This window comes from Sciurus vulgaris (assembly GCF_902686455.1).
Source record: "Sciurus vulgaris genome assembly, chromosome: 3".
NCBI classification, from domain to species: Eukaryota; Metazoa; Chordata; class Mammalia; order Rodentia; family Sciuridae; genus Sciurus; species Sciurus vulgaris.
In genome coordinates this window covers 139533860-139605948 of record NC_136463.1, presented here as the reverse complement: position 1 = coordinate 139605948, position 72089 = coordinate 139533860, and positions in this window count along the sequence as shown.

Below are 72089 nucleotides of genomic sequence, written 5' to 3'. Positions count from 1 at the left end.
TAGAACTGAAGATAAGGAGTTCTAACATGAAGACAAAGAATTGGGAATTACCAGTGCATGGATGTTTATTGAACTCATAGTTGCAGATAAGATTGTCCAGGGAGAAAGTGGGGTACAGGAAAAAAGAGTTTCAAAGAAGGGGGCCAGTAATTGATTCTTTAGGGTTATCAACATTAGCAGTCCTGAAAAACAGAAACTTGCAGTCAAAGTAAAATCCCAGAAGCAGGTGGGGGTGACTGAGGGGTGACTAAAGATTTATGAGAAATGTGTCTTATTAAGTATGTATTAACATTATTAAGAAACTGCTAAACCCTTGAGAGTAACTGTGTCATTTTAAATTTCTGCCAATCACATATGTGAGTTGCAATTTCTCCACGATATGCACTGGGTAATGTCGTGTTTTTTTGCTACAATTTTTTTTTTCCAATTTCATAGGTGCATATTATAGCATTTCATTGTGGTCTTAATTTATGTTTCTTTAATATCCAACGAAGTTGCAATTCTTTCATGTGCTTATTATATCTGTATAGCTTCATTGTATACTCTTTGGTGAAGTATTTGTTCAAATATTTTACCCACTTTTAAAATTGGGTTATTTCCTTTCTTACTATTGAGTTTTGAGAGTTCTTTATAAATTTTTATATAAGTCCTTATATTCAGTTTATATAGCTTATACATTCTGTTGTCTTTTGCAGATGTCTGGTAGAGGCCCTCCTGATTCACAGAAGATGCCTCTAGCTATCTTCACTTAGTGGGAGGGGTGAACAGGTCCCTTGGGCCGGTTTACAAGGGCAGTAATATGTATGAAAAGGCCATCATGGACGTTAGGATTTTAACACAGGAATATTGGGGGACACAACAATTCATACCACAGCAGATGATGCTGACTTCATTCATCATTTGTATCCTATGTGGATCATGATTTTGGGGTTTCATCTAAGAACTCTCTGGAATGACCATTGTTTCCAGACTCTATTCTTTTCAGATCATTTGTTTGTTTATCTGGAACACAACACCACACCGAAGCACTATAATAAACCCTGAAATTGGGTAGTGTTAGTCTTTCAATTTTATTTTTCTTTTCAAAGTTGCTTTAACTACTCTAAGCTTCCATCTGAATTTTATAATTACTTTGCTCATTTCTAAATAAAAGCTTGCTGGGATTTTTTTAAATTTTAATTTTTTAGTATGAGGATGAATCTCTACAGCAGTTTGGAAAACATGCAACAGGACAAGTTTGAAAGTTGAAATAATCTTTCATCATTGCCACAGAGTAAAAAGATAGCTATTCAAAGAGAAATAAAATTTCTTTTGCCTTGAATGGTTTTGCCATTGTGTGCTGCTGTTTTGGAATAGTGGGCAGAAGAAAATGTAAAATGTGCTCTAGGAACAAAACTAACTGTGAGAACAGGGAGAAAATAAATTAGAAGAGAATGTTTGACCATTAGAAATGAAAGTCCAATAAGATCACATGAATGATAATTGATTATTTTGTGTTTAATATGAGTGCAGGAAACATTGAAGAAATATTGAGTGATTTAGATTTGAGAGAAAAGCATACTCAATTCACATAAAAGGAACATTCAAGATTTAATAGTTGCCATAGTGGATGCAAAGCACAGTAATTATTTTAGCTGAGGAGGGGAAAGATTATACCAGAGAATTGAACTGAATTTTTGTGCACTGTAATTTCTGTCTTAAATAAAGTAACAGTAGCAACTGTGATGCTATCCATTTCCCTAACTCAAATGTCTATAATTAAGCAACTTACTTCACCCATCCCTACTTATTATGAATGTCAGAGTTTTTAAGCCTTAATAGCTTTTGCAATGCTTTTCAGCTGAGCAAAATTGAATAGAACAGAATAAAAATATCCTTGGGATATCCAGGAGCTAATGAATAGATGGGTGGTTTCCTTGCCTTATGTCTTTATTAATAGATATAAAACAACTATATTAGGTGATTTTCTGCATAGACTTAAAGTTCTTGCTTTTTTACCATATTTGTTCCTTTTATTATTTTAGTACCCAGTACCAAATGAAATCCTTACAAAAGAGCCTTGGAGATAGGAAGTGACACAGAGACCAAGAAATAAGGGACTGATCAAGAATTAGGGTATGCCATCAGGGTTGGGCAGTGGGATATGCAATTAAAATCCTTCCTTTGTAACTGCAAGTGCTTCAAAGCAGGCTTTATTGACATCTCCACCTTGGGCAGTAGCAAAATAAGGGTTGACATTAAATGTTCAGTTTATAAAAGGAAAAGGTAGCTAATGTCAGATCTAATTCTGGGCAACTCTACATCCTTTGTTTCCCTGCATTTCTTAGATTTGATATGGTTATGTGTAATAGTGAAAAATCAAGGCTTGAGATGAAGTAATCTATATTCTGCAATAATCTTCCTCTAAATGTGAGTCCTTTTCCTGAAAGGAAAAGTTTAAAAGTTTGGCATTACCTTTTAATCAAGTGCTTAAATTTTGTGAAAAACCTATAAACCCATAAAGTAGATAATTTGATCTTACTTCCTAGGGAGCTCATCTTGTGTACCATCTACTTTACGCATCTGTGGTATCTCAGGACAGGACACTAAGGCATTCACAGCTTGTTTAATATATTCAATAAATGGTAGAACTGAGACTAGGATCTTCATTCTCTTAATTACTAGTTCTCTTTTCTAATTACTTTAAAAGTAAAATTTAAGTTCTAACAGTTTAGACACAGTAAATAAATTCCCTTACAAGAATGTAAGAAAGTTTTTTACAAATGTTACAAAAAAAAAAAATTGATAGGTCTTATTAAAAGTTTGGAAAAGAAGTTGAAGATATTCTAAGACGTCAACAACTGACAAGTTTCCTTCCTCTTATTTAAAATTACTTCTGCACTGACTCACTCTGACTCCAATATTACATTAGCCTGCTTTACAAACGAGTAATGGAGAGATAAGGGGATTAAAAGTTTTGGAGACATAGTTGGCAATAAACAATATTAAATCTTTCACTAGGCTACCAACAGCATTTGGACAACACACAGATCAAATCTGGAGGCATTTTGAGTCACAGAATTGAATTAAAGGGGCCAAGAAGCAATGTAAAATGGAACACTGGGGTTTCAACACACCTGGGATTTCTCAGTGTCTAAACATATGAGTCTCTACTTTTTTTGTGATACAAAAAATTCCAAATGTCAGCATCAAGACAGCCTGGAAGTTGCAGATGATAGAATTAGTTATAGCACAAGAACTCATTAAAAGGAATATATATGAAAGTGATTTCCGAATTTTATTTTAGTCTGTATTGTTACAAATTCACTAAGGCATTCAGGGCCTTGTCTGTCATTACAATTCTCAAGAAATGTTAAACAGAGTCTTAAAAAAACTTTTTTTGAATATACATTGTAGATGGTTGTTCAAATTCTGTGAGATTATTTATTCAGTCAGTGGTGGATGCTCCTGTAAGGTTGCTGCTTTTAAAAATATTGCAAATTACATATATGTCTAATAGGTTAAAATGCCAAAGTTATTGAAATTCTTATGTCTGTCACTTTCCTAACATTATCTCCTAGCTCTCCTCAAACATCCCATTTTATACTCTTTCAGCTGTTCTTCTGACCTTCACCTCTTTATAGTAGCTATATAATTGTACAGTATTTTCTTGGTCATTTTAGACCTTATCTATTGACGTCCTCTTGTGTCAGTTGTGTATTTTATCCCCCTTTCCTATTTCCTTAACTGTGTGTAGTGATGGTAATTTTTTTTTATTGTTAAATCCATACTCATTCTTTTCATTAGTATGATTAAATAAAAATGATTAGTCCCAGAGTCAAGTGGTATATTTTGTTTACACTTCTATTCTCACACATTTTATTTTTCAGCCAATAATCTCTATAGTTTTTTTCCCTTTGAGAACTAACCTAACTTCCTGCTTGCCGGCATGCCTACCTTCCTGTCTACCTGCGTACCTCCCTTTCTTTTTCTTAGTTTTCTTGAGCTTGTGACACTTTGCTGGAATAATACTTTAAAATATTTGCTGAGGATGGGCTACTCCAGATCATTAATATTGGATTTTGAATCACTGCAAGTTTTCTCAGTTTTTTAAAAATATCTTTTTATTTGTAGACAGACACAATATCTTTATTTTATTTATTTATTTTTATGTGGTGCTGAGGATCAAACCCAATGCCTCACATATGCTAGGCAACCGCTCTATTACTGAGCTACAAACTCAGTCCCACGTTTTGTCAATTTTAAATTTGCTATTTAAAAGATCTGTAAGAGCTTCTTTCCTTCTAGTTCCAAAATCTGAATTTATCTTTTGAAATTTTTACATTAGTAACAAAATGAATTAGAGAAACAGAAACAACATTCTGCCATGGAATTGCTCATAGTCTACCTGGGGCAAAATCGAGAAGTAGGTGAATCTTATTTTCATTGTTCTGGTTCCAAACAACAAGGTGTCAATTTCTTCTCACACGTCCAGGACCTTTGGCTGAAAAGCTTCTCCCCTATCTTATGACTCAGGGTTCTGTGTTGCTGGGTCTCTTCTCCCTAACATGCTCTTGTGTCTTTGCTCATAAAATACATTCTGAATCGCAATAGATTTTTATCAGTCTATTACATTATAGGTAGCATATTATGTTAATGTAATATAAAGGATCTCCAAATGGTATTTGAGGATTGATGATATTCTCAAAGTGAGCATATTGTTATTCTGCTGGTTTATATTATTTTTATGAATGCTTCAAATTACAATATATAATCTACTCTGTCTTAGAGTGTATTGAATTGGGAGCTTGGGGATTGCCATGAGCAATAAAATTGCGTAAGTTATTAAATTTCTCTAAATTGGGGAATTAGATTCTTTTAAAAATATTATTAAGTATTATATTAATTACTTATGGAAAGGATTACTAAATATTTAGACCTTGCACTTGGTAGAACCCAAACCAAATTGTATTGATTTGTAAATTCAACCTGAGGAATTTGTAAGTATTGTACATATTAAAGTCAGACTATATCTTAAAAATTATGTAAAGCATAATTATGAAAATACTTAGTATAAAAGAGTTTATTTGTATGAAATAAAGTTATGGAGAAGTGAGATTGAGAAATATTTCAAAGTACATAGCTGACCAACATTCTTTTTTATCTCCTCAGTATCATGATCATTTTTCTTGGTAAAATAATTAATGTTTTCATATAAAAATTTAAGCATTGTTAATGACTATAGTCAGTGTGGAACCTATCCTTCCAGAAGTTTTATGCATATAAAGATATAAATTTATTTACTGTAATGTTAAAGGATAATATCATACATAGGTTGTATAATTTCATTTCATAGTTATTTGAATAATAGGCAATAGTGAATTCTACAGAAAGCAATAAATATTTTTACATTATAGAATCTGAATTCATAGGCATGCCATAAAACTCTTATTAGTTATAGAGATGTTATACCCTAATGAATAAAAGGAATGACTAATGCAATTTGTCATGGAGTCTCTAATTTTTCTCTATTTTGACAAGCATATTTTAATTTTAATCATTTATGATTTTGTTTACTAGAAAACTTACAAATGTGAATATTTCTTATAAGTTCTTGCCTTAATGTTGTGAGATCTTATAAGTATGCTCTTTTTGATGAAGTGTGGGAAAGAGCCTTTGTTGAAATTAATGTATTATAGACTAGTAAGCAATCATTAGATATATGAACACTGATAAAAATCCTACAGTTTAAACTGGTATTTCTCTAGATTGCAAGAGGCTGAAAGTTTGAATTCCTGATGGGGATGAAAAATTGAGAGCTGAGAGTGAAATGGCAAAGGAGGTGGTTAAGCCACCTGTACATCATCCCCTGGTTGGGAATGCCAGTATCCACAGAGAAAACTGTGAAATTATCCATATTCCTTTTGGGGTTCATGACTGAGCAATGGTAACCTAAGTTCTATCTCTTCTGCCCTTTTTGTCTAGTGATGTTTCTTTGAAGAGTTAGCAGGATGAGTTTGAGAAGTACAAGTGTATGTTAAAATTTTAATCTTTTAGGAAAACCTGAAAACTGTTTCTGAGCTTCTAGTTTTTTCTATCTCCCCAGTCAAATCTCCTTCCACTCATCTCCATTCCCAATCATGATGATAAAAGAGTAGAATTTATTGGGAACAGGTTTGCCAAGAATGGTGGGTCTGTCTTCATGAGATTGCTCTACACTAGGAGCAGTGGCTATCAGTTGATGCTAAGATTTGACTTCATATGACTCCCAGTACTTTTTTCATGATTGATTCCCCTGACCTGGCATAAGAAAAGAGGGGCTATTTCATCACTTGCAGATATCTCCAAACATTTGCCAGTGATTTGCAGATTGGTCATTTTGGACCTTTACAACTTGTCTGAGAAGTAGAACTTAATCATAAGTCAACTATGGGTACATACCAACCAAATAATGGGAAGTCCAGGTCAGACTTGGACTTGTACCTCAATTCTCAACTCCTGTGTCTGAGGCAGACATTCCTCATTCATTATGGTACTCTTTCTCACTGAGCTTAAAAATGACCTGAGAATTACTTTCTACAGAGTATTCAGGACACTAATGCCAAGTTTTTGAAGTTGTGTATAAAATGAAAATGAATTTGGTCTGATGTCCAAGCTAAAAAGACCTAATGCAAAAGAAATTAAGATAAATCCTTCTGAAATTTATCATTACAGTATGAACCCTTTTTTATTAGTGCCTTTTAATTATACAGAATAATGGGTTTCATTGTGGTATATTTGTACATGCATATCACCTTCTACCATATAAAATCTTATGTACCTTCTTTTTCATGGAGCATGACCTGGTTCTCATGATCTCAGCCTCAGATGCTTTAGACTTTAGATTTTTAAATGCACTTTACTCCCTTCATTTTTGCTGACACCATTGACTCAAACATGCTTGCAATGGCATAGTACTGTCAAGGTAATTTTTGAATTACTTAATAGGTTGGAGTCCTGGCTCTGTCATTGACCTTTATGTTACTTAAATTTGTCTTAAGGAAAGTGTTCAAATTTATTCTGTCATAAGTGATACTACATTCTTTTTTATCTCCTCAGTATCATGATCATTTTTCTTGGTAAAATAATTAATGTTTTCATATAAAAATTTAAGGTGATATATGAGGTAAACCTTGTGAAAGCATGTTCCAATTTATAAAGTGTTATGTATGTACTAGGCATGCTTATTACTGAATTCTACTTCAATATTAAAATGAAAACATGGAAACACTATACATTATGCTGAATATTATGAAGTCATATACAAGAGAATACTGGGTACACTAGTTTTCTTGGTTAAGTGAGTTAAACCTATATTCTTCACTAAACTATAAAAGGCTGATCATCTTAATATAAAACTACATCAAGATATACTAAATTACTTACCAAACTCAGTAAGTCTTGTAATTCTACTTAAACAGCCCTAGATATTTAAAGAGGCAATCTTTTGAGTTCTTAGCCCTAATTGCTATAGCACTATTTAAATGGCAAAATAACATCAACCCTAGGTAGAAATATTATGCAAGTAACATTGGTGACATGGTTTTTCATTTTTCTTGAATGATAAATTTGGAGAACTTATAGAAAATTAGCCTAAATCTCACATATCTAAATTCAAAGTCGGTTTCTCAGCTCTGCAAAACTGAAATCAGTATCATAGAAGCTCACTTGACTTCATTCCTAGAAAAGATTTCATGTGGCATGCTTTAATTAAAATAGTCAATCAAAGTGTGTTTATATGCAGTATAATAAAGATGTTAATACTTGCTTTAAACACATGATTTATCCCAGGCAAAATAGTTCATAGTCTCTTCTACTATTATGATCATTTCCATACCTCAATAGTCTATCTTTTGACTCGTAGGTAAATGGACTGGGAATGAGAACTCATGGTGAAAAAAAGTGCGGCTAATAGATTGGCTTGATAGAATCCTGTGAATTGTTCTGCTGCAAACAGGTGAAGTAGGTCAAACAGATTCTCATTCTTAGGTATTTGAACTGGAAAAACTAGTGTGTTAGCAGCAGGCACAGCAGCCAAAGGGGTGCTGCTAAGTTGTTGGTGCACTGAAGCCTTGTACAAACTACGAGGGTAGCAAACAATGGATAAATAGGAAACCACATAGCAAAGTAAAAGAGAAAATGGAGATACTGAGATGCTAATTTCTCTCTTAAAAGAGAGAGAGAGAACCTGGTCAGCCTTTTATTCTGGTTCACTTCATACTCCTTGGTTGACGTAAATTAAGCTAATTTCTTTTCTTCCTTTAATTGAAATTAGAAAATTAGCCTAATTCTTATATATCCAAATTCAAAGTTGATTTCTTGTAAGTTTTGCAAGACTTCAGTTGGTATCAAAGAAACTCACTTGACTTCCTTTCTAGAAGTGAAAATAAACATGACATAACTCAATGTTGTGTTGCATTTATACTTTATTCTGAGTACTATTTCAGTAATAAATATGAAATAATATGGATAGGAAATGATGGGTTGACATATTTGACTCCATGGAAATGTTATGGGCCAGGCTATATGGGCAGTGACTAAACAGACTCCATTTTACCCTGAGACTCCATGTGATGTAGGAAATGTTTCCCATGGGAACACCCTGCCTCTGTACCCATCATCAGTTGCTTAGCATGATGTGTTTGGCAACACAAAATGGCAATTCTTACATAATAAAAAATTGCTCTCTTTTTGATTCTTATTTTTCCTAAATAATGTACCATGTCAACAGTGATGTCAACAGTGATTGTGTAGATGTTAGTAACCATTCTTTATTTTGTACCTAAGTAAGGTCATTTTGATCCACTTCCCCCTTCTGCTAATGATTTAGATCTCATGATGTTGGTTTGCAATTTTAAGTCATAGCAACAGACACTTATGACTGATGTACTGACTCATGGTATGAAAACCCCTATAACCCTGTTCTCCCAATACCCATTTTTGGGGCATTATGTGAGTCAGTCAGCCGGGCGACTAATAAAGACTCTCAAATTTGGACTCCTCAGTGGTGATCGGTCTGTTCTTAAGTTGTGCTCCATAACATAGTTTTACTAGGATCCATGACTTTTAATACTTTAGCATCACATTCCTGCTTGATAAATTTTTGGTAGCCATCATGTGTGAGATGTTAGAAAGATTTTTACTTTGCTATAAAAATAAACTCTGAAGAAGAAATTTTTCTGTAACAAATCTTGAAAGTACTGGGCAACACTTTTTAAAGTGAGTTTGAGCAGATGTTAGAAATGCCACAACATGATCAGAAATACATATTCGTTTAAAAATAGCACTAAATCTTGATGAGAGGACAGAGCAGTAGGACAGATGTGGGGAACATTAAAGATACTGATGAAGTATCTCAAAATATTGTTGGCTGGCTATTTTCACTTTTCTATTTCATAAGGAAATCACCACAACTTAGTGCATTTATTTTTGCTAAAGTAGCAAAGGTCAAAAATTGAAAGCAGGTATATTACACTTAGCATAGTTGCACAGTTTCAAGAAAATGATGCATTTTTGAATTTAAAAAATATATTGCACAAAAGATTCTTTAAAAATGCAAACAGGTTTCATAAAAGCATGCACACATTTATGTAAAAGCAAGCAACTATCGAGAGTTATATGCTGGCTCCAAAACCAGTGATGGGATATGTTTATATTTTTCAACATCTTGGAAGTGATTTAAAGCATGTTGTTGTTCACCATACATTGGAAATGTAAATTGTTCTGTCTTCTCTAAAGATAGCTTATCTTTTCTAAAATCCTTCATTCACAATATTTATTACTGATTTTATCAACTCTGATTTATGTTATTTTCATAAATAGTTTCTTGGGGTGAAATTGTACTTGGTTAAATAGTAATTTAAAATCTGTCTTTCATGAATATAACAGAATAGTGCTGGCATGACATTTTTAAAAAGTGTGTTTTTACTTGAGGACTATCATATTTCTGGAACTGGCAGTTCTAAAAGAAATAACCATATAAAGTGCTTGCCAGTAGATACTTTACCTGGTAAGAAAAATATTGAAACTATTCAAGCAGGAAGGTGCTTTAATTTATATGTCATGAAAGCTACAAATGTGTTTTGCTGTTATAGGAATATTTCTTTCAATATCATCTTCCTCAAATTTGGAATCACTTGTTTGCTTTAGGGAGTATTAATACTGTGGAGTTTTTAGACCATTTAATTTCTTGTAACTGGTGAGAATTGAGAAAGATCAATATATCCGCTTGTTGAAATTACATGTTAATGAATTAAAAGAAAAAAACCTGCCACTTTAATAAAGGTGACAGAATTACAATGTAATACTCTTGCTTTCATTATTACCCATATATAACAAAATCAGAACATAAAGAACTGATTCACTTCTCTAACTAACCTAAAGGGAAAATTTAATAAAGTTATTTAATGGAAGAAAGAATGTTTTCACTAAGTGAAAACATTTGAGATTTGACTTGAGAGAGATTTGACCATACAGTTGCTTAACTATTTAAATTCAATTTTTGCTACTTTTTAAAAAAAATAGCATATTTCAGGCCAATAATAACTCTTTTGCTTATAATTTTTAAATTGGTTGGTTAATTATGGATATTTTTTGACATATTGTTTCTGCTATTTTATATATTATTATATTTCTTGGTGATGAAGTTATAAAATTATTTTCAAAACTCAGGAGCTCTTTCAAAGTACTATGGAGTGCTGGTGATGAACAGAAGTGCTTCTAAATTTTGCTTTACCCATTTTTTAGGCATGTCTATTACTACCAACTTGTGATTATGAAGAAACAAGGATAACTCTATTGTACAGATGTTATAATATATGAAGTTCTTTGAGTACATTATGTGTTTTTGATTATTACAAAAACCTAGTGATCATGGTATCTCCCCTGCCAGGTAAGTTAAGTGGAGAATGATATATAATGGAGGTGGGGGTGTGAGGAGTGAGAGAAGAATGGAGGAACTTTGGACTATGTAGAAGGAAATGAGGGGAAGGGGGGTATAAAAAATCATGGAATGAGACAGACATCATGACACTATGTACATGTATGATTACATGAATGGTATGAATCTACATCATGTATGACCATGAAAACAAAATGATGTACCCCATTTGTGTACAATGAATCAAAATGTAGTCTCTAAAAAATTGAAAAAAAAAATAATGTGATCCTGTTCTGAAGAAAAAAAAAAAAAAAAAAACAACACCTAGTGAGCTAGTAGGCAGCATATTTCCCCTAGTTTCATAATGAACATTATATTATCTGCCTGAAAATTTGAGTGATTCTCACAAAACTAGACCAAGCCCAGAGTCTTTGGCCCAAATATGATGTTCTTATTATGGACCTCACATCTCTGGATAGGGAAAACAAGCGTGTTCAGATATGGTATTACTTATTTTCTTGTCTTGGGAGTAATGTGAACAGAAAACGAACCAAGGAGCACCCAAAATAATAGGTTAGAGTTGGAGACGTAGTTTAGTGAGAGTATCTACAATGTCATTAAACACAGCATGAGCAATGCAGTACATCATGTACTTTATTGAGACTTAACTTGATCTAGATCAAGATTCATAAAAGTTCCACATTATTACCTAAAATTAAAATACCTTGGCTAGGGATGTAGCTCAGTGGTTCAGTGGTAGGGTATATACTTAGTGTGTGTGGGGCCTTGGTTTCAATCCCCAGCATCAAAAAAACAAAACAAAACAAAACAAAAATAAAAACAAACAAACAAAAAACCCCCAAATCCAAATACATACTTAAATAAATAATATATTTTGTATAGAGCAACAAATATTGGACTAAATACTGAAGTTGTGTTGATAACTTATAGTACTTTGAAATTTCAGCCTAATATGAGTAAATTCTGAGAATTAGCTGCAATTATACTTCTGTAATTAATCCTACATGGGGAAATATGTGGGAGATGGAGGAATTAAATTTTTGTTTTACTTGAGCTTAGTCTCTTATCTGCCACAATTGTTTCTTAAGTTAGAAGGAAAAAAAAATTATCTTGAACAAGAACACCATTCTTTGAGGAATTAGAGGATATGAGGTCAAAAGAGAAGCAGTTCCAAAAAAAAGTTCAGAGAATTATTTCTCAGGAACTCATCTCACTGATAACCAGAATGATCAAATTGAGGGAATCATATAATGCAATTGGATTCCGGTCCTGGCAATTACACAGCCATTTACCCCTTGGTGACAACTTGGGAGCTGGAGCTTCAGCACGTTCTGGGTGTTGATTTCCTACAGGAGCATGTTTATGTTTCGGTTGAAGCACAGGCTGCTTAGAAGGCTTCAGATGGTTCTATTGGGCTGAGGATTAATGAGGTTCAATTAACTCAGTCACTTAATGCACATTTTTATTGAAGTTCAAGCTGTTCAGCCTGTTGCAGTGAATATGAGTGGCCCAGAATGTTGCCAGTTAAATGTAAGTTACACATCAGGGATGCCAGGGTCATTACTGACAGGAAAAAAGCAACTTTATTTGGTTATGGCATTTATCATGAAAGCATTCTCATTTTTAAAAAATCTATCAATCATTGATCTATCTATCTATCTATCTATCTATCTATCTATCTATCTATCTATCTACCTATCTATCTATCTATCACCTACTTACCTGTACATTTTTCCCTCCAAAATATCATTCAGTCGGGTATTTGATTGTTACCTAGGGAAGGATTATGATCTTAGCTTTAACTGCTTTTGTCCTGATTTGGAGAGCAAAATATTGACTTAAGAAAGATAAGTGTGAAATTCTCCTTACCCCATAAATAGTGCATATGAGGAACATATTGGGATAACTGTCTTTTCCAGAACCTCTATACTATCATAAAGACAATATCCTGAAAAACTTTTGTGTTGAGAAGATAGAGTCAGACACAGAAGTCGAAACCTTAACAACCAGTCACTGACTCATACCTAACATGTGCTAGTACTGTGGATATAATAGTTCTAGTTTCCTTTTATTTAGTTTATTTATTAACTTCCACATTTAAGTGTGTGTGTGTGTGTGTGTGTGTGTGTGTGTGTGTGTGTGTGTGTATCAAGGCCTTTGAATTCTTGGAGTGTACCCACTGGCTTTTAAAAAATCACTTTCAGATACTCATGATGTGGAGAAACCCCTTATGTGATACAATCTAATATTCATTTAAATCACTCCATTTATTTATTCCAGACAGCAAAGGAAGGTCTAGAACATCTAGACCCTCTACCAAAGGACCACTCAATTCACGCTTTCTTAACATTTTATGCAGAGTTCTATGGAGGAATGCCATTTCCTCTTCTATTTCCTTTTGGCTGGGCTATTACTTGGAAAGTTCCTTTTACTTTTAGGCCAGGAAAAATGAAAAAAAGTAAGTTAGACTGCATTTCTTCATTTACGGAAAAGAACTCTCTCTTTTTCTCTGAATAAAGTGCTCATGGCAAGGCTCCAGGGATCCACATGCATACCTGCTTGGTACAGTGCTGTGCTCTAAGTTTCCAGCTCTTTCCAGTCCCTAGCTCAGCACTGTGCTCCTTGGGAAGTAGGGCTTTGCCATTCCTGCTGAGAACAGGGCACTGAGAAGTGCCAGAGGGAAGAGACATTACAGTTGCCAACCACCGCCAGTTTTATTGTTCTCCTTGTCATTTCCCTGTGGTTATTTCCTGATAACCCTCCAGCTTAAAGTCACAAATGTTATTTATTTAATATGATCAAGCGCTTTGTGAGCTCTTTAAGGAATACACCCTTTAGGCATTTTGGTTGAGGGAGGAGAGAGAAAGGACAAATTCATAGTGAAACAAAGTGGTATTTGCAAAGTGTGTAGAAAAAGGAACTAAAAATGAAAGGGAGAGGAAACTATCATTGGGAAAGACTTCAGGGAGGAAGAAGAACTTGAGAAGCCCTTGAACAATGGTCATCATTGCTGTAGGAGAGGTCAGCTTGTACATAGGCCAGAGATGGAAACTGGCACGATTTGTTTGGAAGTAGTAAACAGTACAGGGTACCTGAAAAGTGGGCATGCACGGAGTTCCAGGAAAACTGATTAGTTGGGTGCTTGTTGTTGTAGTAGGCAGAGGGGAGTCATGTTAACGGAAAGAACAACTATTTGGTCTAAGGACATTTTGTTGGATATATTGAGAAAACTGATCAATTCTCAGTTCCTCAACTATCACACTTAAATTTTTTTTCCAATTTCTTAAAATTGTCAAAATATATATATCAAAACACAATTTGACTCAGCTATCCCACTCCTTGGTTTATAGCCAAAAGACTTAAAATCAGCTTAGTACAGTGACATAGCCCCATTAATGTTTATAACAGCTCAATTCAAAATAGCTAAATAATGGAACCAACCTAGGTGCCCTTTAACAGATGAATAGATAAAGAAAATGCGGTGTGTGTGTGTGTGTGTGTGTGTGTGTGTGTGTGTGTGTGTATGGGAATATTACTCAGCTTTAAAGAAAAATAAAATGATAGCATTTGCTGGTGAATGGATGGAGTTGAAGAATATCATACTAAGTGAAATAAGCCAATTCCAAAACACCAAAGGCTGAATGTTTTCTCTGATAAGTGGATGTTAATTCACAATAGCAGGGAGGGCACTAAGAAAGAATAAAGTTACTCTAGGTAAAGGGGAGTGAAGGGAGAGAAAGAGATACGGGGGTAGAAAGGATAGTAGAGTGAAACAGACATTATTACCTCATGTACATATACGACTGAATGATGGATGTGATCTTAACATGTACAATCAGAAAAATGAAAAATTACACTCCTTTATGTATGATTTATCAGAATGCATAAATGCAATATACTGTCATGTATAATTAATTAAAAAAATAAAAAAATTTAAAAATACTAGTATGTTTTGTTCTAGAAATTCATGCATCTAGGTTATCCATTTTGTTGGTACACAATTGTTCAGAGTACTTCTTTATAATCTTTTTTATTTCTATAGATTTGGTAAGTTTCCCACTTTCATTTTGACTTTCATAATTTGAATCTTTTTTCTTTTTCTTAGACCACCTAGCTAAAGATTTGCCATTTTTTTTAGATTTTAAAATAATCAACTTTTAATTTCATTAATCTTTTCTAATGATTTTGATTCTCTATTTTGCTTATGTTTCTAAGTCTGTCTATAATTTTTATTAATTAATTCTGCTACCTTTAGGTTTAGTTCATTTGTATCTTCTAGCTTCTTAAGTTACAAAGTTTTTATTTAGATCTTTCCTGCTTTTTAATATTTGGACTTTAAAATTTCCCCTTATAACTGCTTTTGACCCCATAAATTTTGTACATGGTATTTTTGTTTTCATTTGTTTCTGAATATTTTTCGATTTTCCTATGATTTCTTCTCTCATCCATCAGCCAATTGAAATTGGGTTTTTCTATTTTCTGAATTTTGTAAGTTTTTAAGTTTTACTTCTGCTGTTGATTTCTAACTTCATTGCCTGTGGTCTTAATTTGTGAATTAACATCTAGTCTATGTTCAAATGTCCTGTGTGCACTTGAGAAGAATGTGCATGCTATTGTAGGGATGAATGGTCTGTATATGTTTTTTAGAGCTAATTGTTTGATTATGTTGTTAAATCCTCTATTTCCTAACTTATCTTGTGCCTCATTTTATCCATTATTGAGAGTGGGATGTTGAAGTGTCCTCCCCATTGTAACTACTTTGCTACAGTAAGCTGGATTGTTTATGTCATGTGGCAGAATGCACAAATAAAAAAAAATGGACAAGACTTTCAGTAGACATCTTCTACAACTAATGCACAAGATCCATAGTAAACTATTTCTATGTTACACAGGACAATATAAAGCCCAAATCCTGCATATTCTAGTTTAAACAGAAATGCCCTGCTACATGCTGAGGTAAGGAAAGACTGTAAAGATGAAAGTGTGCTGTATATTCTCAGTAGAAAATCTGATATGCTCTGCATTATTCAATTGTGTCAACATAGATTTTTGACAAAAAGAAAATTGTAACACCAGTAAAGAATATGATAATATACTAAAAACCAAGGATAGATCGAAAACAAACTGCTTTGGAAATTGTATAATATCAGATTTTTAGTAGACTTAGATGCTTTTTGGATGTACAATGAATTTTAGAATAGATAATAAATATTTATTTTTAATGTTATTTTTTGCTTCTGGTATTAAAGATTTTAAAACTAGAAAAATAATGTTAGGAAAAGAAATGACACTGAATAAACTCTAGAATATTAAGTGTGCCAATTATACCAAGAGGAATTAAGAGGAATGGAGTAAAATCTCTAAAAATATAATCAAAATTAAGAACTCAAAACATATCTGAAGTTCCTAATTTCCTATGTTCAGAAGTGATAATCTTAAAGTTAACAGAATGCAAAATTTTCAAGGCTAATTTTTGCTAGCAGAGAAATTGTGAATCCTTACTTTCAGCCCTTCATTCATTAACTAAATTCACGTATATATTTTCATTATCTGTTTTGTATCAGGCTCTCTGTTAAGGTAAATAATATATAAAATAATAAAAAATAAATAAAAGTTTAAATATGATAATTTTCATGAAGAGAATAGATGTGGTATAGATACAGTATGCAATGGCAAAATGTTCTGTGCAAGAGAAATCTCCAAGGAAGTGACTTTTGAGTTGAGATGGAAGTATAAATAAGAAATACCCAAGCAAAAAAAGAAGAATGTTTTCTACCAGGAGAACACCATTTGAAAATATCTGCAGTAGGAGGAAATATATATGAATATATATATGGTAGATTAAAGTGTATTTCTCCAAAATATATCTTTAAGTTCTAACATTTAGTAAACCTTGAATATGACCTTATTTGGAAATAGAGTCATTGAAAAAATATTTAGTTGCTAAAATGAGGTTATACTGGAGTTGGATGGGCTGTATTCTAACACATCTATCGTGGTAAGAATGAGAGAAGAGACACAGGGACAAAAGCACTTAAGGGAAGGTGATGGTGTTAGAGACTGAAATGCTGACTCTGCAAACCAAGTGACATCAAGGATTGCCATTATCCACCAGACCCTGGAAAGTGGCAAGGAAGTATTCCCCCTTATAAATTTCCAAGAGAGTGTGGCTCTGCTGACATATTGATTTTAAACTTCTAGACTCCAGAACCATTGGGCAATAAATTTCTCACATTTTAGGATACCCAGTTTGTGGTTCTTTGTTATAATCACCTTAGCAAACTGATGCAGCATGTTTGATAAAATAGACATAAACTAACGTGGCTGGAGATGGATGCTGTGGAGCAGGGGCAATAAGGGAAGGCAGGCAGTAAAGGTAGCAAGCCACAATGTCCATGTTACTATGGAGTTAAGGATTTTGGTTTCCAAAGACCAATAAGAAATGAGTGAATGATTTCAAGCAAGTAATTGACTTGATCTAAATTGTGTCTCAAAAAGGTTAGTCTGCATTGAGTAGAGAAAAAAATAAACGTTGAGAGACTATCTAGCAGGTTATTACACTAATCCCATTAAGATGTAACACAATAGTTGCCTACAGAGTTGGTAGTATAAATGAGGAGTTCAGATGATTTAATACATTTTATAATGTGAGTTGATAGACCAGGTGACGAATAGCAGGAAGGGATATAACTTGGCCAGGTTCTGCATTTTGTTTTTAGATGGATGGTGGTATTATGGACATGGACAGAGAGAACATTGGAAGGGAACTAAATTTGGAAGATAATGTATTAATTTAATATTGTTTAATTCCAGGTGTCTGTGAAACACTGAAGCAGCTGGAGATAAGGCTCAGGAGCTCTAAGGTTGTGGTGTTTCCATTTGGGACTATCCCGATTTAGAACTGCTCTGCTGGTCTCATAATGAATAACATCTTTCTCAAAAGTGCTTTGGTTTGGACACTAAGCTATATTGTTACTCTGGTTGCTATTGAAAAATTTATACACTAAGGACCCTTCAAATCCTCACGTTTTGTTCTTTGTAGGAGACGTGTATCTTCTTTCCTAGCTCCATTTTCTTCTTTCTCACCAGTGGTGCCTTAATTTCCCTGTAAAGAACTCATACCATTATTTTCACTTATGTGGGTTGGTTCAAGAGTGGACCTCTATTGACTTTTCCCGATCATTTAGTTATTATATTCCATTAGGGAGGATACATGAAACATTTAAGAATGTTCAGAGGCAGTGAATTCCAAGGATTGTAAGAATGGAAAAGTAAAATCCATTTCCCTGATTGATAAAGAGAGAATTAGTTTGTGAAGGCTGTAACTATGGCCATCATTATTGGGCCCACAGGAGATAATCTGAAGTTTGTGCTGGTGGAAGATAGGAGACAATGTATGGCTTGAGGATTAAAGATATCAATCATAGCAGAGTAGAGAGTCAAAGAGAAAGTGGTTTTTATGGTTACATTGTTTGAGTCACTGGATCATAATTTGCTGCAATTCAAACCTGAAATTGGAGTTTTATTTATGTCTATTAAAATTTGTCCTTTATTGTTTAGGCCAGCTTGATTTGTGTTTTGTTAATTTAATAATTGTAAGTACTAACTAGTGTGTTGTACTACTAAATTTATGTTTCCTGTTGGTGGTAGTAGCGGGATTAAATATAGAGCTACTATATTGAATGAAGGAAAAAGGTCATATATTATTCCTTCTGCAATTTTTCTGTCTAGTTTTAGGTTGAGTGAGAAGCCCTGTAATTTGAGGGCTTTTCAAGTTAACAGAATTTGGAAAGATAAGCATTGAATTTTCTGGAAAACATACAATGCTTCCAAAAATAAAACAAATATGATGCTCAAATTTATATAAGTAGCATCTTTAGGGAGTCCATTCTGTAGCACCATGGAAATTTGGTTCATTATTTGAACATTATTTTTGTTTTATTATTTATTCATTTTTACAGATATAAGGGCTCTACTCCTAGTATTCTGGACTTTGACTATTAGGGTCTGTTTGGAAATTTAAATAGATTTCTTTAGGTCCTACCAGAGTATTAATTTATACCTAGAATGGAAGATTATTTTCTTTTCAACAGGAATTTCTCTTAATGGTTTTTATTGGTACATTTTAACTATACATAGTAGTGGAATTCATTGTGACATATTTATTTATGCACATATCATAATTTGATCACTCTCATTCCCCAGGATCTCCCCCTGCCCCCCTTCCTCTGGATCCCCTTCCTCTACTCCGTTGGTATTCCATCTGTTTTCAAGAGATCCTTTCTTATTTCTCTGTTCACATATGAGATATATGAGATAGAACATAGAATGGGATATCAAAAACTTTAAAAGAGAAGGAAATATTGCTATCGTGACAACATGGTTGAACCCGGAGATCGTCATGCTGACTAAATTTGACGTGTCACAGAAGGACAAATGCCGTATGATTCCACTCATATGAAGTATCTAAAATATTAGACTTTTTCCCCCCTTTCTTTTAGTCCCTCTTTTCTGTCTTTCTCCTTTTTGTTTTCTTCCCCCTTTACCAATATTAATGCTGTTTTCCCCTTTATATTATGTCAGAGACACAAAAAATTTATGGAAGTTGGGCATAATGGTAATGGTGCAGGCCAGTGATCCCAGCAACTCAGAAGATTGAGGCGGAAGGATCACAAGTTTGAGGCAAGCCTGGGCAACTTAGTGGGACCCTCAACAACTCAGTGAGACCCTGTCTCAGAAATAAGCAATGAAAAGGACTTGGGATGTAACTCAGTGGTGTAGCACCCCTGGGTTCAATCCCCAGCACTTCCCCACTGGAAAAAAAAAAAAAAAAAAAAAAGGTTTAGGGAAAAATATAGAAAATGGGGACGAGTTAAGAGCAATGAGTCATCAACATATGGGAGGTGTGATCTCTACAAGTAACATGGGGGAGCTGAGATAGGATTGCATCTTTTCATGTGCTTCATTTATTCTGTTAACCAGTAGGTGTATATAGGAGATGATTCCCAGTTATGGCTGCATCTTTACAATTGGTGAATTTTGCAAGAAATAATGGGACTTGGTTTCTAAGCTGGGCACACCACTGTGCCAACTTGATGTAGATTGTGGAACAGGTTTTAACCAGACCTCAAATTGCCCATGATCTGGGATATAGACATTGTTTACTTTATTAACAAACCCTACATATGAATAGAAATCTCCTTGCTCAAGGGCATATAAGTAGAAAAACAGACAAACTATGGAATCTATACAAATGTCTTGTCAACTGCTTTAGTGTATAAAAAACCACCCACAAAATGTAAGCTAAAATAACAATTTTATTATTTACATGCATATTGTCATGTTTTGAACATAATTTAGGGGCTTGACTGGACTGAAGCATCAAGATGGTTCATTCACATGATTGGCAATTGATGGAAACATCTTTCTTTCCCATTGTGTATTAATTTTATTTTGGTGCTTGATTTCATCTCTGGCTCCATACTTCCCTCACCAACCATCGGTTTAAGCCTAAGTCAGTTCCTGGCTTCCTTGTTGATCACGGTAGATTGAGAAACAGTTTAATTAAAGTGAGTTTGAGAACATTTGATAATTGTAGAAAGAAATCTCTGTTTTTCCTTGGAGGATCTTTGCTGATCATAAATTTGGCACAATCATGAAGGAAGTCAGACTAAGAAGGAATTCAAGAAAAAGACAAGTATAGAGCTGAAGAAATTGCAAAGAAATCAAACTGGAGCCCTGAACAAGCAGTGTCTGAATCTTTCCTCTCTCCAAATACTTTAGGAACTGAGCCACTACTTAGATCCATTTTTGTTTAAGTTAATGTGGGTTAGTTTTTCTAATACTTGCAAGAAAAATCATTCTCAGAGACACAGATTAAAAAAAAAAATCACCCCTCAAAGGGTGAAATGAAGGATGGACACAATTGTTACTTAAGGGAAAACTTAAATGAATCAGCCAAAAATATAGAACTATAATAGCAAAGATGATAGGATAAATGCAGAGACATTTGTATCTTTAGAGAAGATAACAATCATAGAAATAACAATAACAACAAAAAATTATTTGAATGTTTGCTATAATATTCTATGAGCTTTCTATGTATTAACTATTTTAGCCTTTGTTAAAAACATTATAAAGTAAGTACCATCTTAATGTTTATTGTAGTGATGAGGATACGGAGGAAAGAGAAAGTAGTTTGGTAACTTGTTGCAGTAATGACTGTAGAACCCATATTTTATTATATGTAATTTAATAAAAATATCTGAAATTCTTGATAAATAGAAATATGTTCTTGATTGTTAATATTTCCAAAATAGATTTCAAAAGGAATGGGAAAACTTGGACAGACCAATAACTATAAGAGAAATTTGAAATTAAGGGGGTATTACTTAAAATACTAAGGATTCAGATGGTCTTAAAGGTAAACTACAGGAAACAGATGATTCATTTACAAAAGTCATCTAATATATGTTAGAATGTTATCATAATCCTATAATCAAAGATAATATCATATGATAGATTATTTTATGAGAATAGTCACAAATACCTAAATAAACCATTTCAAGTTATATTCAACTTTATATTTAAATGAATTATTTGTCAGTATCAAATGACATTTTTCTTCTGCCTAGGTTATATGTTGACACACCCTAGCTAATATTTTGTATTAAAGTAGATTTCCATTTTCAAGATCACCTGCTTATATTTCTGAAATGTAATCCACCCGATTTTGAGTGATGCACCCCAATGCAGTAACTCAATCAATTAATAAAAGCAAGGTATTTAAAGATATAACACAAAAGGGATTTGTAACCACTAAAGGAAACTGCTCTCTCCTGGTAAGCAATTTCATAGCTTCCCACTGTTCCAAGAGCAATGCCCTTATCTTGAATTTCCATAGGTAGTATATAATTCCAGTGGAGATGGAATGGAAAAAGGGAAAACCTGCACATTCTATGAATATCATTTTACCCTGTGTGAAAGATTCAGAAATAGGCTGTAAGGGTCCCTCAATGGAAATGCCTTCTTATTCTCCCAAATATAATTGTTCAATTCAACTTCTCTCTTTAGATACACTGCTTTACTTAATGTGTGAATTTTACAAAAATGCATCTATTTTAACATTAGATTTATTAAGAGAAAGAATTTCCCAGGGAAATCTAGGTTATTTCCTAGGTATACATGACTTTACAGAATAATCTTTGAATAATGAACAAATTACTAATTACTCTTGTAAGACTATGGTATCAACCATATTTTTCTATCAGGCCATGAGTATGTTATGAGGGTCACTGTCAAAATTCTCACATAGCCAGATATATAACTTCATTGTACCTCTGCATTTATAAAGTTGTCACTGGCTAAAAGGGAATTTGATTGGGCTGACATGATTTGTTGTCCACGATTCATGTTGGTTATTACACTGCCTCCTGTGCTTTCTAAGGCTTTGCAAATTGCTTGCTGGGGGATTTGTTCCAATATCAGGAAAGGTATTGACATTAAACAAACTGATCTCTAATTTCCAAAGTGGTGTTGTACTCGGCTTCAATCTTCCACTGCTCACCTTCCAACCTCTTCAGACTCTTAGAAAAGAAGAGTTATGTTTAACCCATTCCAGTTTCAGATCATTTGACTGTGTTGCCTAAAACACACCTATGTCATTGCTATTAAAGATTTAACAAAATGTGTAGTCATTTGCCACTAATAGTTCATATTTTAAAATATATGACTTTTGAAATAATTTTGGACAATCTGCATCTATATTCTGTAATATCAGATATTTAAAACAAAATTCATGGGTTGTTTTGTACTTGTGATTGAGCTCAGGCAGTTGATTTTTTAAAAAAATATTGAAAATCTTTATACTATATGCAAGGAAATAGTCAATGTCACAATCTTTACCCTCTCACCTTACCCAAAGGAAAGATCACCAATAAATGCAAAAGTCATTGTAAGTTCAGCGTTTTTTAAATGCAAAAATAAGCATTCTTATTCTCTGGTCTTTCTTACTTCTATTTCAATTCTTAAAATGTCTTAACACCTTAGATGGATTTTTGTTCTTCTCCTTCTTTTAGGTCTCTTTCCTCTTTTTCCCTTTCTGCTCCTTTCCCTCATTCTTTATTTTCCTCTGTATTACGCTGATTATCACCACCTTTGTTGTCAGTTTTCATTATTATTTTTACTTGTATTCTTCATTATGCAATATTTAGTTAATTTGTAATCATTTTTTAGATCCTATATTTTTGAAATGTTATGCAGTTTTGATACCATTTCTTAGTAGTTAAGCTCAATTATAGTAGAATAATTCTTAAATTATATCAAATTTTTACATATTAAATTATTTATCTCTAAATATATATTCTTTATTTTTTCTATAATTTTTTCTGCTATTGTCTACTCACTTATCAATAAAATCAGAGGAGTGTTTAGCTTTGTTTGATGGGACATGTAGATAAATTTATTTCTCTATATTTTTACAAGGCATGTATAGTAGACACTCATCATTTTCTTTCATTGAATTATGAGTTTTGTAAGTTATTAACACACTAGGCAACTGTATATTCAACTATATATCTTGCATGAATATGGGTGTGAAAGAAAATATTATGCAAAACTTCAGTATTCAAAATGATCAGATGTATAAAGAATGGAATCAGGAAACTCAATCGCAGGAGAATGGTTCTTCCTCAACATGGGGCTGTCTCCTGCTGATGAGCTCCGGCTGTTGTCTGAATGTACTTGGAGTTCAAAGCAGCTTGGAGCTTATGGGTAATTGTGAAGATAAATATGGATGGTCAAGATAATGCTTATATTTACATCTGTATCTTATTTAAAGTGTTTTGCATATGTCTGTATAATACATATCCTATTTAATATTTCTATAAACACAAATCATTATGAACTGATTTCACACCACTGTAGTTCCATTGAAGAGTGGGTATGGGAATTAGAGTTAGCAGCTAGTGCTACTCACCACTGATGACAGATAATATGACTCTACTAAGGTACACTAGAAACAGGAAAGAATTATGTGCTTCTAGTTTATGAGTATTAGTATTATTGCTTCAAAAGAAACAGGAATAATTCATAGTAACATGAGGAAGATACCTTCCTGACATGAGAATTGTCTAAGGTATCTCTAGGAAAAAAAAAAAAAAAAGCTGATCCATTTTGGGGAGGCGTGCTTTCTTCTAAGTGATCAGTGGAGAAGGTGAATGAAGCTCTTACTGGTGGGGCATCTGCTCTAGGAACAGAGTTTATCATCACCTTTCTCATGTGTGGGAATAGAGCCCATCTCTTTCCCTTTGGGGAGTAGGGAGGAGAAAGCCTGGGATGCAGAAAGCCCCAAGTAGCAGAAGGTAAAGGTAGATTAGATGGCTTGACAAGGGACTTTAAGGGAAATTATGGGGGTATTTGAAGGGGAGCAGTCAGGAGAAGACCAAACCGCGATGGTTTTCCCTGTGTGTACTAGAGAATGATTCAAGAATAAGCCCCTCCTTTTATTTTCTTACACAATACCTCCTCTTACAAAATCTCCTGACCCTACAGTAAAAGAAGCATGACTCCATGAGATACCACCAGTTTCTCTTCAGAATATAAAGGTAGAATCTATAAGGAAAATGAAGGCAACTGCTTCTTATCACCAGGTAGGGGTTGGCATTTCTATTTCTGAACCCAGATATTTCTGGACATTCTTCATTGGTACCTGAATGTGATTTGGGTTGGCAGAAATGTAATAGTGGTCCACTTTATGCTTTGAATATAACGCTTGCTGCTCTGCCACTGCAACTTAATTTTAAAATGGACATGTTTCTTTCTCTTCCTCTCTCCCTGCTCCTCCCTAATCTCTCCCCATCCCTAATCTCAGGGGAAACAGGATTGCCTTTCTTCCTCATCCTAGGCAGAGCTATCTGTCCTTGAGCACTCCCCCACCATAGAATGAAGTGATCCAGACTTTGAGGATGGTAGCAGAATTACAACTCCAACACAGAACGTGTGGAACGTGACCTATGAATCCCTCCTTTAAAGACTCCTGTTTCTGCTGATGGGCAGAATCACAGCCTTTGGGAGAGAGTACTCTGTGTTTCTCCTTTGCGAGCAAGACAATAAACCTTGTTCCTTTTTCTCAGAACTGTGTCCTTGTTTGGTTTGGCATTGGGGATAAGAACTGAGCTCTGTATGAAGCTTTTGGAAATAGAAATGAAAATAACTTTCAAAGAAAGGGAATCAGTGATGCTAATAGTCACTTATGGGAGCAGTTTATTTTAAATAGCATATTATCTGTAAGATTCATGTATATTGTAATGATTTCCTTTCTTTTTAAGGCTAAATAATATTCCACTGTATGTACATTTTGTTAATATATTAATTCATCAATGGGCACTTGATTTGCTTCTACCTTTGGCTGTTGTGAGTATTGCTGCAGCTATAAACTTGCTTTCAATCCTGTTGGATGTATTTCTACTAGAGGAATTGCTGAATTCTGTGGCAATAGTTTTTTGTATGCTGTCGTGGCTATGCCATTTCACATTCTCATCAACATTTATTTTAATTTTTTAAAATAATAACTATCATACTAGGAAGCATACATAAATTTTTTAAATTGCAGAATTAAATCTGTTTGCTGCATATTTTGAAACATTTTCTTGTAGGCTGTTGTGTGTCCTTCAATTCTGTTCAAAAGTTTTTATTTTTATTTTAGGCAGATTGGTCAATTTTCCTTTTTTAAAAAGTGATTTGCATCTGTGACTGTCTTAGGAAGGTTTGGAACGACTGAGATTATTTTTTCTAATCCTTGTATTTTTAGCTTTCATTTTGCAGAAAGTTTGAGGTAAATACTTCTTTTCTCTCAGAACTTGAAATTATTGAAATTATTGTGCCACTTTCTTTTGTTTCTAATGGGAAATTATGTTTTCCTTACAGATAGGATTATCTTTTCTCCTTTATGATTTTTTTGCTGTTTTCTTTTCAACTGTTCCTCACATAAGTGTCCACTGACACTGGAGGTGGTCATGGTGTTGGGGAGTGGCCCATTACCTCATTGTGGGCTGGTTAATCCCAGTCAGGCCTTCTCTGACACCACTGCAGTGTAGAGGAAAGGGGGAACCTCATTAAGCTAGAGAGGCTGACAGTCCAGACTCATCTTGTGGTCTCCATTGGCAGGGTTGGGTTGGAGCTCTTCCCAGCTCCCTGTGTACTCTTCTCTAAGGCCAACTTGTCAGAAAGGGGTGTCGAGGTGTCTTCATACAGCCTCACAAGGGTGGAAATCTATATTCCCCTCTGTGGCCTTTGCTGGTTTGATTGTGAGTGGGGTCATAGCTCTTCCTATATGGTTTGAATGAAATAGAGAATATTGTCTTTAAAATTGCAATCTTGATGGCTTGTCTCCTTGCTGGTCCTTTGAATAGAGAGAATAGGCTTTTCTGGTCTGGTCTGTACTTATTGGTGATTTTTAAGTTCCTGGATTCTTTGGCAACTAGTGTGGCTACTATGGGTGGCTTAACTTTTTGGTTGTTCTGCAAGTTTGGGAATGACTGCAAAATCCTGAAGTGGGGGTACTGTGAGGAACAGTGCAGATATTGCCATGTCTAAGATGCACAGAATACACAACCAGTTTCAAAACTGGCACAGAAATGGCATCAAGAAATTCCGATTACATAAATATGGATGTCTTAAGGGGATGGACCCTGGGTTCCTGGAACATGTGCTTTGCCAAGAAGTTCAAGAAGGGCCTGAAGAAGATGCTGATCAGCAAAGCCTCCTTGCCCTCACTGCCCACCCCAAGCCCAGGGAGCAGGTTGTGTCTGCACCACCAGAGGCTGCGGGCTTTGCTGACGAAGACCAATACCTAAAAAAAGTCCAGGTTATGGCCCTGGCTGCAGTTTCAGTTCGGTTCTGGCTCCAGCTCAGGTACCAAGCTTCCTCTAACGACCGTGAAGTAAAACCTCTGTTTGCCACTGTGAGGAAAGAAGTACTCCTGTAATCCCTGGCTGCTGTTTGCATGGGCTGGTATTCTTTTGTGCTATTTATACAAATAAACCTGAGGCAGAAGCTGTCAAACAAAACATCAAAACCAGATGAATCTGTTTCTTTCATTATTGTCTGAAATAAATCCTACATCAATGAAAGGCCAAAATATAAAAGAAATAAAGTTTGTCAATAAATAATAGCACAGAATTCATGCATGAGTAAAAGACTGATTCAAAGTATAAGACAGATGGATGGTTTTTAATGAAACAAAGTACAAAACTATTATTAGGATGGTCTCAGATTCTGCTTTGCAATACTTACTTTTAAAAAATTACATTGTCGGTTGTATTGATTTGAGTTTCAAAGAAATTTTAGGGAATGGGCCAATTCTTAAATACAGATTAAGCAAATAATGTAGGTCAACTACATCTTTCCAGAAGTCACTCTCAACTATCACTTTTATAATTGGCTTATTAAACCATCGGTTTTTTCATTATTGTGATTTTAACTGTATCCCCCTGCCACCATAAATAGTCAACTGACTCAACACCTTATAATGAAGAGTCATCTATGACAGACATGTCTAGCTATTCTATAATGTCTATTCTCACTTTTTTCTTCAGTAACAGGAAATGATGTTTTTAGTTGAACACATAGCTGCTTAGAATAAGCCTACATTTCTCAAGTCTTTTGATTATAATTTTACTAATGTAAGCAGAAATTTTGTATTTGCCTTCCTGGACACTGACTTCAAGTAGAGGTGTATGTTCTTTATCTGTTTGTCTTTCTTAACAAAAAAAGCTGGGAGTCCTCCTGATTTGATGAAAATCCTCTGAAAATTTCTGACTTGCTTAGCTCCAGATTATTTTTATACATGAGAAAAATTAACTCTTATTTTATGAAAGTCACTCTTACAGATTTTATTGTTTGCAGCCAAACCTAAATGGATACTTCATTCCATATATAATGATTAATAAAACAAACAATACAAACCAAAATATTTTATGTATTGAATTCCGTAATATACAAAGTCTTGTTTCTGAACTCTGTATAATATTACAATTATATCTTTGTAAATGTCTTTACAAATGAGACACTCTTTGAAATTCTTTGTATTTAAAATATTTTCATATCTGGTAGGGTAAAACACATGATATTAACTTTCTTCTTGAATATTTCCTTGACTAGATTTATGAATTTTCTTTTTATAAATTTTAGAATTTGATCAATTTTAATAATAAAGATCCATATTTTCATATCAGGCAACCACATGTTCAATTAGAAGGGAATGAGATTTTACTCAGATTACATTGAAATGATAAGTAAGGTTAAATTAACAGTTTGACAATTTAAACATTTTCCTTTCAATAAATTCAGTGCTTTATTGATTTGGGCCTTCATTATTGCCCTAAAATGAATTTTTATACATTTCTGTATGTAGATGTTACACAGTACAGGCAGGTTTCTTTGGAATGCCTCCATTCTGCGTGATGCTCCCCATAGGATCCTTTTCCATGGTTCTTTCCAGGGGTGTATTGATGGAGCATAAGGCCTCTCTCAGCCTTTGTATATTAAATATGCATCCAGGAATCTTAGTAAGTATTTTTCATTTATGTTTCATATACAAATAATGATCATTTTGTTTCTTACCTGAATATATTTACATTTTTAAATTTTGGATTTAAGACATTGACTAGGTTTTCCTATGACACTTTAGTGTGCTGTGCCTTATATTGAATATCTAACATAAATGATCTTGATTAATTTTAACATATTGGGCTAAAGTAGAGACTATGATTATTCCTGTTTTACAAATAAGGAAATAAAGGGGACTTCCACAGGGGTAGACATTTTGCATGTGACTCAGCAGTCACACAAGGTGGTTGGTGTTTTACACACTTGTAGAGTTAGTAGGAGTCTCTCTGTAGCTCCTCACTTTAATGGCTCTCTGTGGAGATTTCTCTGCATATCTGAGAATTGTAGTGAAGGAAAATGTTTAACTTCAATCTGGTCTGCTATACTTCTCTGTAAGTGTCTAAATAAACAGATTCCACATTTGATGTTTGATGTATTATCTCTTGTCATTTTATTCATATTTTTAAATTGCTAGTGGGTAGTTTCAAATTCAGGTTAAGATTTTGAATTTTTCCTTCTATAAGTTTTCCAGTTTATATATTTGACCCACTTTTAGCATTTGTGTTTTCATTTTAATTCCAAATTGTAGGCATTCTTTATTCTGAACAGCAAATTCTGTCATTTAAATATTGCAAATAACTAACTTTGAGTTATAACCTGACTTTTAAATTTATATGTTAAAAGGGGTTCTATAAGGTTTTGGTCTCATTATTGCTTTATGTTATAGAAGTTATTAAGTCATCTTCAAATTTTTTTTCTATTGATTCTAAATACACTATATTAGAAATTTAAACTTACTTAAAAATGATTAACTACAAATAAATTACATGTTAACTTTTTTTTACAAAAAGTAACTACTTTTCAAAACAAATAATCATTGAGAAGAGTAGCACTCTTATATTTTTGTAAATTTCTCTACTTTCTGGTTTAATAAAAGCTGGAATCTCTTATCTCATCTTGCTTTCAGTTTGTTGCCAAATGTCAATTTAGTTGAAGTACCTGAACAAAGCCTAAATTCACAGAAATATGTAGTCATAAAAGTGTAGAGTGTTTGCATATCTTTTCAATTAAATATCAGTATTATTTTTAGTAACATAATAAAACTTGACAAAGTAATTTTTTTGGGGGGGGTGCAGGGGATTGAACTCAGGGTCACTCAACCACTGAACCACATCCCCAGCTGTATTTTGTATTTTATTTAGAGACAGGGACTCACTGAATTGCTTAGTGCCTCTCCTTTGCTGAGGCTGGCTTTGAACTTGAGATCCTCCTGCCTCAGTCTCCAGAGTCTATGGGATTGCAGGCCTGTGCCACCATTCCAGGCAGATAATGTAATTTTTTAAAGGTCTGTTTTGTAAAGCAGAATCTGAGACGATCCTTATAATAGTTTTGTACTTTGTTTCATTAAAAACATCCATTTGTCTTATTCTTTGTATGAGTCTTTTATTCATTCATGATTTTGTGCTATAATTTATTGACTAACTTTATTTCTTTTATATTTTGGCCTTTCAATGATGTAGGATTTACTTCATACAATGATGAAAGAAATAAATTCATCTTTATTTTTCTTCATCTATTAAGGAAAATTTCCAATATAATTCATTATATATCCCTTTGTTTCTCTAGTAATGGGATATATTCACATACTCTGGTTGCTAAGCTTTCATATATGTACAGTCATGAGTCAACAATGTACCACATATGATGGTGGTCTCATAGGATTATAATGAAGCTGAAAAATTCTATTGTCTAGGGACATCATATCTTTCTTTTTTCATTATTTTTATTTGGCTTTTAATTTTTACAGACTGCATTTTGATTCATTGTACACAAATGGGGTACATCATTTTGTTTCTATGGTTGTACACAATGCAGATTCATACCATTCGTGTAATCATACATGTACATAGGGCAATGATGTTTGTCTCATTCCACCATTTTTCATAGCCCCCTCCCTCTCATTTTCTTCTACATATTCTAAAGTTCCCCAATTATTCTCTCAATCCCCACACCCAGCCCCATTATATATCATCCTCCACTTATCAGGGAAAACATTTGGCCCTTGGTTTTTGGGCTTGACTTATTTCACTTAGCATGATATTCTCCAATTCCATCCATTTATTTGCAAATGCCATAATATTATTCTTCTTTATGGCTGAATAGTATTCCATTGTGTATATATACCAGAATTTCTTTATCCATTCATCTGTCAAAGGGCATATAGGTTGGTTCCACAATGTAGCTATTGTGAACTAAACTGCTATAAACATTGATGTGCCTGTGTTACTGTAGTTTGCTGATTTTAGGTCTTTTGGGTATAAACTGAGGAGTGGGATAACTAGGTCAAAAGGTGGGTCCATTCCAAGTTTTCTTAGGATTCTCTATACTGCTTTCCAGAGTGACTGCACCAATTTGCAACTCTACCAGCAATGTAAAAGTGTGCCTTTTTCCCCACATCCACGCCAACATCTATTATTGTTTGTGTTCTTGATAAAAGCCATTCTAATTGGAATAAGATGAAATCCTAGAGTTGTTTTAATTTGCATTTCTCTAATTACTAGAGATGTTGAACACTTTTTCATATTATTTATTAACTGCCTGTATGTCTTATTCTGTAGTGTCTGTCCAGTTCCTTGGCCCATTTATTGATTGGGTTCTTTGTATTTTTGTTGTAAAGTAAATTTTGGAGATAAGTGCTCTATCTGAAGTGCATGTGGAAAAGATTTTCTCCCACTCTGTAGGCTCTCTCTTCACATTCTTGCTTGTATCCTTTGCTGAGAAAAAGCTTTTTAGTTTGAGTCCATCCCATTTATTGATTCTTGCTTTGATTTCTTGTGCTTTGGGAGTCTTTTTGAGGAAGTCTGATCCTAAACCAACATGATGAAGATTCAGGCCTACTTTGTCTTCTATTAGGTGCAGGTCTCTGGTCTAATGCCTATGTCTTTGATCCATTTTGAGTTGAGTTTTGTGCAAGGTGAGAGGTAGAGGTTTAATTTCATTTTACTGCATATGGATTTCCAGTTTTGCCAGCACCATTTGTTGAACAGGCTATCTTTTCTCCATTGTATGTTTTTGGCTCCTTTGCCTAGTATTAGGTGACTGTATTTATGTGGTTTTGTCTCTGTTTTCTATTCTGTACCATTGGTCTGCCTGTCTATTTTGGTGCCAATACCATGCTGTTTTTGTTACGATTGCTCTGTAGTATAGTTTAATGTCTGGTATTGTGATACCTCCTGTTTCACTTTTTCTATTCAGGACTGTTTTGGCTATTCAAGGTCTCTTGTTCTTCCAGATGAAGTTCATGATTGCTTTCTCTATTTCTATGAGGAACGTCGTTGGGATTTTAATTGGAATTGCATTGAATCTATATAGTGCCTTTGGTTGAATGTTAATTCTGCCTATCCATCATATCTTTCTTAATAACATAATATAATGTATTACTCATGTGTTTGTGGTATTGCTAGTATCAACAAGCCTACTGCACTTCTGTAAATGCACTGCATTTGCATAGAAGTATAACATATACATTATGTGTAGTTCATAATACTTGATAAAGATAACAAACGATTATATTACTGGTTTATGTGTTTACTATACTATACTTTCATTGTTATTTTAGCATGTATTCCTTATACTTACAAAAAATGTTTACTGTAAAACAGGCTGCTGTGTTAAGCTGGCAGCAGCCTCATACATCTTTTGTTTATTACATCTGTTGATTGCACCATTCTCTCTTGCTTTAGATTTAATCTCATGTTTTATCATGGCTCCCAAGCCTACAAAGTCCATTGCTAATGTTGCCAGTGAGAGGCCACATTGATTGACTGATCTGGAAGCAAAATTAAATGTGAGTAATGACTACGAAGGATGAAAATTATTAATAGTTACTGCCCAGTCAGGCATGGCCCATTCTACCACAGTGATGCTCTTGAATAACAAGGAGAAAGTGATGAAAACTATTAGAGGATGTGCTTCATTGAGGGCAATGAAACTCACAGAAATTTTATAGGGCCTCTATCAGATATAGAGAAATGTGTAATGACCTGGATTGGAGACCAGGCAAAAAGCATATTGTTCTCAGCCCCTTAATGTACATGACCAAAGCAAAAAGGTTGTTTGTAATGCTAAAATCAAAGAATAGTCCTTACTATGATATTGAATTCACTGCTAACTCTGGGTGGTTTAAAAAATTCAAGAAATATGATTCATTTCATAAAGTGAAGGTGAGTGAAGAGTCTGCAAGAACCAGTGTGAAGGCTACTGAAGAGTACTTGGAAAGTCTAGGCAAATTGATTGTGGAGGAAAATTGCCTGCAGAGTAATTCTTCAATGTGGATGAAATTTTCCCATTTGGGAAACAGATAGCTCAATAATTTTTATCTATAAAAAGACCACATCAATACCAGATTTCAGGAGTTTTTGTAAAGGATACTATTTTTTTTTTTTTTTTGCTTTGGTATTGGGATTGAACCTGGAGGCAGGGAGTATTTAACCACTGAGCCACATCCCCAGCCCATTTTAAATATTTTATTTAGAGACAGGGACTTGTTGAGTTGCTTAGGTCTTCATTGTGTCACTGAGACTGGCTTTGAACTTTCGATTCTCTTGCCTTAGCCTCTCAAGCCACTGGGATTACAGGCGTGTGCCACCAGGCCCAGACAGTCCTGATCTTTCTTAGGGCAATGTTGTAGGCCATAGTTGGAACTCTTTGTGATATGGTATGGTGAGAACTTCAGGACCTTCAGGCACATCAGTAAACACACATTACCAGTGTACCATGGGGGCAGTAAGGAGTCATGGATGGTCAGTTGTTCTTCTAAGATGCCTTCTTGAATTGCTCTGTTGGTGAAATAGAGACATACCACTTGGAGAATAACATATCTTTTGGGATTTTGCTTATTATTGGTAATGCTCCCACATATCCTCTTATTGGTGATCTTCATCCTGATTTTAATGTAGTATTTCTTCCTAACATAATCTTTTTGATCCAGTCAATGAGTCAAGATATTATAGCAGCTTTTAAGCCATATTACACAATTAGGACTTTTGCCCAACCACCACAGCAATTGAGGAAGACACTGATGAAATTCTGGAAGGTTTAATCGAGTCAAAAATTGAGGCATTAGTTCTTGACTGCAATAAGAGCTTGGCTTGAGCTTTGGGTAATGTCACCAAGGAGTGTATGAATGGCATGTGGAAGAAAGCCTTCAAAAGGTTCAGGCATGGCTGCAAAGGATTTGCCTTAGATGAGGAAGTTGCAAAAATCATCAAGACTATAGTGAGAAGGCACAGAACTTTTATCTGGGTATGGATGAGGGTGACTCCAAGGAACTCCTGGAGATGGCTCCTGAGGAATGAGACAAGTTGACTAATGAGACATTGTCAACTGCTGAAGGGCAGTTGGGGAAAAAAGGAAACTGAAGAAGGAAAAGAAAAACATCCAAGAATATTCACAGCAGATGCTTAGCAAAAGCAATTGCAGACCTTGATGAGCTTCTTAAAAGTTTGAAAACGTGAACCCCAAAACTGAAAGCTTTTCATGACTAGAGATATGGTCTTGGTATATTATCTGCTTAGAAGCAAATCTATGACAACAAAGGAAAAACTGAGTAAACTTCATGGACATATTTCTGGAGTGGCATCCCCACAGGAAGAGCCTCAGGTGGGTCCTTCAGCAGTAACTCAGAAGAAGGCTTTGCTATGCTAGGAGATGACTGCTCCGTGTGTGTTATTGTCCCTGACGACCTTCCAGAGGGACATGATGTGGAGGTGGAAACCAGTGATTTGATGACGCTGACTCTGAGCAGGTCTAATGCGTCTGTTTGTGTCTTAGGATTTTTGTTTTGTTTTCATACTGGATATTGAACCCAGGGGTGCTTTACCACTGAGCTCCACCCCTAACCCTTTTTATTTTTTACTTTGAGTCATGGTTTCCCTAAGTTGAGGAGGTTGACCTCAAACTTATGATCCTCCTGCCTCAGCCTCCTCAAGTCACCAGGATTATTGACATCTATCACTGCATGTGGCTTTAAGTTTTTGAAAAAAAAAAGTTTAAAAAGAAAAAAATTTTAAAACAGAGGAAAACGTACAAAGAACATAAAATGAAAATATTTTTGTACAGTTGTATAATGTTTATGTTTTAAGTTATTATAAAAGTGAAAAGTTAAAAAATTTAAAAGTAAAAAACTTATAGTAAATTGAGGTTAGTTTATCATTTAAGAAAGAAAAATCAATAAATTTAGTGTAGCCTAATTATAAAATGTTTATAAAGTGTACAGTGGCATATGGCAATGTCCTAGGCCTTGCATTCACTATCTACTCAGTCACCAACTCTCCAGAGCACTTTCTAGTCCAGCAAGCTCCATTAATGACATATGCCCTATAGAGGTATGCTATTTTTCATCTTTCACACATATTTTTATTGTAACTTTTCTATTTTTAGATACACATATACTTACCACTGTGTTACAATTGCCTACAGTATTTAGTACAGTAATTACAGGCCACACAGGTTTGTAACCCAGTGCCAATAGTCATGCCTCCTTGTCTAGGTGTACAACAGGCTACACCACCTAGATTTGAATAAGTGCACTCTGATGACAACAATTTTAAATAAGGAGGTATCAACAAGTCCATTAAAGTTAGTCTATATATATTTTTAACATTTACTCAACAATAGATGTTTATGTGTTCACCTCTAATATATGCTATATGTTTCAGGAGCTTGGAATGTAGTTTTGAAAAAAGGAACCAAACTCTCTGCATGGTTTGTGAAGAAGTGACCATTGCAGGTGAGAACCAAGAGATCTAGGAAGAGAACAGTGCAAGTAACATTCAGTGAGCTAAAAGGGGGTGGAAGTTGGAGAAAGATCACATAGACCCTGCTAAATACACAGTTTTCATTTTAATTCTGAGATGGGAAGTCATTTGGAGAGTTTGGAAAAGTAGTAATAAGATTTGATTTCTGTGTTGAAAATAGACTCATGGGGAAGGTGTAAAGGTAGAAGTGGCCACACTCTGCACACATTCGAAGGTAGAACCAATGGAATTTGCAACTTGAGTAGAAGTGGGTATTAAAGAATAAAAGGGTCAGGATGGCTATAAGATTTTTAGCTCCAGCAACTGGAGGGATGAGTCAAATGAGCTGGGATCAAGTTGGTTGGTGGTTAGAGTGGTTTGTGGCTAGGGGAGTGGAAAGATGATGAGAATGTCAGTTTCCAAAATGTAATGTCTGACATGTGCAGATTTATGTTACCAGTCTAAGTTTAGAAGAAGGGTTTGGCCTAAACATTTAGTTTTTGGAGTTTTCACCATATAAATGGCTTTGAAAGCTAGGATATAGGTTATGTCACCAGGAGAGAATACATAAAGAAAAGAGAACAAATACCTCAAGGCTCCCCAACTTTGAGAAACTGGGTAGGAAAGGAATCAACAAAAGACCAAAGCAACTTCCAGGGAAGAAAAGGAAAACCAAGAGCTGGGTACACAGAGGTGAAGGGATGAAAAGTGTCAACTGTGGCAGTCACTGCTGCTGGCAAATGAATCAAGATCATGACGAGAGTCAACCTGCAGATTTAATGACAGGCAGATTAGTGGAGATATTAGTAAGAGCGACTTGATGGTGGGTGGATGCATATCTTGACAAAATGAGTTTACAAATTGATGAGAGGAAAAAAATTGGAAACAGCAAATATAGACACAATTTTTCTGACAAGGAAAGCAGAGAAATCATGGTTGGGGGATCAGCTCAAGGCAGCTAAAATTATTCATCTAATTATTTTTAGTGGTACAGCAGAAAGAGAGAAATCAATGCTTCAGGAGAGATTACGGTTTGTGAATTCCTTGAGCAAGTGAGAGAGGATGGGATTTAGTGGGCAAGTGGTAGGATCTAGAGGAAAGCTAAAAGTTTTCATTTTTAGTGTGTCTTAATGTTGTCATTCTTTATGTATCTTTTTTGGGCATTCTAAATGATGAGATGGTGGAAATCAATCTAGATGTGTTTCCTTGGAGATGCAGAGGGGATATTTTTCAGTTCCGCAGATGAAGTTGTCAATACTTTGCCTCCCATAATTCTTTACTAATTGGATTTAAGACTGTGTTACTGTTTTAAGATAAAAATTTGGGGGCTGAGTCAAATTTTTGCATTTAAATGGTTGTCACTACCTGTGTTCTAGATTTATGTACTATATGGGTATCTTTTATCACCAATTTTAAAAGAGCTATCTCTAAGTTAAAGTTTAATTGCACTTTGAAAATTCCAGGGACATTATTATAATACCTGTGAGAAGGTGATTGTGAATTCAAAGTAAATAAATAATGCTATTAGATGATGCAAATATATAATTTTTTCTTTTAGTTTGATGATATCTATCTCTCAGGGGTCAAGATTTATCTATTGTTAAATTCCAATTCTCAGGAAATACCAAAAAGTTGGGACTTCTAATTTTCACTTTATATTAGAAAGAAATGTAAGTAAGTGATTCCCCACTGAGAGTATCAATTACCTGCCAAAGGCAGTAGATTTGTGTTCATTCTTATCTTACCAGATCGTTCTATAGTACTTAACAATTTTTATTGTTAATTTCTTGAAACTCTGCCCTTCCTCAGCTTTTGTATAAAGGTAAGTATTTTTTAATAACATTTTTCTTATAAATCTTTTATGGTCTTTGCATTTTTAAATTTAATCATCCTTTTAAGTGTCTGTATTCATGGCTTCTGCCCCTGGCATAATGTTTCTTTGAATCCACATACTCTCCCTATTTCCAATGATTTATTACATGATATTCATTTCCATAACTATGGCTTAGTCTGGACCCTTGACCTACACCCCGCTTCATTCTGAATATCTCCACATAACCATTCCACAGATGTAGCAAATGATCTGTTTCTCAAACTAAACTTATTATCTACTTCTAAATATCTCAGCACTCTTTATATTCTGTCTTGGTGAACTGTGTGAGAATCCACCAATGCCCAAATGAGAACACTGATAGTAATCTGAACCCTACCTTGTCATATTGAGAAAGCTAAGAAGCCATGTTGATTTCACATTCTTAATCTCTCTCCACTTTTGCTGGAACTCTTTTTGCTGCCTACATCAATTATCATTCAGAATGTTGTTTATACAGAATAGAACATTTACTAAATATTAAATGTATTGGAAAATTGGACATGAATTAGCTCATTTAAGTTTCACAAAAACCTTGTGGTGTGCAGGTACTATTATTATTCCAATTTTCCAAATGACAAAAGCTGTGATTCAGAGAGGTTATGCACTTTTCTCAAGGTCATGCAAGCAAGTGGCAAATACAGGATTTCACATTAAACTTACAAATACATTGAGATCCAAATTTTTAACCAGCTTGGTGGTTGGCATTTCTCTGCTCTGAAAGAACTGAGTGTAACTTACTTTCTACTTTATTTCACAGAGAAGCTTCTAAAGTACAAATTTGATGAAAAGAAATCAAAATATAATTAAAACTTCCAAAGTGTACCATAACTCTCAAGTTAAAGTGCAAACACAAACTCTTGTGATATGATTCTTGTGCATGTCTGTAATATTGTCTTTATTAATGCTTGCATATATTTTTCTCTGGCCATACTGACTCCTGAGGGATCCTTGAATATGCACTTCCAAGTGTAACTTGGAATGTTACCCTTCCATTCCCCTTTCCAAAGTGCTTTTTCTTTACCTTATATGTCTTCTCCTTGTCAACTAGCTGCTGTCTGTTCATCCTTCTGTTGTGCCCAGATCGCGAATCCCCAAAGACCACCAGGGAGCCGTCTCCGATGCAAAAGCAAAAGGGTCTTTATTGCAAGCTGGAGCTCGGACTCACAGCGTTCACTGACACAGCAGGTCCTGGCTGAGAGTCCCGAGTCTCGATTCAGTGGGATTTTTATGAGCTCTACAGTAGAGCGGGAAATTTGAACAAAGCAAAGTACACAGTTGGCTGATATTCCAACATGTGAGGTTTGGCATGTTTCCATTGGCTTAGGGTACCCAGGTCTTAACATATTGACATATATGATTTGGAATGTTAGGCACTGGCTTGTTAGCTCCCGATTGGTTGTTTGCCAAAGGCCAGTCCTAATCTAGTAGCCTTCCTGGAATCGGCTATCTAGGCCTGAAATCTTTCATGCCCTAAATGCAGCCTGTCATGGTCGCGGTTTAGCTCCCTTTTCACTTCCAAGTTCAGTTTTTACATTTCTAGTAAGTTTTCCTTGACGTCCCAGTATAACTTAGATGCTTCGTCTTATCTGTTCCCTAGGAAATTTCTAGCATTTCTGATATGTAATAATTGATAGACTGATACTGAGGGGTAGGTATCATATTTATTACTACAGGGCACTACCATTTTTTTTTTGAATGGGTGAATGATTGTAGTTTTTGCAGAATTAACAGTTTAATTTATCCCCATATATTTTGACCAAATTTTGTGTTGTAGTCTAAACAATTGAATTAGGTTTACAGTTTAAAAGTTCTGTATTCTCACTAACCTGTTCCTCTGTTGTGTTCTTCATTTAATTTTTTTTTTTTAACAATCTGTGTTGTAAAAAAAAAAAATGAAAGAAAGAAAGATAGAAATATAAAGCCTTGGTGGGGTCTACAATGTTGGGGGAAAATGGGAATGTGTCGAGGCCAGTGGACAGAAAATGATATCCCTCATAAGATAATTTTTTTGTGATTGGATATAATTAAACTTATCCTTAAAAATATGTGTCATGGTGGAATGAGACAGACATCATTACCCTATGTACATGTATGATTACACAAATGATATGAATCTACATCGTGCACAACCATAGAAACGAAATGATGTACCCCATTTGTGCACAATGAATCAAAATGCAGTCTGTAAAATATTAAAAGCTAAGTAAAAAAAAAATGTGTCATGGTATTTTTAAGGGAGAAATAATATTTTATAAAGCAGAAGACTAAAGTGGGTGGCAATAAATCTTGATTCCTCTTTAGGTTTTAGATTAGTTATCTAAAAACCTTTTGATTTCTCAAAGGGAGAGATGCATAGGAGTGTATTAGGCAAAGCAATAAATGAAATAACAAAACAAATAAAACATACATTTAATTTGCCTAGTGTATAGAATACATTTATGAAAATTCAACTTTATCATCATAAAATACAAAATACCAATAAAAGGTCTTTCACTTTATCCCTATTAAATGATGCACACAGTAACTTGAGGACTGAATTTACCCTTAGGTTATCATTTTTTTGTGGCTATAACTTCTTAAACCTAGTTTGTAATGTAGGAGTTTTGTGTGTGGCTCCTCCAGTTCAGCTGCAGCTTCCATTGTTACATCTAGACTTTTCCATGCATTTATATGACCTCTCCGGACCTTGAAGACATGGCTTTAGAGACTGTAAATTGACTTAATGACTACTTCTATCCTCCAATTTTAATTCTTTAGTTGATGTGAGGTGATCTGACTGTAGCATGATGATAAGAATTTGCATTTAATGGTTTGCTTTTTACCATACTATCAGTGTTTGGGTCTTGTTTTTTCAGAACCAAAGGACAATATTGGAAGCTTTAACTGTTTTGCATCCTGATCAATGTGTGTGTGTGTGTGTGTAAGGAAGGTGTGGCTGTTAAGGATATTACAGCCACTAAAGAAACACTAAATACCCAGAAAGGATAGGAAAGATGGCTTGAGGGCATCCCAGGAATTGGCAAGACCACACCCATCTCAAGCTCAAGAATGTAAAAACAAAAATTCCTTTGAGAAGAGACCATGGGGGTACTCTGCTTGCACAGGGGAGTCAAGGAAGATTTTTCATCCTCCTCAGCTGCCCAGGTACTTGGAGGCTGCTACAGCCATGGCCCAAAGAGGGATTGGCTACTGCTTGGTGGCAGACCTTGGTGGCATCACACGGTGTTGGTTCTGTAGGAATGCAGGATGCAGGAGTAGAGGGGTCATGGAGGCTTCCACTGAGGTTTTAAAGGAAGGCATGGAATGCCAGGCAAAGTGCCCCAGGGTTGGATTCCCTGCAGGCAGCCCCTGAGAGGATGATGTGTGGAGATATGAGAAGAAAGCCAGAGTTGCAGTGGTATAGTGAAGGCCTTTGAGATGAAGAAATGGCAGTAACTCTCAGGGGCGTGGGAGGCTGAGGCAGGAGGATCATGAGGTCAAAGCCTGCCTTGGCAATTTAGTGAGGCCGTAAGCAACTCAGCAAGACCCTGTCTCTAAATAAAATATAAAAAAGGACTAGGGATATGGTTCAGTGGTTAAGCACCTCTGGGTTCAATCCCTAGTACCAAAAAAAATTTAAAAAAAGAAAAGAAAAGACAGAAATGCCAGTGCCAGGGAAAATCTGCTGAAGAAAGCTGAAGGAATTGAGCAGAGGTGAGCCAAGAGAGATGACATGTGGGCTGCAACCAGAAAAGCCACAGGGGCACAGCTACACCAGCCCTTTGGAGAGAACAATCAGGATGCCACGTCTTCCAGATACCAGACAAGAAACTATAGGACTTGTTTGCCCAGCTGGATTTCCATCTTGTTTTGATCCCATCCCTTCTTTCTATGCCCCTATGACTCCCTTTTTTAATGTAAATGTTTACTATGCGCCTTTATATGGATATATGAAACCTGATTTTGAGTTTTACAGGGGGTCATGCAAAAAGTTTGCCTAGAGTCTCAAGGGAGACTTTGGACTTGGACCTTTGGGCAATCTTGAAGCTGTTAAGACTATAGGACTTTTGGAAATGGATTAAATGTGCTTTGCATTATGAGATGGTCATAAGTCTTTGGGGGCCAGGGCTGAATGTTATGGTTTAGATGTGAAGAGTCCCCCAAAACTTATGTGTGAGACAATATAGGAAAGTTTAGAGGTGAAATGTTTGGATTATGAGAATCTTAACCTCCTCGGTGTGAAATCTCTTGATTTTGATTAACTGGTCATAATATATACCCCAATGGCACACCCCAGGGACCCACCTCCTCCAGCCACAACCTACCCGCATACAGTTACCATCTGGTTAATCCCTATACTCCAAAGTTACTTTTAAATAAAAATGTATAATCTGAATAAATCTTGGTAAATCAAATACACTGGCCATGACTAATTTTTTTCACACCTCCCTTAAATTGTTTTTCAGATAGATTTTTGTTATTGATTATGACCACGTTCTTGGTCAGTGTACACAGGTTTAACTGCCACAGGTCTTTTCCAAATTATTTTAGTTTTGAAAAAATAATCATAGAGTTATGGATGCCATCTGTTTTAGTTGTTTTTTGTCACTGTAACTGAACGACCCAATGAGAACAATTTTAGAGGAAAAAAAGTTTCAGAGGATCTAGCCCTCTAGTCACACCCTACCTGCCTACAGTTCCCATCCAGTTGATCCATTCAAGTGGATTAAGGCATTGGTTGGGTTTAGGCTTTTATAACCCAATCATTTCACCTCTGAACTTTCTTGATTTATCTCAAACATGAGATCTTGAGGAACACCTCATATCTAAACTATAACATCTGCCTCAATTTCTGTTGATTTGCTTGATGCCTCCATTCAAATATATAAATATTTTCTAAGTATTCATGCACCCATGAATCCAATAGAGTCACAGAGGACCTCTTTTGTGTTAAGTAATGTATTAGGCACCAGAATAAAACCAAAAGTTAAAAGACTTATAGTCTGTTTTCTTGGAAGAATGGATTTTATGTGATGCATTACAGAATGGCAAAACAATAATGAAGGCATGATTAAAATCCTAGGGAAATATAGAAATGCTGAAGGTCTTACTCTTATTTGAAAAATCATAAAAGAGTCCAAGACAAAATTCATCATTTTAAGTCCTCAGAGGCATTTATTTTTTGTATTGATGGAAAACATTGGTTAATATTAAGTTAGGTTTAATTTTTACGCTAAGATAGTTCTTCATTTCAAAATTTACTCATTAAATAGATCTTAGTTCTCTGGGATATCATAGAACATACATTGCACTCCTCCATCCTAACCATGCCCATCCCTATGCTTGACCTTCTAATTAATACCCGATTGCTTCTTCTGTATTGGTTTTCCCTTATTTATAAAGCTATATAGAGTTTTCTTGTACTTTGTTTTCTTCCTTTTCCCCACAATACTCACATCTTTGCTCACAACAAACATTTATTGCAGCAGTTTGTTTTACTTTTATATATTTTGGATCAGTCTTCTTAATAAATACTTCCTTATGTGCTTCTTCCCCAGAGCCATAGCTTATAAATACTTCAAGTAGTGCAGTCAGTGCTTAGTGGTGCACATTAAAAGGGATGTGAACAAAAGAAAATGGTCATAAGATAGCAACTAGTGTGGAAAGTCTTCCACTGAGAAAATGGAGAAGAGACTAGAGCTATTAGAGTAGAGAAGAATAAGGCAGAACTTGAGAGATCAACAGTCAAGTAGAAATTAACTCATTAGGTGTGTCCTTCAAAATTCTATCAACACTCCATTGCACCCCCAAAGAATAAATTAAAACCAATCAGAAGAGAATAGAAGACATTGATTTTTAATTTTATATCAGGAAGCCATTTATCCACCAAACACGTTTTTTATGGAAAGCTAAATATTTTGCCAGACATCCTGCTAGGACTGGAGATACATGAGTGTGTGAGACAAGCCCTTGCTTTTGTATGTCTGAAAGATAAACAGACAGTCAATGCACTTCTAAAAGTGCTGAATTTTCTCTTTTGCTCAATTTGTATTTTTTAACTTCTTGTCAGATTAAATTGTTCATTTGCAAGTATAGGAAACTCAGTGCTTTCACAGTTCTTGATTCTTGTTTAGGCATCACTTGATCAATTGACTATGGTCCCAAATCTAATCTCAACCTCATACAACCTTATTTTAGTGTCAGAAAATGATAAGCTTACTCGATGAATCATGCTAAAATATTCACATTTTTTTTAAAAAGCCAGAATTGTACTCTGGCAATTAACAATTAAAATTGAACTATCAATAGATTAGATGCATTGTCATGTAGTACTAGAAATTTCTGCTTAATAAGTATAGATTTAAAGTGGAGGTAGTTAATTATGGGATTTGAATGCTTATTATCTTTATTCATTCCAGAGTAAATAAATATTTAGTATTTAGCTTCTATCTTATTTCTGGCATGTATCTACACAATCACTATTGGTAGGATGGTACGTATAAATGGATAAAGATCCCTGCTTTCTTAGAGATCACAGTGTGGAAGATGACATAAATGTAAATTTAAAACTATTACAATAATTTCAAGAGATTGCTAAACTTAAGACCCCCTCTACACCATATGCATCTTTGTGACAAATGGAAAAAGTATTCTTATAATTTTTTTATAAAACTACTTTTCAAATTAATAAATTGTTTGTTTCTCAATGATAATGATTATAATGAGAAAAATTATTCTCCATAAATTTATAAATCAAAATATTGGACATCAGTTAATAGAACAATTTATTTTTGAATCAAAATAATTAAACCTCAAAAATACTTTAACTTATTATTAAATATTACTTGTCTTACCTTCATGGAGATAAAATGTCTTATTTTCTATAGAAATTTACTCCTGATTTGATTATTTTTCTTGGCCCATTTTGGAACTTATGCAGTTTTTATTATATTTTTCAATTTTGAATTTTGTTTTCTACAAATACTAGCAAAATTAAACATTTTTAAGAGCAAAAGAGAATTCAGAAATATATACAAATTAGTGCTGATATATAATCTCACTGGCAGCATATATTAAATATTTTTATCCTCTGACTTTGTATCAAGTTTATAATATTTGGCTATCTCAATTCCTTTTATTGAAATAGATGGAACAGACAGCATAAACATAGACAATAGTAAACCATTGAGTATAATAAATGTCCACACCCATTGACCTGATTTGTTGTACAATGTCAAAGTCGAACAGAATTAAGTCTAAAAGGGGAAGAGCAGTAGTGAGCCAGGGTGTCAGGCACTGGGAGTATGCTGTAGGTGATGTGAGGATGACAGATGTGGATAATATTTAGGCTGTATCACTGTGAGTAAAATAAACTTCTTTGGATTTAATTTCATCAGCTGTGAATGAAAGTGCACAGGAAAAGATAGTTTTGATGACCATTAATGCTGTTGTCAGGTCCTGTTTAGTTCTTCACCTATTTCAGATACATAGCAAACTATGTTCTTTGTTGCTGAGTTGGTCTCAGTGATCAGCTGAGTAAGTTTGAACAGAAGTGATCTAAAAACAATGAACCTCTACTATTTTAAGCTGAGATTTTGGAAGTGTTAGCTATAAGTAAAAAAAAAAAAAAAAAAAATGATATGTTGTCAAACAAAAAAAAAATCAGGTTTCAAAAATTAGGATCTAAATTTTGTAAATTAATAGCACATATATGCCTGAAATACAAAAATATACACAAAATGTTTACAATAATAATCTCTGGACAGTTTGATTTAGAGCAATTTTTAAAATATTATTCCCTTGTTTTTAATTTTTCACAAAAGCTAGAAGTCTTTTTTAAAAAAAAAAAATCTTTAATATGCCTGAATGAAAATAACTGTCAACCTAGTCTTATATACCAAGAAACCAATTTCTTTCCAGTAGAGAAAAATAAAGACATTTTTCAGAAATACAAAAAGCAGACTATTACAAATCAAAATTCTAAAGTGTGGATAGCAGACAAGTTGATATACTTGAACTTGATAGAATATCTGAGCATCCAGAAGGCGAAGAGCAAATGCAATAGTACGTGAAATCCAAAGAAAGGAACTCGAAAAAGTAATGTAACAATATATTTGAAGTTAAAAGGAGGAAACTTAGAATAAAACGTTGAAAACATAATACAAATTATCTATTTTTTAAAAATGCAAATAATATTATAATTGGATCTGCGGAAATGTTATACATGATTGGGAAAACACAATCATGTTGAGATTTCCATTTCACTTCACCTAAACCAATCATTAAAATCTCAATCAAAATTTAAACAGACTTTCTTGTTTTGTTTTGTTTTAGTGGGGGTGATAGTTGGTAACCTGATTCTAAAGTTTGGAAATAAAGGCAAAGGAACATGCAAATTAGAAAGTGATGTGGTAGGATTTATTGTATTAGACATAAAGATTCATTATAAAGGTATGGTTTTAATTAAAATGCTGTAAAATTGACACAAGAATAGATAAAACACTAATGGAGCAGAATAAAAATCCTGGAAATAAACACATGAATAAACAGATACTTGTCTGGTTATATCTGTCTATAACAAGGAGCAGATAAATGTTGTAAATAAGTCTTTTTTTTTTTTTTTTTGCGGTACTGGGGATCAAACCCAGGGCCTTGTGCTTGCAAGGCAAGCACTCTACGGACCGAGCTATCTCCCCAGCCTTTAAATAAAGTATTTCTGAAACAAGGAATTATCTCTTCAATCATACAGAAAAAATTCATTGCAAACTGTGTGTTGAGGGACAACTGAAAATTCTAGATTACAGGAAGAATATTGTTATGAACTTAGGAGTAGGGAAAGATTTAATTCAGACACAGAATAAATAATAATATTGTAATACATATTCTAAAAAATAATAATTTTATAATAAAATTTTAACCTTGCCCCAAATGAGGTCTGTTCTTTGCCCTCAGCTTCTAGGAAGTACCTCTAAACTCCTACAGGGTCATAGCTGAGAGCTACAGTGTCATAGCTGTCCTTGGTAGCTGTCCTTGTGTCACACTGGATGTGATTCAGAGTGGGAGCTGGTCACAACAAGTAGTGCAATCTAGGGCAAGGATCCTGGGTGAATCCTGGTGGTAACAGCATGATTTAGGATGTAGTGTGAGTCATGAATCTCCACCTCTGGAGGCACTGGAAAATGAGACTAGTCACGTGGGAAGTCAGTCAATCATTCCTATGTGGTAGCTTTCCAATACATACTCTGGACATTGATGGCTCAGGTGAGTTTTCTTGATTGGCAAAACTATTTCATATATATCATCACATTTCAATGTTAGGAAAGTAAAACCATCCTGACTCCATGAGGAGACTATAGTGAAAGTTCTTTGGTAGTTTTCTCTGGTTTTTGAACAATGTGCTTCTTCCTTGGGTTGATTTTAATGTATATGTGTATATATATATATTTTTTTTTTTTTTTTCTGGAATAAGTCATAGTTATAGTATGACACTTCTTAGTAAGTTCTGTGAGCCCTTCTAAGGAGTTATTGAATCTGATGCTGGTTAGGAGAATTCTCCAAACTTTCAGTTGCTAATAGAAGTCGTGGGTGGACTAGGCAGTTGTGGGTGGACTAGGTCCCTTCTAACTTCACACTTACCTAACTTCACATAATAGAACTGAAAGTTTAAAACAGCATGAATGTTTATTACACATCCTCTTGGTGGGGGAAAATTTACAATACTAGCTTCTATTGAAAATTATTGCTAATTTGGAAAATAGGTTGGAATTTACTGAGGATGAAGATAAGGTTAGGATTATGATTTAGAGCTATAGTGGAGGAAGGTGACTGGACAAGATGTGGGAGTGGAAAACAGTGGAAATGCTCTTCATGTACTTTTTTCTTTAAGTATATTTTACATCACAAAGTAAACATAAAAACTTTAAATAAAATCTAAAAAATTAAAACTGGATAGATAATACCATAATGTTAATAGATATTGGATCACTTAAATATCTTCCTTTGTGCCTTTCAATTTTTACTACTAAATTGTATTACTTTTATAGTAAAAAGAAAACAAAAATTATTTTATAAGAAAAAGAAAAGGTGTGAGGTAAATGGGTGTAATAGTTAAAAGGAATTGACACAACAATATTAAAGAAGATATTGGGCTGGCTACTCATAATGTCCAGTTGAAGGAACAATTTAGGATCTGTTGTCCACGTTTTGGGTCCAGAAAAAGAGCTTTAGAAATGCTCTCAAACTAAACTACTGTTGGAGACTAATGAGTAACTGGCATGGGTCTTGAAATTCCAATATGTTTACTTAAAATTGAGATTATTTTCTTCCTTTGCCACCTCTCATAAGTTTCCTGATGAAGGGAACATGGGCAATTGAATTGATTATTAGAAAATAGCTTTGGGATGCATTCTGCAGTCTGGAAAAGTTTGATGATGGAGGCCTCTGTAAATAGAGGCCTGAGATTTGGTCTTTCAGATACAGGTTTTCACTGCCTTGGAGAATCCTGAATAAACCCTACTAAACACAGACCTCCTGGACCCTCTTTCTACAGCTTTGTGTAGAATCCTTTAGTCACCAGTGACTTTATTACTCTTTTTTTTTTTTCCTAGCTGGTTTCCTCTCATAGATTGAATTAGGCTGTCCTTCAGATCCTGACAGATGTGATTAGGTTGGTAGGTTATGGTTTTCCTGCTTTGTTTTAGGCAACATCCCTTCTTGTTAGGAGGCTCCTGATGATGATTAATCTCATTCATTGTATATTGATTCAGAAGGTTAATACTCAGAGGGCTAAGTCCTGTTCTTTTCCTTTTGATATATACTCTTTCTCGAATCCCAATATGTGATATTTAAAAATTCTTACTTAACAAGGTAGGATAAAGCATTTCCTCGTTAAAATACCTTTTCCCTAAATGGGATTTATTACTGATTGGGAAAAATGGAACCTGTTATTTTTTCTGCTCCATGTGCTTGAAAAGAATGTTTTCCCTTTGTGCTAGCAGAGAAATAAAATGTATAACTTGGTTTTCTTACAGCTTTTTTTTGCCACTGAAATATTTTCTTGGCTCCACTAATATGAAGATTTTTCAGCAATTTACAGAAATGGCACTTCTGAGCATATATTTTCTCTTTTACTACTCAAAGGAAACCATGGGAACACAGCATCCAATTTTGTTTGACAGGAACCTGGTTAGCAGACCACATGTGGTGTGTTTTTGTTTTGTTCTATAGTTGTTTCCACTGTGTCGTGTAATTTATCACAAGGATTTTGAGAATGGAAAATGTCACAAACCAAACACACAAAATTAATGAATAGTTTACTCCATTGCAAAAGGCAGGTAGTGAACAGTTAGGCAGAACAAAAGCAACAAGAATCCCTGGGTGTAAAGCTATTTCACCTAATGAAGCTGAGATTTTCTATGTGCATTATGAAGTTGTCAGGTCTCTAAAAGACATCTTCTTTAATTTTTGAATCTGTTAAAGTCTCAGATGACCTAATTTGTATCTACTTTATATGTCTATCACTTAAAAATGAGCTTATGTTCAAAGTAGTTTACAAAAAGTATCAAATACAACTATCAGTATTTTCAGAGTAATTTTAGAATGGACTTATTACTAGCACCCAGATTCATTTCCAGTGAGTCCTGTGTTCCTGGGGCAACATGTATAATATGGAACCCAGGTTTATTTCCACATGCTTTGGAGTCAAATGGTGATATCATTCATCTTGTTTGCCAATGGTTGAGGAGACTTAGTGAATGGATGCTTTTCCCATTGATCATCTTAAACAAAGTGTACAAAAAAGGGAGAGAAATAACCAATGATCCTTGAGCTCTAAACTCTACTAATTGTAACATTTCATATATCTCTTCTGTTCATTACCAAGACAACTTCAGATATTTCCAATGTAAAGTTAACATACCTCTGAGTAGTGTATTTCTAATTAAAAAAAGGATTGCACTCAGAGATCTCTCCCTCTACTCTTCATGGCATGTTCAGTTCTTTGTAACTTGAAAGTTTCACCCATGAACAGTGAAAGATTTGAACCTCAACTCTTTTATCTTAGTATCAATGAGTTTTCCTCAAGTCTGGAATCAATGGATTACCTTAAAACCTATTTTCAAAAATCTTTCATATACATCATGAGAAGAGGAAGCATTATAAGATGTGTTGCAAAGGAAATGGCAATTGGTCGAAAAGATAAGGTAATGGAGGATGACGATTGGGCAAAATATCATTTCTCTTTCAGATCTACCTCAATTGACTCTGTCACATTGCTTCCCTGCCCTCCACCTTCTAGTTGGTTTAGTCATGGAGAGTTCCAGCAGGAAATAGGAAAGTAGGAAGAGAGAGGAGCTGTTTATCTCCTGACCCTTCCCTAATATTCATCTTTTCCCTTATGCTCAGATTACCTCTCTTTTCCACTTGGCCTGTTCTGCATGAATTTCTCTTCTTCCTGATTTTGACCCTCAGTTTCCACATGCAAAGTTCTACTACTGCTTGTCCCAGGTTTCTGCTCTTCCTTGTAGTTCTCTATGTCCAACCACAGACTTTTGCTGTGTTAGGGATTGAACCCAGAGCCACACATATGCTAGGCAATTGTTTTATCACAGATCTATATCCCTTGTCCATTAATCTCAGTTTTATAATTAGCTCTCTTTTCGGAAGTTCTTCTTGAGTTACATCATTTTAAGATTGCAGATTTTTTTTTTTTTTTAACATGGAGGCTCTGATTAAAAAAGCAAAAATGTTAAGAATGTCTAATCCTGAAGAACAATGTCAAAGCAATAACAAGAATAGTCCAAAGTCCAAATTTTTATTCCTTAATAGGGAATCCAAAAAATTTCCTTCAATTTCACCTAGACCTATCTTCAACAGAGGAACTTAAAAGAGTGAAAATGAAATAGTGAAAAGAAAAAAAAAAATTATAAATGTGCATAAAGTTCCTCTTCCCATGGAACTCTCCCTCCCAGAGCTGTGCATTCTTCTCTTTAGGAGAAGACCCAGTGTCTACCTGTCTCACACACACGCCCTCTCAGCACTTCACCTTCTCTGCTTTCCTCGATTGGGTCCACAGCTGCCCCTATTTTATGCTTGTCATCTTTTACTGTTTTTGTTGGCTTTGACATGGTTAGGAGGCACACTTTCTGAGACTGCAAAGTCGTAGGTAACAATATTTTTAAGGGACTCTTGGACACTGATTCTGGTTCTCAGAAAAAAAAAAAAAAAAGTAAGTTCTAAAACTAAGTTTGGTTTGAAATCGAGGGAAAGCTCAGTTTTCTAAAGAATTTTCTAAGCAGCAGTAAATGGGTAGTGAAGTTAAGTTCTTTTACAATGAAAATGAGATCACAGTATAAAAGCAGGGATTTGAATTTTCACCAGCAGCCAGGTGCTCCACAGGGGAAATGTTCCAGGTAAATGCCACCCAAAAGTAGATTCTGCCTTCTCTCTGTGTGGGTACTTCTGTTAAATTCTGCTTCCTTTGCTATAGAAATAAGAAATGTACGACAGGCTGTACCTGTGGGTTATTTCTATTTATCTTTAACTCACCCTTCAACGCTGCTATAACATCTACAAGTCCTAAAAACTTTCAAGACAAGGTATTTGTAAAATTAACTTTTTGGGCTTGTGGACAGTTGAAAATGCCTTCACTCTTGATTGCCATTTTGACTTAATATTAAATTTCAAGTTTCCACTATAATTTAAAGCTTTTTTCTACATTTTTTTACCACAGTATTTTTGTCAAGATTTTGGATACTAATCCCATTCTTTTTGTAGAAGTTATTAAAAAATTTACTCTTTATTCTTAGTACTACCTGAAATTTTAGGAGCAGATATCAAGATTTGTTCTTTTTTTCTTTTTGCTTTCCATTTTAGTTTGAGGGCTTATTTTTCCTTACTGCCAGGAAATAATCATCTATTTTTTAAAATTTTATTATCCCCATATTTTCTTTTTGGAATTCCTGTAAGCAAAATATTTAACTCCCTAAATTAATCCCATGTATATTGTTCTTTTATTTTCTCTTTGTCTTTTTTGAGCTATGTTCTGGGAGATTTTCTTGGCTCTTCTTCTAGTCCCTTCTGACATTTTAAATTTTGGGTGTTTTACTTTTTTCCTCTTAAGAATCCTTCTTTGATATAATTGTTCCTTCTTTCTAACACTCTAGCCTCTTTTATAAAAGTAACATATTCTCAAATCTCTATAAAGAATATTAATTATGCTCTATTCTCTCTCCTCTTTCTTTTCCTTTGTGTTTAGTTTTTCATTTTGTTTGATTTTGTCATTATTTTACATGCACTTAATTTTCCTCATATACTGTTGACTACTTGTATTTCAAAAATAAAAAAAATAGGAATTTTTCCTTTCCCATACATTATAATATATATGTATATATAATATAAATGTGCGTATGTATGCACACGTGTTTGTGTGATGCACGCCCACACCCAGATGCATACACACAATGAATGTGAAGTTCATATTAGTTTTACTTCCTAAATTGGAATTCTGACTGTGAATTCTGTGTATTTGACTTAAGTAGAGCATAAGAATTATCATATTTTGCTTTCAGATGACAAAATGTGGGTTTCCAAATGCCAGAATAAGCAGACATTTGGGGTACAAATATTTACATTAGAATCATTATTCAGATGATTTTTTGCATTTCTTTAAAGATGAATTCTCTGTTCTTTATTTGGCAGTAGAAGATCATGGTGGGAATGCTGGAAGCAGGGACAGCCTTTTCCTTCAGATTTTACCTGCTATTCCCACACTGGCCACATCCCAGACCTGAGCTAGATTATTCCTCAGCAGGTGTAATTCCAAATGTAGGTATTGAGTTTCATTGCCATGAAAGCAATTCCATTGTTGTTCATACATATACTTTACCATACCAATTAATGTATAGTAGGATAACTGAATTATATTTTGCTCCTTTAATTATTTTCATTTCACACTATTTTCTGAATTCAGCATATTAGATTAAAATAAACATTCCTTGACCTTTGTAGAAATCTCTTCTGAATGGGATTTCATTTGTCAAATGAGTTAATTTTATATAGGTCATTTGGTATACTTCATTTGTGATTGACTTTGATGGGGAAATCATATTAAATCTATTTTCCTCCAATTTTTTTCATGAGAAAAAGAAGTCTCAATTATTGTTAATAACTTGAACATTAGAGCACAAGGAATCCCTTAGGGATCTGATTTCTAGTCTTGATGTGGTAGAATTGGGGTTTCAAAATAAAACTTATTGTCCAGATGCAGGAAGTGAAGTCAGGAGGTGACTTCTGGCTGTCAAGACATATATTCTGGACAATCTAAACCCTTTAACTAAGTAAGAGAGGAGAATAAAGGCCAAGTCCTTTCAGTCTGTCACTGGTCACTTTGATGGCAATACCAGACCTAGGACTGGAGCTGGGTTGGCCAAGCTTTGTAGCACGTAATTTGGGTTTTGTGTTTTTCCTTCATGCAGTACTGGTTTCCTCTTCCTCTCTTCATGCACATGGGTCCCTTAATGACTCCATCTTTCTCTCCAAACTCCATTCAAGCTATATTGCTTAGTGTTTATGGACATGATGGAGTGATTGGCTCCTTACTCTTAAATTCTAATCCCTATCTGTAGGCTTTACCTGTTTATTCCTAGCAGAGCAGTCGTTCTTGTGACCAAGAAGATATGTGCTTAATCACTGAACATCTTAGCACAAACTTGCCATGTTCTCATGCCAAGTAGTGAATGCATTCTGTGTGCCCTTCAGCCTCCATGTCACCAGCTACTAATGGGACTGTGCAGAATACCTGGTTTCTTGGTAGTCTGTCTCACTCTGAGCTTGTAACCAGTTGTTTTGTCATGACTGAGTCATGGTTCTGCCATAAATAATTGAAGCTGGTATATCCACTAAATGAGTCAATTCTTTTTCATGATGCAGATTTATACAAAAATTTGTCATTACCTTATTGGTAGGATTTTTTTGTTTTTGTTTTTGTTTTTTGCTTCTAATACTTCTTGAAACACACACACACACACATACATGCACACATGCAAAGAGAAACTTTTTGCAAATTTTTATGCATAAGGAAAAGCTCATAAAAATCTGACAGAAAGCCTATATATCTCAAAAGAACTAACAAATTGCAAAGAACAGCTTCCCCTTCACTATCAATTCCCCGAGTGCTATTGTGATAGGGATTTTGTTTCTCTGTAATCCGTCCATGTCCTTATGCTTGAATTCTTGAGACTTATCTAGAATTCAAGAGATAAAGTAAAATCTTCTTTGTGTGTGTGTGTGTGTGTGTGTGTGTTTCTTTTTTAGTTTTGTTTCTATCTCTTGATTTATTTTGTGGAGTATGTGATTTTTTTTAAGGAAAAACAACAAAATGTAAAAATACTATTTAAACAAAAGTTGAGCCCTAGAAAAGGTATTAGTTCTTAAATTCAACATTTCTGTTACAAAAAAGTTTGTATAATTGAGAGATTAAGGATTACAATGTAGCTATGTATAGAAAATTTCATTTTTCTGTTTTATTTGTTGAAATTAAAATGACTTAAATTTATTTTTGTGATTAACTTGTGTTTTATGATCAGCTAACTAATGACCAAGTATTCTAAAAGGAGGTAAATGGAAGCACCAAATGTCTCATCATTATAATATGGAAGCATTGTAAAGAAATACTGTAGGTATAAAATAAATTCAAATCTAAATATCCTTATGGGTCATAAAATTTTACTCATAAGTGAAATAAGTGTTATACCTGCTGATCCAGAATAATTTAAAGCAGAATCATTTTGTTTTCAGGACACTTACTGTATTACTAATGTTCAGGTTCACTTTTTATTCTGAGCTATGAAATCTATGACTCTTTAATGGCAGGAGAATGCAAAGTTGTTAGTTCTAGCACAAGTGAATTCAATAGCACCTTTTATATTTATAACAGACTACCTACTTATATCGTCTCACAGTGTAGTCATAATAGGGGTTTGAGATATTGATAGAAAAACAAATGTAGTAGTGTACCTAAAACCACAGCTGAAAAAAAAAATCATAGCAGAGAAAGAAATCTGAGGAGTTTTGACTATATACTTAGGTAACTTCCAGTAGCTATTTGATTTTGAAGTTTTAGGTTAAGAAAATTGGTTTAAGAAAGTTGGCTTAAGAGAATTTAGTTTAAAAAAAGTTAAAAAACTTGCTCACTGAACTATAACCATCAAGAAAGAAATTGAAGCAGACACAAATAAGTAGAAAGATATTCTGAGTTCATGGATTGAAATATTGAGTATTGCTAAACAGTCCACACTACTCAAGTGATCTACAAATTTAATCTAATCCTGATCAAAACCTCAATGATATTTTTTATGTGAATAGAAAAAAAAATTTCAAATTTGTATGGAATCATAGAAGATCCAAATAGCCAAATCAATTTTGAATGGGAACAGAGTACAAGTCATGTTGTTTCCTAATTAAAAAAAAATATATATAAAGCTACAGTATCTAAAAGAGTATGCTACTGGCATAAAAATAAATGTATAGGCCAATAGATCAGAATAGAGAGACCATAAGTAAGCCCACACATAAGTGGTCAACAGATTTGACAAGGGTACCAAAAATACACATGGGGAAAGGATAGTTCCTTCAATAGTAGAATTGATAACACTGGATTCGTATGAAAAAGAATGAAATTAAACCTTTATCTTACCACCTAGACACATACACACAAGAATAAAAACAGAAGAAATTAGCATCTGTGAGTAAATGGATATGTAAGTTAGCTTGATTATGGTGATTATTTCAAAACATGGATATATATCAAATAATCAAGTTGTACATCATAAACATATATAATTCTAATTGTCTAAAATGTTTGGTTTAGAAATGAAGTTTAACTGGGCATAATGATGCATGTCTGAAATTTCAGGGACTTGGAAGGCTCAGGCAGGAGGATTATAAGTTTGACAACAGCCTCAGCAACTTAGTGAGACCCTGTCTCAGATAAAAAAATAAAAAGAGCTGTGGATATAGCTCAGTGGTAAGGTACCCTTGGGTTCAATCCCTAGTATAAAAAAAGTATATATATTACTCACTGAGTCATTAAATTTTAGTTATAGAACAATTATTAGAGAACTTTTCATCCAACTTTCTATTATACATGGAAATAATTCTCCCTTTCTGATAAACACACATTCAATATTTATTGAGCACCAAATTAGTGAAAGAATAAAATAGATGTAAGTTCTCCTCCCTTTTAAAACACAAATCCTAGTAGGGCTTAAAGCAAGGTATAGAAGAAAATAACCAATTAGAGTAAGAAAATTGTGTATGTGGTGTTTAAGATTTTTGCCCTTAGGTATTTCTATTTACCTCTATTCTTTCTGAATTACAGATGTGATTCATTTAAGAACTTACAACATTAGTGCAAAACTGGGTCAGGTTGCTATCGCGTGCTTTCAGAAAGACATTTACAGGTCATGACCTTTACCTAGGAGGACATCATCCAAAGAACATTTTGTGCTTTTTGAATTTTAATGTATAAGCAAATCACCTGAGATCTTGGTAAAATATAGATTATGTTTTAAATAGCTGGGGTGAGGCCTGAAACTGCATTTCTGATGAGCCTTATAGATGTCAATATTTCTCTTTAGAGGATCATTCTGAATGGGAGGGCTCCTGAGCTTTTCTCTTTATATTGGATTAATATTTCCAAAAGGAAAATAATGTGGGTTGTAAATTTACCTGGTCTTTTAACATCTCAGGTACAGGTTATGGTTTAATTTTCTAAAAACAAGAAGTTTCCTCTATTTATATTTTTGAAGGAATAAATTGGTGGAATTTAAATTTTAAGTACTTTTAAGAAGGAGATCTTTAACTCATGCTTGTTTGTGAAAACTGTCTTAAATAAACAAGTTGATGTAAAGTGATCACTAATTAAGGATAGACTAAAATTTATTTGGGCTCAGCATAGGTTTATGGCCAAATAATAGCTATTGTTTTCATTTTGGAATTTGGGGAGTAAGAATATTTTATAGTAAAATAAAATTTCTAAAAATCCAAATCATCTCGAGTTTTTTTGTTTAAAATTGTTTTAAGAATCAATCATTTTTGAGGGGCTGGGGCTGGGGCTCTGTGGCAGAGCACTTGCCTAGCACGTGTGAGGCATTGGGTTCGATCCTTAGCACTGCACACTAAAATAAGCAAATAAAATAAAGGCATGCTGTCTATCTATAACTACAAAATAAACAAATAAATAAATAAAAATAAGAATCATTTTTGAGGCATTAAAATAGTGGTGGTTGGCTAAACCTAAACTTCGGACTTCTTTCAAAAGGGATAGCAAACAGGAGACAAAACAAACCATCCAAGTCTTTCTAAAAATTTCATATTCCAAAGAGTATTTTAAAAAATCCTGCCAGGCACAATGACCCATGCCTGTAATCCCACGTTGGGAGGCTGAGGCAGGAGGATCACAAGTTCAAAGCCAGCTTCAGCAAAAGTGAGGCCCTAAGCAACTACTAAGACACCGTCTCTACACAAATTACCAAAAAGGGATAGGGATGTGGCTCAGTGGTTAAGTGCCCCTGAGTTCAGTCCCTGGTATCAAAAAGTAAAAAGTAAAAAAAAATCCCAATTTTTCACCAGAATTACTTTTTTAAAAAATATGTTGTTTTTAGATATACATGACACATACATAGAGTACAACCTATTCCAATTAGGATCCCATTTGTGTGGTTGTACATGATATGGAGTTACACTGGTTGTGTATTCATATATGATGAACACATGAAGGTTATTCCCAATTCATTCTATGTCTTTCCTATTCCCATTCCTCCTCCCTTCCTTTCATTATCCTTTGTCTAATCCAATGAACTTCTATTTTTCCCTTCCCACCTCCCTTGTGTGGTAAGAATCCACATATCAGAGAGAACTTTCAGCACTTGGTTTTTTGGGACTGACTTATCTTACTTAGCATGATATTCTCCAGTTCCATTCATTTACTGCAAACTAGGGATAGTAAGAACATACCTTATCATTGTAAAAACTGTATATGTTAAACTCAAGACCAGGATCATTCTAAATGGAGAAAAACTGAAAACACTCCCTTTAAGAATTGAATAAGACAAGGATACCCTTTTTCAACATCATCCTTGAAACTCTAGCCAGAGCAATTATGCAAAAGAAAGAAATTAAAGGGATACAAGAGGAAAAGACGAACTCAAACTATCCATATTTGCCAATGAAATAATTCTATATTTATAAGAGTCCCCCCAAAAAAACTCCACCAGAAATCTTCTAGAACTCATAAATTAATTCAGCAAAGTAGCAGGATATAAAATTGACACACACAAATAAATTGTGTTCCTATATACCAATGACAAATCAGCTGAAAGAGAATTCAGGAAAACTATTTATAACAGCCTCATTAAAAAAAATAACAAACTTGGGAATCAATCTAATGAAACAGGTGAAAGACCTCTATAATGAAAAATATAGAATACCAAAGAAAGAAATTGAAGAAGACTTTAGAAAATAGAACAATCTTTCATGTTCTTGGATAGGCAGAATTAATATTGCTACCATGACCATAATACCAAAAGCACTATACAGATTTAATGCAATTCCTATTAAAATTCCAATGGCATTCTTCATAGAAACAGATAAAGCACTTATGAATTCATTTGGAAAAAGAAGAGGCCCAGAATTACATTTAGAGATCAATTTGAGGCCTTGAAAAGATTGAGGGGGGCAGAAAAATGGAGCAATAAGAATCTGAGATTAAAATCAGACCCAAAAAAAAGAAAGACAACTCAGTGTAAAATTCTGAAAAAGAGTTCAGATAGATTATAGTGATAACTATGGAAAGAAACTTAGAAGTACAAGTCAGACTCAGGGAGGCAATTTTTGAAAGGTAATGCTTTTTAGAGAGAGGGAGATAAAAAGATTTAACATGGAGTCTGTGGGCAAGTGAAAGGAAGTGCAGGAAAAATTTTAGATTGTGGAAAGCAAAGGAAAATTAAAGCACAATTATATTTCTCCAAAAAACATATCCAATAAAGTATAATTTTCCACATTAAAAAAAATAAACAACTTTTTAAAGATAAAAGTCTTGTTAGCTCTTCCAAACTGCCAACTTTGTTTATCAAATGCAGGGGTACAGAAGTAGTCTTTGCACATCTTCAGATGAAATCACTGCTATGGTTTTGACCATGAATGTCCCCCAAAGGCTCATGTGCTGAAGGCTTGGTCACCAGGACAGCAATGTTCAGAGGGAGGCCTTTTGGGAAGTGATTAGATTGTGAGGATTCTGACCTCATTAGTGAATTTATCCATTGACAGAGTCATAATCTGATGACCTTTTGGGGAGTTGGTGGAAACTATAGGAGGTAAGGCCTAGTTGAAGAAAGTGGGTCACTGGGAGTCAGGGTGTGACCTGGAAGAACATATCTTGTCTTTGGTCCCTTTTTTGCTCTCTTTCTCTGCTTCTGGACTGCCATGATGTGACCTGGTTTCTCTGCCATGCCTTTTCACCATGATGTTTCTGCCTCATTATAGACCTAACAGCAATGCAACCATCTGACCATGTACTGAAACCTCTAAAACCATCTGCCAAAATAAATCGCTGCTCCTTTAAGATATTTTTCTCAGGTATTTGGTCACAATGACACATACAGTTTTGGTAGGAAAAAATTTGACAATAAATTGCTAAATATTCATTCCCTGTAACAACTATGAAGAAGAAACCTATGACAAATTAAATAATACCAATCTGAATTAAATATACTAAACAAATATCTAGGGATTTAAAAAATAATAATAAGCTAATCTTGAGCCAGAAATTAATAAACTCATACCAGAAATGGACAAAACTGGGATGAACACAAATGGACAAAACTGGGATGAATTAATAAACTAATATCAGAAATGGACAAAATTGGGATGTACTCTGGGAAGAAATCGTAAAAAAACAGAAATGAAGACTAAACAATAGAGTCCCTAAAAGGAAAATATATATAATAAAATTTTAACAATAAAATTAACAGAAAAAAATACAGTGACTGTATTGGTTCTGTTCTACAGAGTGCTCAAGAGAAAGACTCATACTCTGTAAAATGAAGGCCCACTGATTCTTGTCTCATATATTTGAAGAACAGTCTTAATAAAGAAAAAAATCTGTGATGTTCCTTTTTTTCCTTAGTCACTTTATTTTATTTTTATTTTTAATTCATTGTACACAAATGGGTTACAATTTTCATTTCTCTGGTTGTACACAAAGTAGAGTCACACTGTTTGTGTAATCATACATGTACATAGGGTAATGGTGTTTGTCTCATTCCATTGTCTTTCCTTCCCTCTGCTCCTCTCCTTTCCCCTCATTTCTTTCCACAATCCTAAATCAGGGGCCAGGATGTATTAGCCACCAAGTGAGGCAGACACCTTTAAGGATAAACTCTCACACATGATAAAGTTGCTGCTACTTTTAAATATTATTAACACACTTTTGAAATTGTTCTTTTAATGTTTAAGTCAAAATTCTTTGGAGAAACTTATATGAGAAACCAGCTAAGGTCACTGAGTCACTCAGACTCATTCTTTTATATGATATAAACTTTGCTTATTTGTATCTACTATCTTTCTTTTTTGAACCTGTGGTCTATGACCTTAAATTGAGCATGCCCCAAAATATGCACTCACCAAGGGGAGATTCCGTTGCATCTGTGTATAGATGGAGGTGGAAGGATATTAACAACAGTGGGGTGAAATTAACAAAAGAACTGCTTCCCATTTCTGAATGTATATTGAAACCTTGACTGAAGTCCAAATGTGGTTGACCACCAGGGCAACCATGCTCTTTTGTAATAATAATCTCAACTAATCCAGTAGAACCAAGTATTATAACAGAAAATTAGAAGCTGCTTTTGATAAAAACACTGACTCTTTACTTGAGCCTGCAGTTGCCTAATGGGTAACCAAAACCAGAATAAATATTGGCATCTCTGTTTTCATTGTGTATCTGTCTCCTTTATTATCTTCATATGAACATAAGCTCTATTAGCCCTAAACTTACCTATCTTGGCCACTTCAAGTCTGTGAACATCATGATAAGAGTAACTAAGGTATTTTCAAGATTTTCAGGTACATTCCACTGCCAGCTTGTACAATGCTCTGCTCCAGACTTTCTGGAGCAGAGCCTACAAGTCTCCTCATTGCCCTAAACCTTCCAGAAACAGGAGAACCTTTCAGGCAAATGACCCCATGATGAGACTTCTCACTACTCATGAATAATTATCCCAGGGGACCCCTTCCAGGACCACAGGTCTGATGGATAAACATCCTGAGCAACAAATGGAAATTGCTTTCTCAAGTAATAAGGATTCTCTGGAGTCCTCTTGTAGAACCAGAACTGAGAACTGTGGTCAACCAGACCACAGTTGAACTAAAGCTGTTTTATTGTGCATACTCTCACCCCTTGCCCATTTCTTCCTCTGTTTATACCTAAAGCATAGGTTAGTTCGCCAAAGACAGGGCTGAGGTATGTGATTTTACTTTGTCTACCTATATGGTCATTTTGATTAAAATTCCTTTCCTGCTTTTCACCATTACTTTTTCTGTTTGGTTTTTGGGGCAAGTGTCTAGACCTGATTTGTTGTGATTGTCACTGGAGGAGTGTTTGAAGATATACCATTGAGGGGAACCTGTATTCAGGATGAGTGGGGTTCTTGAGAAATATCACAAAAAGAATTTAAAGACATGTCAGATAGAGGAACAAGCAAATATATTTAGGAAAGCACAGATACTCAAAGATACAGAGAGAGAATGTGGACTGTCTTTAGTGGGAAACAACATCTTGGTCTGGGGTTTTCATATTTAGAGAGGAATAGTAGCTAGAGGCTGAACTAAAGGTGGAGTCAGGGCAGGTTACAATATTTTGCACCTGTTTCCCTTGGCCTTGAGCACTGTACTGGCATCATGCTACTTTCTGTGGACAAGGACATGGATTTAAGGATGTGAGCTGGGTTGCGCAGGAGTTGCTTGTTTTGCATTTTAATGGTTTATGTGTGTTTCCTGTAACTACTACAAAAGAAGAAAGTAACAAACAAACCAAAACAAAAGGACTGGTTTCAGGTGGAAAAAACAAAAATGAAACAGAATTCCATAAGCTGACTCAATTAGAAACCAAAATGTACTCATAAATTATACAACCAAAAGATAAAAGGGACACAGATTATCTTTTATCTCTCTACAGAATTAGCTTTAACATATGTTAAAATGCCCTAATTAACAAGGAAAGGCAGGAGCTTACATCTTCAAACCTAACCTGCATTTACCATGGTCTTCCTGGTCACGTCTGCACTTTTGGCCTCTCCAACACACCTCTTTCTTTGTTTCATTGGATGATATGTAAGCCTGAATTCTAAGTTACCTCTTTGAGATTTACTAGTTTTTTTCTAGATATCTACCATGTATATGTGAGGTATACATGTAAATAAATTTATAATTGTTTTTTCTTGTTCATTTGTTTTTTGCCCCAATTAACAACTGAGAAGGGTAGGAAGAAAATTATTTTTCTTACCCTAAATTTCCTAATCTCCTTTTCTTATAAATCAGATTGGATTTGGGTGTAGACTAATGACCTCATTTAACTTACCTCTGAAGTCTTATCAACAAAATCACTCGCATTCTGAGGTACCAGGTATTTAGGTTTCTGAATCTTGAAGGAACAAAATTCAATTCAAATAATATCTCTTTTAATAAGTTGCCTGTTTGTTTCCTTCCTTCCCTCTCTTCTTTTCTTCCTGCTTAATTCTACACCACTCCTTATTTACTTTCTCATTTTTCCTTTCCTTCTCTTTCTTTGAATATAAGATGAGAAAACACTTTTATATTACCTTATATGAGGAAGAGAAAGCTAGATAAAGACTACAATATTGCATATTTTATGACAATAAAAAATACTCTATAGCTCTACATTGATCTGGTAGACAACACAATGTTGATAGGCCTTATTATTATTTTTAAATGATCATAGAGGTTCTTTTACTTTGAAGCAGGCCTAAGACATAAAGACTCCCAAACAAAATGCATATTTTCAAGCTAGCATAGAACACAGCTCTAAATAGTGAGTGATAATGCTCACAATCTAAGTCACAATGTTAGAATGATAATACTTAATTATACATATCTGAAAACTTCTCGATTTGTTTCCAAGGAAGAAGTGGAAATACTGGACTTCAGTTACCAACAGATAATAGCCAATCTTCTCTTTACCTCTGACTGGGCCACATCTGCAGAGGATTTTCATTATTATGATCTGGGATTTCAAGGATCTGTTATGTCATTAACTGTCCCCATTCAATTCACTAAATAAATTCTGCTCACATACTGTTCGCAGTGCCTATTTTGCTGTGCAAATGGTATGGTCATCTGCTTCAAACTTTAAAAAGCATCAGAAAGAACATTGGTCCTACGTGGCTCTCTGAATTTGGTCAGAGTCCATCTGGCATAATTTGTGAATGGATAGGCTTCCACATATTGGCTATAATACTTGTGAAAGCCAACCTGTAGATGATTTTACAATTTGCAGATGGGAAATCTGACTACTGCCACCTGTTCTTATCTACAGCAAAATTCTTATTAAATACTTGGAACTTAAAAAAAAAAAAAGTAATGGTTATTTGCTTTACTCTTCCTTTGTTTTTATGCCAAGATAAATAATTCATTAGCAATGTGCCATAAGTATTCTCCCATTTACGTTTTTAATTAATGAGATACAATTCAGCTATTTCTTTGAAAAATAATTTCAGGAGGATACCAGCAAGATGGTGAAATAGAATTTCTTTAGCTTCACTCTCTCACACACAAAAAAATTAACTTAAAATATCCAGAGGTAAGAATACCATCATGAATATCTCAGAATATTCAAGGAATGAGGCTGAGTCACCTCCCTGAACTGTGTGCCTGAGAAAAATTATGACCCATAAGGTAAGAGAAAAATTTATCTTTGTTCTTCAAACTGGCACAGGATTCTGCAATGGAAAAATTCAGTTGGAGGCATATATCGAACTTCTGAACCATTCTGGGATACCTTGCAAAAGGTTCACTTTGTCTCATCCTATGGGAAATGTAGAATGTACCAACAGGCCTACTTTGGGATTAGTTAGAAACAATGAATGGGGGTGGGACTAACAGTGATTAGCATATGGATCTTTGTAGTTGCTCTGCATTCTGGCTACCAGATGAATCATGCAAGAAAGACTTGCTAATTTTATACTTCAGGAAACATGGTTCACAAATCTTTCAGACATAAATTTTTAGCCAGCTTCCCCACATAGTGTAGTTCTTATTAAGTCTTCCCCAGGTCAATATGCAAATGCCAGTCAGTGACTAACTGTGAAGGGAGCACCTGGTTCCATCCGCTCAACTCCAGGTGGTGAGCTGGCAGCACAACTTGCCAAATATGGTGCATTGTTCAAGCCTACTAAAGTCCAGGGGGTAAGTACAGGCTATTCATACCTTTAGGGCATAACTTCTGGTTTTACCCATCCTGTGAGGTCATGCAACAACCCTAGTGATCTCACCTACCCTTAGAACCAACGCAATGAACCTACTGAACTACATATCCCAAACAACAGTACTTTTCACTCAGGCAAAAGAACTGGACTACAAAGCATAACCGGCTATACCATTCAGAATCAGAGCAGAGGAAATGACCCACACTGACTAAAGAATCTGACACCAGTGTGAATCTGTCTGGGTTTGTCAATAGCCAGCCCACCCAGAGGCCCAGGCTAGACAAAATAGTAAAGGTCTTTCATCATCAAAGTGCAATGGATACTTTCAAACTCATCTTACAAAGCTAGCATAAACTTAATACCAAAACCAGACAAGGATATTATAAGAAAAGAAAATTACAGGTCAATATTCCTGTAAATATAGATGTAAAAGTCCTCAACAAAATATTAACCACCAAAATTTAAGAACATATTAAAATAACATCACAAGCAAGTGGAATTTTTTCCTGGCATGAAAAATGGTTCAATATATGCAAATTGGTTACCATGACATACCACATTAATGACAATAAATAACAGAAATAATATAATCATTAAAAAGACACACACAAAAAAAAGAAAAGAAAAATGTCAACACCCTTTCATGATACAAACTCTTCACAGAGTAGGTGCAGGAGGAATGCACCTAGACATTATAGGTATAAAGGGAACGTACCTCAACACAATGAAGGTCATATATGACAATCTCATAGCTAACATCATTCTCAAAGGTGAAAAGTTTAAAGCTTTTCCCAAAAATCAGGGGATGGACTAGGATGCCATTCTCGCCACTTCTTTTCAGTTTAGAACTGGACATCCTAACCAGAGCAATTAGTTAAGAAAAAGAAATAAAAGGAATCCTAAGAGGAAAGGGTGAAGTACTTTTTCTTTTCTTGTAGCTGACATGACCTAATATATAGAAAACACTAAAGACACTACGAAAAATCTGATAGAAATAATAAATTCAATAAACCAGCAAGATACGAATCAGCATATAAAAATTAATCTCATTACTATACGCTAATAATGAACTATCTAAAAAGGATATGAAAAAATCTCATTTACAATAGCAATAAAAAGTTAAATACTTAGATGTAAATTTAGTCATGGTATTAAAACACACCTATATAAAGAAAATCACAACTAAACTTCAAAAGAAATTCAATAAACACAGATAAATGTAAAGACATCCAAAGTTCATGGATTGGAAGAATTAATGTGAAAATATCCATACAACCCAAAGTGATCTGTAAATTCAGTACAATTTGTAAAATTCCAAAGTCATTTTTTTTACGGAAGTAGAAGGAGTAATCCTTAGATTTGTATGGAGGCACAAAAGAACTCAAATAGCCAAAATAGAAGTGAGCAGAAAGAACAAAGCTGGAGGCACCACACTCCCTGAATTCAAGACACATTACAGTGTTTATAATCAAAACAGCATGGTAGTGGCACAAAATCAGAGAAATTAACCAATGAAACAGGATAGAAAACCCAGAAATAAAGATAAATATGTGGTCAATTGACATCTAACAGAAGTGCCAAGAAAACAGAGTGGGAAAAGACTGTTTCTTCAATATGTGGTACTGGGAAAACTGTTATTTACATGCAGAAGCATGAAATTAGACCTATATATTACACCAGGTAAAAAATATCAAAATAGAATAAATACATGAATATAAGACCTGGAATTATAACCAAAAGAGATAAAAATGTCCCACATTGGTCTGGGCAAAGAGTTTCAGGATATAACCCAGAAAACACAAACAACTAAAGCAAAAACAGATAAATGGAATGGCATCACGCAGAGGATTTTGCACAGAAAGGGAAACAATTACCAAAGTGAAAACATACAGAATGGGAGAAAATATTTGTAAATCATACATCTGAGGGGGAGTTGATAGCCAAAGCACATAAAGAATTTAACCCAATAACAAGGAAACAAATAATCTGATTAAAAAACAGGCAAAGAACTTGAAAAGACATTTCTCAAAAGAAGATATATAAATGGTTAAGAAATATATGAAAAAGTGCTTAGTATTACTAATCAACAGGGAAGTGCAAATCACACATGAGATCTCATGTCACACCTATTAGGATAGCTTTTACCAATAGAAGAAAGAGCAAGTATTGGAAATGAGGCAGAGAAAAGGGAACTCACACTTCACTGATGGGGATATAACCTAGCATAACCAATATGGAAATGGTATGGATATTCCTCAAAAAACTCGAACTACCAGATGATCTAGAAATCTCATTTCTGGGTACATGTCCATATTGAAATCAATATATTGAAGCAATATCTGCACTTCCATGTTCATTATTCACAGTTGCCAGGATACGAAGTCTAATTGTCACCAACAGATAAGCAATAAAGCAATGTGGCATTTATGATTAATCAAATACTATTCATTCTTCAAAAGGGGGGGGGACATCCTGTCATTGGCAAAAGGATGAATCTGAATGACATTATGCTAAGTGAAATAAGCCAAGCACAGAAAGACAAATACTGGATGATCTCAATTATAAGTGGAATCTTAACAAGTCAAATTCATAGAAAATGATGGTGAGCAGTGGCTGGGGGTAAGGGATGGGCAAGAGTGGGGTGTTAATCGAAGGGTGAAAAGTTCCAGAGCAATGAAAAATAGTTCTTTAGATTTATTCTACCCCACGAGGATAATTATCAATAATAATGTAAAGGAGATTTAAAAATAACTGATAAATTTTAAAGGCTTCACCTTAAAAATAGGTAAATGAAATGGTGGATATGTCCATTAGTTTGATTCATTAATTCCACATTGTATACATGTATCTAAGCATCCTGCTGCATTCATCAGCACATGTAGTTATGATTTATCATAAAATGATATTATCAATAAAACATTTGAAAATTGTTGTGGCAATGTCATCAGTTTTATACTTAACGTTTTCAGTTGTAAAATCAATTGAAATACAAAAGACAATTGCACTTATGGAATTACCTTTGTTAATGTGAACTTAATTAAAAATTTTTGCTAGAAAAATTGATATGATATTTTATTCAGGATAGCAATGAAGTTAATATTGTAATGATTTTTTTGAATTGTGAAGGTATAATTTATTGCAAATTTGCCAAGACTGGTATGAATACAATTCATTTAACACTTTTTCCTATATACACTAGAATGGGTTTCCAACTTTTCTTTTTAGTAACATAGATCACCAGATTTAAAATGTTATTGAAAAGCTCGATACATAAAAGCGATAAGAGAGAAACAATTTTCTTTGCCTGAGGTCCTCCCCACTTCTACTACCCATTTCTTCTCTTATCTCCCTGGCCACCTGGAGAGACCACCATGATATCCCTCACACTGAATGGAATTGAGTTCCCAATAATAGCATGAGATCAGGGCTAGAAATGGAAACTATTTCACCTTATCATTTTGTGTCAATTAAGTGTAGTGTTTAAGAGTACATTCTCAAATCACCTTTTCAGTATCCTTCTTGAGTACCAGGAATATTCTGGAAATTATGTAGTCCCTGGAAAATTACCTTAGGGTTGGGGTTCTATACAGGAGCTTAGTGTGGTGGGATAGCTCTGTATTTTGTTATAATGCAACTCCTTAGGCAGCAAGAAACAGCAACCTTGTGGGAAAAACCAACAGCAAAGTTGAAGGCAGAGGGGACTTTCTACCTAAGCTGCTCAGTATTGTACAGAGCAAGCTATTTCACACATTAAGGTGATTTATAAAGAGTGGAAATATTTTAACAGACAATACTCAAATTTCTGCCCATCTGGCACATGAGGAACCAAGCTGCATTTAACTTAATCTGATGAAATAAAGGAGATATGATCATGCATGCAGTAAAGTTTATGATGCAGTTCATACTTAATGGTACCAGAAAACTTTCTGAATATCCTGTGGCAGCAGATAAACTGAAGTTTGCTTTAGAATTCCTAACGATTGAGGATAACTTTTTACTTTTGATAATGCACACAGTACCTCAGTTTATGAGACCATGGACTTTAAGGTTCCATTTTTGCAACACTTATGCAACAAAATAATAGTATTTAAAAACCCATAGGTGAGGATATGACCAACTAATTATAGATTTTCCACTATTCATCTTACATGTCTATTTTCTTCAGTTCTGTATTCTACTTGTGACCAGGATCATATCTTTACTCCATGTTAAGCTTCCAGACTGATTTACTAAAAACAAATAAGCAGAAACAAATGGACAGTTGCCATTTGGTATAATTTGAATATTTACAATTTCTTGGTAAGTTGCTTTGGAGGTCTTACATAAGGATTCCTTTATTTCCTAGCCAACTGAATGCCTGCTTCCCTTTCTTTCCTGTTGCTGGAGAGAAAAGAGGGAAGAGATAAGCATTGGAACCCTGGGAGCACCTTCTATTTCCTAGCATACATTCCCTCCTGTCATTCCTGCCCCAGGATCCCAGGAAACTGTGCCAGACAGGCCAGGGAGACAAGGCAGGCTCAGGAAGAGCTGGATGTTTGCCTCGGTGCTCTTCAAGCAGCTTTAGCCAATTTGGCATCCAGCACCCACCTTACAGCAGTTACATTACTGCATGTTGAATATGCAGGCAGCTGAAAACTATGCCTTTTGGCAGAGTTTAATAAACACCATAGTAAGTCACCTGCAGTTCTAGTCCATTAAGTTTCCTGAAATCATTCTGTATTGCTTCTTCCACTGTGGCTCATATACTACACTGTCACAAATTTATGTAGTGCAGTTTTCAATCTCTGAATAATCACTGAATGAAACTGCAGGCTTCCTTATCATGATTCACAAAAATGATTTCTTGCCCAGAAATAGTTCTCCTTATGAGGTAAGACATGTTGTTAAATAATACTGAAGCTGTGAGGTGATTAATGATGGGGGAGATTTGTTATTTAGTATTTTCATGCAGAATTTCTTTTTCTTTATGAGAATTATAGATTTAATATTGTTTTAGGTTTGAATATTTTCATGTAAAAATGTAAAAGATTATTCATATGACAAATGGCACATTTATGAAAGGTATGCCATCAAAAGTTTGGATCATAAAAATGTTGAAAAATAAATTTCCACCTCTCTAACCATCTAAAAATATGCAAGGTGTATATTTATAAGAATATTAGATATTTATATCAGTGTATGTCATTATAGAAAGATATGCTAGGGGAGAAAATTATCACTAAATTTCCTGCTCGATTTGATTCACTCATTCACTCATATTAATTCAGAATATATTTACAATCTACAAGGGCTGTAGTATTAAAAAGTGAAACAAAGCATTGGTTAAAATTATGTTTCATAGTGAATTTGAAAGGCAGGGAACATGGTGAATGACATGCAGTCAACTGAATTTCTCCATAATGAAAAAAAAAAGTTTCTTTCAAGAATACAGGAGAAGCAGCTAGTGGACTGTTTATCTCATTACCTTCTTAAGATGTGAGACCTATTTTATGTAAATTTAAATTGCTAATATCCGGTAATTCAAGCTAAATTAATCATTCTGAAATAAACAGTAGAATAAAAAATAATAAAGTGTTTCCAGTGATGACAGCAAAACCTTCTCATTTTGACAGGAGGTTGAAGAGTTACACAATGTCAGAGAGATGAATTAAGAAAGTTCCATCAGAGGGGGGACTGTCTAGATGAGTGCTGGTAATTATGTGTAGGCAAATAACCTTTTAAAATTTTGCTAAATTTGAAGTTCCTTCACATCTTTTTTATTTCTGTAAAATGGCTACCACTTTCTTTGCATTCAGCTCAAAAAGGTCTTTTTCATAGAAACAAAATTCCAGACTTGGCAAAAGTCCCTTGGAGACTTATCAGTTCACCATGTCTAAGCAAACATTGCACTGGTAAATGTTAAACAGGCAAGGAGGACTTTATCGAAGACCATTACAACAGAGGAGAGTGACTAAAAGGCAGTAGGAGCTCAGCTCCATTTCAACAAAGAATGGGAGAATTTTCAGTGTTTGCTAATTGGCTTTAGTGAAAAGTAGAGTAAACTTTCACATATCCTTGTAATAGGAGGAAGTTTTTAAAACTTGGGGCAAAGTATTCACTAAAGTTAGGCTCCTACCCTTCCACAAAGACTGGGAGATAGGTGCTGTATTCCCTGATGATTACATTTAATTTTAGAAAATATTTTGTTCTTTTTAGTTGTACATGATAGTATATGTTGAAATACAAACATGTAGTATGTCTTATTCTAATTAGGATCCCAGTCTTGTTACTGTACATGATGTGGAGATACCCTGTGGGGTATTCATATTTGTACATAGGAAAGTCATGTTAGATTCATTCCACTATCTTTCCTATTCATATCCCCCTCCCTTCCCTTTATTCACCTTTGTCTAATCTACTGAAGTTCTATTCTTCCCTTTCCTCACTTGTGTGTTAGCATCTACATATCAGAAAGAATTAGCCTTTGGTTTTTTTTGGAATTGGCTATTTTACTTAACAAAATAGTCTCCAGATTCATCCATTTACTGGAAAATGTCATAAAATAATTCCTTTTTATGGCCGAGTAATATTCCATTGTCTGTGTGTATGTGTGTGTGTGTACCACATTTTCTTTATCACCTGTTGAAGGGCACCCAACTTGGTACCATAGTTTAGCAACTGTGAATTGATCTGCTATAAACAGATAAATGATGTGGTTGTGCTACTGTAATACGCTGATTTTAAGTCCTTTGGATATATACCTACAAATGGTATAACTGGGTGAAATGGTGCCTCCATTCCTAGTTTATTGAGGAATCTTCATACTGCTTTCCAGAGCAGTTGCACCAATTTGCAGTCCCACTAGCCATGTATGAGTATACCTTTCTCTCTCACATCCTCACCAACATTTGTTGTTTCTTGTATTCTTCATAATTGCCATTCTGACTGAAGTGAAATGAAATCTCAGTATTGTTTCAATTTTCACTTATTCAATTGCTAAAGATATTGAACTTCTTAGTATACTTGTTGACCATAAATGTAATTCACCACATCAATAGACTTAAAGAGAAAACTCACATGATTATTTCAATAGATGCAGAAAAAGCATTTGACAAAATACAGCACTCATTCATGTTCAAAACACTAGAAAAAACTAGGGATAGTAGGAACATACCTCAACATTGTAAAAGCTATGTATGCTAAACCCAAGGCCAACATCATTCTAAATGGAGAAAAGCTGAAAGCATTCCCTCTAAAAACTGGAACAAGGCAGGGATGCCCTCTTTCACCTCTTCTATGTAACATAGCTCTAGAGACACTAACCAGAACAATTAGGCAAAAGAAAGAAATTAAACGGATATGAATAGAAAAAGAAGAGCTCAAATTATCCCTGTTTGCTGATGACATGATTCTATATTTAGAAGACCCAAAAAACTCCACCAGAAAGCTAGAACTCATAAATGAATTCAGCAAAGTAGGAGGATATAAAATTAACATCCATAAATCAATTGTGTCCCTATATACCAATGATGAATCAGCTGGAAGAGAAATTAGGAGGACTATCTCTTTTATAATTCTCTAAAAAAACTACTTGGGAAACAATCTAACAAAGGATGTAAAAGTCCTCCATAATGAAAACTATAGAACGATAAAGAGGGAAATTTAAGAAGACGTTAGAATATGCAAAGATCTCTCATGTTCTTGGATAAACAGAATTAGTATTGTCAAAATGGCCATACTACCAAAATCACTATACAGATTTAGTGAAATTCCTATTAAAATTCCAATGACATATTTTATAGAAATAGGAAAAGGCAGACATAAAATTCACTTGAAAAATAAGAGGCCCAGAATAGCCAAAGCAATCCTTAGTGAGAAGAGTAAAGCAGAAGGCATCACTACACCAGACCTTAAATTATACTGCAGAGTATAATAACAAGAATAGCATGTTATTGCCACCAAAAAGACATGAAGATTAATGGAACAGAATAGAAAACACAGAGATAAACCCACATAAATACAGTTACCTCATACTGGACCACGGTGCCATAAACATGCATTGGAGAAAAGACAGCCTCGACAAACGGTGCTGGGAAAACTGGAAATCCATATGTAGCAGAATGCAAATTAATTCCCATCTCTCACCCTACACAAAACTCAAAGTGGATCAAAGAGCTAGGCATTAGACCAGAAACCTTGTGCTTACTAGAAGAAAATGTAGGCCCAACACTCCATTATGCCAGCTTAGGAATCGACTTCCTCAACAAGGCTCCTAAAGCCCAAGACGTAAAATCAAGAATCAATAAATGGGATGGTATCAAACTAAAATGCTTCTTCACAGCAAAAGAAACAATCAAGAACGTGAAGAGAGAGCCTACAGAATGGGAGAAAAGTTTTACCATTTGCACCTCAGATAGAACATTAATCTCTAGGATATA